Raw genomic sequence first — 72,089 nt, 5'->3', positions numbered from 1 at the left:
GATTGAAGCTAAAGAAATGCCACTGGCTAATGCCATTGATCAAACGACATGCATCGCTTGTGTAAGGGTCATATGAGAGAGTGTTTATACAAACTATACGGGCCATATGATGTTGTAAGAATTAACATAGAAATGGCTGGTGTGCGACAAGATCATACGACTAGTGGCGGACCTAGGAATTTTTCCATGGGGGTGCAGAACATTTTTAAAAATTTTAGGCCCCTAGATATATAAGTAAAAAAATCGGTTCGTATCGGGTCGGGTCGGGTCGGGTCATGTAAAACAAACGAACATCAAACTAAATTATATAATCATCAAAAACATGTCAAACCTTGTTACAAACATAATTAAAACGTCGACGCCCTACGGGTTTTCATTTTTTGAAATTTATCCAAAACATCATCTAAAACTAATTTCTTAAACAATTCTTTCTCTATATAACATAAGTTCATCGCTGCATAACATAATGTTTCAATTTTAATTTTAATTTTCAACTATTCAAGCCCTAGAAATCATAACGTAAGTTGTAATCACCCTAAAAATATATAAACATAATCACCCTAAAAATCATCTAAACAACCATAAACAACGTCAAAACACACAAAATTTCAAACCTATTTAACAACTTTATTACTCTTTTTTCTTCTATAATATCAACCAAAATCATCAAAATACCAAAGAAACTTACCCGTGTTCGGATTCCGGTTAGATTTGGTGTCAAACGACGGTGGTATGGTGGCTGATTATGGTGTTCGCCGGCTGCTGGACTGTTGTCGCTGGGTGATGTTGTTCGTTGGCAGTGCAGTGACGCAAGAGAGAGAGAGAGAGCGGAAGAGAATTTCTAAAGGTTTTGGGCTTTAATTATTTTATTATAGCTTGAAATATTGTTGGGTTTGGTTAATGGGCTAAGACTTAGTGGGCTAGCTAGTTAGGAATTATAAGTGGGTAAAGGTATGGGTATTTGAGTTTACTTAGTTAGGTATTAAAAGTTATATAATTTAGATAGTATTTTTTTTTAAATAAGAGTTTACTAAAAAAAATTTAAAATATAAATTGATAACACATTTTACCTAAGGGTGCGGACGAAAAATTTCAAGGGTGCGGTCGAAAAATTACAAGGGGTGCGGACGAAAAATTCCAAGAGGTGCGAACGGGATTTTCGACAGAACTTAGTACTAAATTTTTTTTTCTCCGGGGGTGCGTCCGCCCACCTTAGGCTGGGCTTGGATCCGCCCCTGCATACGACCCATATGACCTTTTATCGCCTCCCTATACAGTTTCTATGACATTATATGGGTATAATGTGACAAGGAAGTTGGTGTACACTTTTAAACCCTAATACAATCTAAAGTGAAGATCTCAATCGGTCAATCCAATGACTATATGTCGTGTGCCTCTTTCATTGTAGAATATGAAATGTCTCATCAAAAGCAAAACGAAATTGCCAATGATCTCTAGGCCAAGTGGTGGAAAGCTTGCATTTCTCTTGAGAGATGTAGGTTCAATTCCCATTTGGTGCAAAGTGAGGCACTAGTGAGCAATGATAGGAGATCCAGGGAAACCTGGGTTTGATCCTTGAGCCAAACGGGTTTTACCGGTAATTTTACCGTCATGCCTACAGGCGGGTGGGTTATCGGGTTTTCCCCGGAATCGGTGGTGGACTCGGGTTACTTTCAGAGTACTCTGTTTGGTCCGATGAATGATCCGAGAGTGCTCGTGATTGATTCTGTTGGCGGTTTAAAAAAAAAAAAGCAAAAGGAAACACAAACGCAAAAGGACGTCTACGTCATGGTACCATTGGTCTGTATTAGATTTATTTTATTTAAAAAAGTCACATTTTCTTTTGTAAAATACAAAACTCAGTGGTTGTTAAAGGCTGATTTCTTACTGCTTAAAACAAGATGGTTGTTAAAGCTTTGCATTTACTTAATATCAAAATAAAAGGTTATGATATAAATCTATGCAACTACATTTTGCCCCGCCCGCGTTGCGGGACACTAAGTCGAATATTTTTCTCTCACATATTATGTACGTCAGTGTTTCGATTTCTTGTACATACTACTCATAACACGATCTCAAAAAAAATTACATCGAGTCAACCAATTAAAATAAAACACTATCATATTTTTGCTTAAAAAAGAACAAAAACGATGTAAAACTATAATTTTAAACTTGGGGCAAAATTGTAATTTTCAAGACAAATAAGCGTGTGCCAGTCAGCCGCCTGACACGAATAAAAATTACACCGAGTCAACCAATTAAAACAAAACGGTACTACAGTTTTGTAAAAGAAACCACTAAAACGATGGCATGACTGTAGTTTTACACTGGGGGCAAAATCGTAATTTGACTGAAAAACAAACAAAAACAATGGCAAAGATGTAAATTTAAACTGAGGGTAAAATCGTAATTTGACTAGGAGAAAAGAAAAACAAAATAAATGACAAAACTATAAATTTAAATAGGGCAAAATTATAGTTTAGCTGAACCAATAGGGAGGTGTCAGACAGCGCTGCCTGACACTATTACCCTTTATGTAATTTTGCTGTGTGACACTATGAGAATTTGTATATGTAGTTGTGACAGAAACGAGAGAGATGCTATTTGCTTAAAAAAAATCATAAGTTCAGTTGGTAGTCAGCATGAACAATTTGCACAACCATACACTGTATAATTAAGTATATCCTAAAGGCAAACAAAGGAAAGTTAGCCAAAATAATTTTCTAAATCACCCCCTACAGAATACCTCACTTGTTAAAACCAGCCCCCAAAATTTCATTGCTGTGTCTCCTCTACAATAAACATGGCCGGCTCACAGTTTGCAGCATAGTTAAACTCTGAAGTGTTATACTTTGTATAAACCGCTGTAAATCTCCCGGTCGCTGCCCTTTGGTGGTATCGCACGATCATCTTCGAGCATTCCCTATAACAAAGTCACCAAAACCGAAAAAAACATTCATAAACGCGTCCATAAATGTGTTAATAATGTATGTAAATATGGAGATTTAAAAGGCTTGCAGAAGCTCATCTTTGGAGTATTTTGTATGCCATTCACAAGTTTTAGACCAATGTTTGAATCCAGAAAGACTGCACTGAGCAGTGTAGACACAAGCTGCAGCCAAGAGTGATGGAGTGAATTTGACCGTCTCGTATTCCACGAGGCAAAGATCCATCAAGAAAGATGACAATTGGTCGAGTTTTGAGTCTGATTGACCCGCTTTGAGATATCTTTTCAAGAAAACATATGGGGTTGGAAATGATATTTTGAACTCTAATGTGTGCAGCATTAGGTTTTCCTGAAAAAAAACACAAAAATTCATATGTTTAGATACTAACAAGATCAAAATTAACAAAAACAAATCATACAAAAAAAAAAAAAACCAAACTTAACAAATAAATTATATAAAAAAGGCCAAAATTAACAAAAAAAAAAAAAAAACCATGAAAAAAGGACAAAAGTATACAGAGAATCATGTAAAAAATTAAGACCAAAATCAACAAAAAATAGTATATAAAAAACACAAATCAACAAAATAATTAGGGGTGTCAATGGTGTTGGGTTGGCGGGGTGAACTGTCCAATCCGAACACGACCTATGTTATATTCATGTCAAAAAATCAACCCTAAACGGTGCACATTTAAAATCGTGTAACCCGACCATGACCCATTTTTTATTCATGTCAAAAAAGTCAACTCTAAACCGCACACACTTAATTTAGTGTAACCCGAACACAAACCATTTAACTCATTTAACTAAAAGTGTCAAACGGGTTGGCGGGTAATAATCAGGTTGTAAACATGTAATTTGGGTTGTAAGAAATTGGTTTAAATGGGTCATGAATGAGTTAGTGGGTCGACTTGTTTAACTAAACAGGTAAACAAGTAAACCGAACACGACCCATATTTAAAACAGGTTAGATATGCCAACCCAAAACTTGTTTCTTTTTGTACCGTGTCAGAAATTCCCACCCGTAACTAGAATCATGTACTAGAATCATGTACAAACAAAAAAAAAGACCAAAATCAAGAAAATATAGTAATATTTACCATTTCGAGTATTTCACTTCTGGAGTAAGCTTTAGCTGAAATATAAATCAAATCACCAACAACAGGGACTGAAATCCCCACATATTTACAAGCCAACAACATTGCCACCATACCAACCAGTTGCAGCTTCTTTCTAGACACACTTTGCTTAGCCAAGAACCTGTCTATGATGTTAACCGTCAAGAACAACGTCTCATCTTGAAAGTGACACAGGTAGTGCACCTGATTTAATTTCAAATCTTGTGTTAGCAGTTAATAAAAGAAAAAAAAGAAAAAAAAATCTTTGAAGGTACCTCAATGAGCCAGTCAATTAGCATGGCTCTCATCTTCTCATTGATATCAGATTGTTGTGTTAACATATAGTTCGGTGAAACCATGCCATAACTCTGCAATACATTGAACAAAACTTAATCAAGATCATGTGGGTGGGTGCCTCTAATTATACTGTAAAAATACATCAAGATTCGAAAATTTTACCTCCATTTTTCGATAGTTAGCGTAGATGTCATCAACATATTCGACAACAGCAAGCGGATTCTTGGTGTCAGAAACGTCGATATCAACAACAGGTTCTTCAAAGAAGTCATCCGTCTCAATCTCCTGTCACAGTTTATGTATCAAATCCAAAATAATATAATATTAATTAACTATGAATTCTGGACATAATCTTGAAAGAAAGATCAGTACCATGGGAATGGTTTGATCCTCCTCCTCATCTTCAAAGATCTCAATACTCTTCGTTGATTGATTCGGTTTAAAAATCACCTGATTTCAACAAATAAAGAACCAATTTTTACAAAATATACAGTATATATTTTTAAACAAAAATCTTCATGGGTATGTAGTGAAAATAGTACCTCAGGCAAACTCTTTTTCTTGTTGACAACCTTAGCAGCCATACCCCTTTATTATAAACAAATATTTCAGTAATCTTAATCATAAACAAAACTTAATTTTTTTTCAAAAAAAAAATGTAAAACTTACCCTGTGAGTGGTCTGTGAACTTGACTCATAACACTGTTTTCCTTGTAATCATTCCTTCTAAAGATTAAAAACAGTAAATATAACAAAATTTTGTAAGTTATATTAAACTAGTTTACGTCCATTTCTTTGCCAATTAAAACAAACATTATCATAGTTTTGCTAGAAAAAAACTAAAATGATGAGAACACTGTAATTTTAAACTGAGATAAAATTGTAATTTGTCATGACCAATGAGCGAGCGCTAGCGAATAAAAATTACATTAAGTCAACCAGTTAAAACAAAACACTACCTTAGGTTTGCAAAAAAAAAAAAAAAAAAAAAAAAGAAAAAAAAGAAAAGAAAAACGAAAACGATTGCAAGACAGTAATTTTGAACTGGGGGTGGGGGGAATTGTAAGCAGGGGCGAAGTATAGTGGGTGGCTGGGGGTGCACCCGCCCACCCCAATGTTTCGGTTAGAAGTGTATAAGTTCCGATTTTCGTCCGAAAATTTTAAAATTATATAGGATCACCCCCGATTATTTTTCCTAAATTGTATATCCTAAATATTTATAAACTTTGTATATAAATGATGGGTAGTTTGGTAAATATACACTTTGTTTTATTTGGAACTATTATTATTTGACCCGACTTGTATCGAATAACCAACCCGACCCGACCCAAAACATAACGATAGGAAAAAAAATTTAGGTCCCATCACTTTACGCCCCCTCGAAATTTTTGGTCAAGCTCCGCCACTGATTGTAAGTTTGACTCGGGTAAAAAGGTAATTTATCAAAAGTTACAACGATGGCAAGATTGTAATTTTAAAGTGGGGACAAAATCCTAAGTTGTCAAAATCTACAAAGACGGGAAGACTGTAATTTTAAACCGGGGAAAATCGTAACTCTAAGCCGGGGTAAAATCGTAATTTGTTTGGGTCAATGGGGGATATTCCGCTTTTGTATGTATATAAAATGGGTTATTAGATTTTATCACCCCCAACTATCTACCATTGGCCACTACCACCCCCAACTAACATTTTGACGTCCGGCACCTCCGATTTGACTTTCAGTTTGTGCTGGCACCACTTTGTTAATAGAACACTAACACTGTTAGACCATCCGTAATCGTTCAAAATTGGGCCTTTTTTGGGATGATAACGCCGGAGCACGCCGGAATCTCCGCCCCCATGCGCGTTTTTCGACCAAAAAAATGCCGAAGCGTTTTAAAAAGATGCCTGAGAGAAGGATTGCTGGCCAATGAACGTTTTTTCTTTTAAAAATTAAAAAAAAAAAATAATTGGTTAATTAAGGCGGTGCTACGTGTCGAACAACGCCCAAGTGTGGGAGCATTATCCCACTACGCCCATTTTTCAAAACGGCTCTTTGCTGACTAGGATGACACGTGGCCAAGCCCAAAGGTGGGGCATTAATCGTGTTTCTGTTTGAAACCCAAAATTTAATCAATTTCGTTTTAGAACACCCAATTCAATCATGTCGCGTTTCGAATCAAGTTGGGTATAAACATCGAACCAGAAACATCGCTTAGACTTTTACCCATTCTGTTACGATAAAATTTCTTCTCTGTCGCTCTTCTGTGTTCAACCGGAGACTCGTCAGAATTTAGGAATTTCGGCAAATCTTCAAACCCATCCATCCTAGATGAGACCAGGCAAAGACGATGATTTTCTTGAGAGTCGGCGGTGAGAGAGAGAGAGAGAGCGCGCGCGAAGGTAGCCGTCGCAGGATGTCTTGAAGCAACCCGTTGTGATTAGATGGTGGTGTTGTGGCAGCAGCGGTGGTGGCCGGCCGGAAAGAGGCGGTGGCTGTAGTGTTGGATGTCTTGAAGCAACCAGTCTGTGACTCATCTACAGAATCAATCAGCGGTGGAGACAATGTTTCGATTTGGGTAATCGGATGTTGTTGTTGAAACCAAGTCGGTTGTGGTTCACAGTATCTATTTTCAGAATGATTCGATGGTGGTTGTGGTTGTGGGTTAGAGGTGACATGACATAAAAAATTGGCCACAGAGGATAAAAAAAACAAACAAACAAACTCAGTTATATTAAGTGTTAAGTTAAAGATGCCGGGCACCGGGCATCAGGGGGGGGGGGGGGGGGGGGGGGGGTTGGGTGATAAAATTCACTAACGCATATAAAATTAATACATACCGTGATAAAGCTTTCTTGTTGAGAACACGAGGGTGAGTCTGAGCTCCTATTCCCACATTAACATCACCCAAAATTCTTCGGTTATCGCCACGAATCTTAACCGTAGTAGCCATCTTCTTCTCGCCTTTAAACAAGAACACAAATTGTACTCAAAACAAAGAATAAAAAAGAACCCAGATCATATACAATACAGTAGTTATTTACATATTCAACATTCAGGGTTTTCAAATTCAAAGATTAGATTTTACCTTGGCGGTTTGCAGGTCTGTTGCTATTAACTGAAATCTCCATTGATTGAAAGAATGGAAACCCAGATTACAATCTATCAAAATTAAAGAAATCTTGAAATATTTACACCTTTGGTGTGTATTAAATATTAATAGGGGTAATCAATAGAAGTTAGCTTAAGAACTCTGCTTTGCGTTGCCGCATAATTCCGTTAGGATTTAAAGATGTTTTATTTAAGGAATGTAGAGATGTTTTATTTAAGGAATGTATTGTGTACATGATTTTTTTTAATGGCTAATTTCTTTAATCACCTGTCCCGTTAAATAACCGTTAAGCTTTTATGTTTTCTGTTTTAAAAAAATGTTATCTTTTGAGACAAAACTCATAATCGAAATTAATTCTGTTTTAAAAAAATGTTATGATATCTTTTGAGAAAAAACTCATAATCGAAATTAATAAAAGAATAATCAACACGTATTTGATTTAATTGTGTTTTTAAAAAAAGTTATGAATTCTTTGAGACAAAACCCATAATCGAAACTAATAAAAGAATTATCAAGACGTCTTTGATTTAATGATTTAACTAGGTTAGTTCCCCGTGTGTTACACGGGTTGAACAATCTAAACTATATAATAAATATTTTTTGTAAATGCAAACCAAAGATGGAGACGTTTATATACCAAATTGACATAAATGAGTTAATATAAAGATGATGTATGTTACTATTATCAAATTCATCAAAGAAACATGTAATCTTTGAAAATGATACAAAAATAAATATATTATATTATATAATACTTATTATTGTATTTAGGTATTACATTATATTTAATGAGAAATAAAAAGTTACAATTATAATTCGCACATTACCGAAAATAATTTGAATCCAAAAAATAATTACATAAATATTAGATTTGAGAAAATTACGATTTTGGCCCCTGTAGAATTTTCGCACATTACCGAAAATAATTTAAATCCAAAATAGAATTTTTTAACATCTGTACCCCCATGGTCTCTATAACTAACTATTTTGACCCCTGAGTCTAACTAAACCCATTATGATTTTGGCCCTTGTGGTTATACTCAGGGTAATGGGTTAAGTTAGACTCAGGGGCCAAAATAGTTAGTTACAGAGACTATGGGGGGCATAGATGTTAAAAAAATCTATTTTTGGCTAATAGGGTAAAAGTGATATAACCACAGGATATTTGAGTGTGTTCCCTTTTCATCAAACGAATTTTAAAATTTATGGTTAGATAATTTATTAAAAAAAGTTTCGTTAATAAATAATTATGAATTTTTTTCTTGAGGAGATTAAATTAAAATAAACTAAATAATAATTATCTATAAGAGATTAAACTAAATAATATTTAATAGGAGAATTATCTATAATTAATTAGAAGAGATTAATTAAACTAAATAATAATTATCTATAAGATACATGGCTTAATATGATGACAAGTGTCCTAAAATTGGTTTCTTTTATTATATAGTATAGATTGCTTTTGTTGCTGGCCAAAAAAATAGTTATTTATGTATATATTTTTCATTATTTGAGGATTTGCCATACACCCCGTTTGCGGTATGCGCATATAACGTTATTTTACTAATTTCGTGAAAATAATGTTAAAAGAGGGGGATAGTTAATCATGCATCATAAGAGGGCGTTGATAGCCGAAAGACAAGGGAGTACATGCACTAATTAACCTTTCTTAATTGCCGAGAGTTATGTGTCTTATGTTCAAGGTTTGATGCAAAACTACCATCGAGCCGGGGGTCTCACTGTAAGAAACCTCTCTATTTCTACGGGGTAGAGATAAGGCTGGCTACATCTTATCCTCCTCAGACCCTACCTTAGCTTTGCTATTGGTGGGATTTACTGAGTATGATGATGATGATTTGAGGATTTGCCAATCAGGTAGTGGTGGAGTGGTTGTGGAAAGACTTAGTGTTCCTTGTGACTCAGGTTCGACTCCCACTCTCCCCATTATTTTCTGCGGCATCCAGGTGAAGGGCGAATACCGCCGGTTCGTCTTGGATGGGAGGCGAGGTTTTACTGATTATTCCACTGTCATGCATTCGGGCGGGTGGAGGTCGGGTTTCCGCGCATCTGGGAGAGCCAAGAGGCTGGCGGCGGTCGAGTAGTTGACCTTGGCCACAACGCCCGGCGTCATGGTGGCACGTCGTTTCTTGCCGTTCAAAAAAATATATATATTTGAGGATTTATCGCTTTGGCTTCTCCTATATTATATATACATACAACTAGGTTATAACCCCGTGTATTACACGGGTTAAGTAAATAAAATATCAAATAGTTAATAATGAAGATTTAACAATTATAAGACGATATTTTAAGACGCTTTTCTGATATCCGAACAAAATTTTGTATCATGCGTGATCAAAACTTGTGATGTTTGTCAAGTTTATAAATATGAAAGCATTTGAACCATCGATCAGAAGACAAACTGTATCATCGACTTTTCCACGACATGAACGTACATTTAATAACCCAAGTTTTTTTTTAAATAACAGTGGTCTTAATTTATTAGTTCTAAAAATATTGTTGAAATGTTTAGATTAGGCATATAGCAATTAACCAATTAGATAAACTTATAGCTACAAAATAATATTTAAATTAATTAGATAAATATAAATTATCGGTAATTATTAAATTATATAACTTTAAAATTTAAATATCTGGACTTGAGTTGCATCTTAAAAGGATGGTTGTTTTTGGATAAATTTATTATTATGCTAAATGTAGTTATTCTTCTTCTTGTATTTTAAATATATTAAATAAATAAATTATTTGTTAAGCAAGAAAATCGTTCCGTCTACCCTCGTTATGAAAGTGCTCGATATTTGTTCAAATTAGTAAGATATAATTTCTGACCTAGTAATTAATATAAATAAGAAAACGTTTCGTCCACCCTCGTTATGAAAATGCTCGATATTTGTTTCAATTATTAAGATATAATTTTCTAACCTAGTAAATAATATAAATAAATCGTCCCTTCCACCCTCGTTATGAAAATGCTCGATATTTGTTTAAATTATTAAGATATAATTTTTGACCTAGTAATCAATATAAATAAGAAAACCGTTTCCTCCACCCTCGTTATGAAAATGCTCGATATTTGTTTCAATTATTAAGATATAATTTATAACCTAGTAATTAATATAAATAAATAATAAGATAATTTATGGAACTTTATCCGTAATTTTTAAAATGTTTGAAACATATATTAAATTTAATAATTTAAATTAAATAATAATTATAGAGTAGATGGTTTAGAATATGACAAATATCCTTTTATTGGTTTCTTTTATTATATAGTATAGATAGATTATAATTATTAACTTGGGGTACGTCCCTTTTCCAACAATCGCATCCATTATAGAATTTGTAAATAAAGGCAGCCTCTCTAAAATGAAAAGAGGCTACAAAAGACGGTTATTCACATTTTGTATATGATAATAAAATTGACAAAATATCACAAAAGTGAAACGGCATGTAGAGTGTAGACACGAATTTTTCATCTCCCACGAAAGTTGGTTATGACTATTAACCCTTTATATTTTTAACTTTCTTTTTTTATTTAATTATTTAACCAAACAAGTATTGAAAGGTCAAAATTTACTATTTTTTATCAAGTCATCGCTATACCCTTTACAAAAAGTCATGTCCTTCAATTTATATTCATCCTGTAACCGCCATGCGAACCATCGCATCAGTTCATACGTCATATTGGTTTAGTCGCCAACATAAAAAATAAGGGATATGTCTGTTTGCATGAAAAACCACGTCGATTCATAAATGAAAAGACATGCGCTCTTGATTATTATTTGAAATAGAAAAATAACCTTAGATGTTTATTGAAAGTGACGGACAAACTCATTAGCGTTCATTTTATTTAAAATTTCAAAATTAACTCTAAGGTCTACGAACAAACAAAATCATTAGTGTGCATTTTATTTAAATTTTCAAAATTAACTCTAAGGTCTAAAAAATTACAACTTACACCCTATTGTTCGTTCATAATTATACTAAACCCTAAAGTTAAAAAAAACAATACGACCGATTAAAGTAATACAAATAGGGTAAATTGCACTTTTCGTCCTTTATATTTGTACCGGATTGCAACGGATAGCCTTTAACTTTAACAATTACAGTCACAATCCTTTATTTGGAAAACTCGTTACATCTTTCGTCCTTTAGCACTAACAAAGTTAAAAATTTCAGTTAAGCTGTATCACGTGATTCCCATGTGAGGGCATTTATGTCCTTTTACCCCTTATTCATCCCATCTTATAAACCCCTCTTTCACCCTCTTTCCCAAATTAGGGTTCTAAACTTCAGCCTGCTATCCAAGTCCCACCACCACCACCAAATCCGTCCACCAAGCCAACCACCTGTCACCATAACCACCTGCCCCTACCGCCACCAATGCAGTCCCTACACCTATTGACCAGAAAACACTTTATCGGTGTTGACTTTTTACTTAAAGATATGATGGGCAAAAACATGTTTTTAACCCCCCGAGATTGTTTCATCAGTTATTGAAGCATACACAGCTCATGCAAGACCTCACGATGCTGTTTTGGCCTATGAGTATGGCAAGAGAACGAGAATAAAATTTGAGAAAGTTCTGTATCTTTCTTTGCTGGGTTTGTTTATCAGGACAAATTCTTACCCAAAGATTTTGGATATTGTCGAAGAAATGAAAAAATGGAATCTTTCTTGGAGTTCATTAAAGTGCATTGTTGATATACAATCTCGGGTGTGCCAATAAGCCTATGTCAGCTGCCAAAGTATTTGACTTTTTGCCTGATAATGAGAAGAACACGGTAACTTACATTGCTTTAGTTGCAGCCTACTTTGCTTCAAGAAATACTTGTAAAGGACTACAGATTTTTAAGGGTGTTGGGATTCCTGTTGTTATTGGAACCTATAATGTGTTGTTGGCTGGTCTTAAAAAAATGGTAGAGTTGTTGAGTTTGAGTATTATAGGAAATAGAAAAAAACTGGTGCAGAACGTTAATCGGTTAGAGAGATGTAGAGATAGTTGATAGGTGGTGGTGTAAAGGCAGTGATTTGTAGAGAGAGAGAGAGAGAGAGAGAGAGAGAGAGAGAGATAGAGCGCTACAGATGAGGGAAGGGGACTGAGTTTCTAGAAAGAGAGAGATGAGATTATGATTATTGTATATATTCATTATGTTACTGAATGTTCATTATGTTACTAGAATGTTCATCATGTTACAGGAATGTTCATTATGTTAATAGAGTGTTCATTATGTTACTAAATGTTCATTATGTTACTAAAATGTTCATTATTTTACTGAAATGTTCATCATGATCTAAAAGATACAACATGATCGTCGGTGACGATAATGCACGGAGTATGAATTGTAAATGGAATGTAGTATGATAATACAAGTTTATATGTGATAAAGTGGTGTATGAAAGGAAACTCTAATGAATAGAATGAATGTTTTCTGTAGATGACGGACACAGGGAATGTAGATGATGTTGAAGTAGCACGACAAGAAGCATTCGATAATAAGATTATGGAAGCGACAGAAAAGGTTATACATACTAACCTTCCCCAGTTAGCTCAAGAAGTCGAAAGCCGTGTTTTAGGGGTAGTAGATGCTATTATGACTAGTAAGATTGAGGAGTTAAAGGAAATGTTTGAAGGGTCTAGAAGTAAAAGTAAGGAACGAAGGTGTACATACAAGGATTTTATGGCGTGCAATCCCTCCTCGTTCAATGGGGAGGTTGATCCGATAAAATGTCAAAGGTGGATAGCAAATATTGAAGTTGTGTTCATACATAGCCGATGCGAGAAGGAAGATCAAGTAATGTTTGCTACGGGTCAGCTTCAACAACAAGCTAAGGATTGGTGGGATACGCAATGTAAGGAGTTAGGGGAAGAGAAACTTCAAATGTTAACTTGGCAAGAATTCAAGGAGTCGTTCTTGAAGTATCATTGCCCGCAGTCGGCAATTGATAGAATACAAGAGGAATTCTTGCGTCTTCGCCAACAAGATGAATCTATTGATGAAATTACCAACACCTTCTTTGATAAGCTAAAGTTTTGTGACGACTTTGTCAAGTCTAAAAGAATGAAGATAAATCGGTATCATGACATGTTGAAGGCTGAATATAGGGAATTCATCACTCCCTCGAAGTGTGAAACTTTGAATGAACTTATAAACTGGGCCCGGGATAGAGAGATAGAGCTGAGGCGACAAGTAGAAAGGGGGGGGGGGGAAGCGGCTGAAAAGCCCACGACTATGAGTCCGTCCAAGAAACATAAGCAGCATGACAATAGAAACAAAGAAGGATCTAAAAGTAGTATTCCTCCATGCAAAACTTGTGGGAAGCTTCATACTGGAGAATGTCTATTGGGGAAGAAGGGATGCTACAACTGTGGTCAGGAAGGGCATCCTTACTATTAGTGCCCTAGTCCCGTGAGGATATGTTTCAATTGCTTTACTCCTGGTCACGTCAAAGCCGAATGTCCGAAGCTTAAACAAAAGGGGCAAAAAGATGGAAAGAAGGATGAAAATTAGAAGGCTCGGGGAAGGATGTTTCAGATTACCACGGAGGAAGCTAAGGTTCTACCAAATGTTGTATCAGGTATTTTCTTAGTCAACCTAATACCCGTGAATGTGTTATTTGATTCTGGTGCTAGTAGGTCTTTTGTGTCGAGTGAACTTATGTGCCATCCCTCTTTTAGAAAGGAACGAATGTCTATACCCTTAGAAGTAGAAGTAGCGGATAGCAAAAGCTGTTTTCTAAGTGAAGTTTGCAGAAATTGTAAGATTACCATAGAAAATGAAAACTTCGAAATAGATCTTATTCCTATGGTTTTGGGGGAATTTAAAGTAGTAGTAGGAATGGATTGGTTATCCCGTTATCATGCGGAAATATGATGCGAGGCGAAAGTCATTCATGTATTGTCTCCTAATGGGGCTCGAGTAAGTATTCGTGGGGAAAGAAAATTAGAGACAAAATTGTGCACGATTGTTGAGGCTGTTAAGTACGCAAGAAATGAGGGTAAGGCGTTTTTGGCTTATGTAGTAGACACAAGAAAAAAGACGCCTGAAATTGGAGAAGTAGAAGTTGTGAACGAGTATCCGGACGTGTTTCTCGACCATGTCATCAATAAGGACGGTGTCTTGGTGGACCCAACTAAAGTGGAGGCCGTTATTAACTGGGTTCCTCCAAAGAACCCGAGTGAAGTAAGAAGTTTTCTGAGTTTGGCTGGGTATTATCGAAGGTTTACACAGGATTTTTCCAGAATAGCATTACCCTTGACCAAACTGACAAAGAAGAATGAGAAATTCTTATGGGGGCCTGAGCAAGAGAAAGCATTCCAAACGTTAAAAAGTAAGTTGTCTAACGCACTAGTTTTAACCTTACCCGAGGGATCAGAAGACTTGGTGGTATACACCGATGCTTCACATCAGGGGTTGGGAGCTGTTCTAATGCAACGGGGTAAGGTGATAGCCTATGCTTCAAGGCAGCTTAAACCACACGAAAGCAACTACCCAACACACGATCTAGAATTGGCTGCAGTAGTATTCGCGCTGAAACTGTGGCGACATTATCTGTACAGAACGAAATGCACAATATATTCAGACCACAAAAGTCTCAAGTATTTCTTCGAACAAAAAGACTTAAATATGAGACAACGAAGGTGGTTGGAACTAATTAAGGATTATGATTGCGAAATCCTTTATCACCCAGGGAAGGCCAATATTGTCGCAGATGCGTTAAGCCGGAAGGAATATCCACCACCCATACAAGTTAAATCAATGAGAATGATAGTCACCCCTAAACTCTTGGAGTCGATCAAAGAGGCCCAAACAAAGTCCTTAAATGCTAATGATCCAATGAAGGAAAGAACGAAAGGCTTAGTTGATGAACTAAAAATGAATGCTGACGGCATCATGACCAGGTATGGCCGAATCTGGGTACCTTGGTTATGTGAAGTGAAATCGTTGTTGTTAGAGGAGGCCCACAAATCTCGTTATGCGGTACACCCCGGGGCAACAAAAATGTATCAAGATTTGAAGAAGGGATATTGGTGGCCTGGAATGAAACGCGACATTGTTAAGTACGTGGCTAAGTGCTTGACATGTTCCCAAGTGAAGGCAGAGCACCAAAAACCGTATGGTAAATTACAACCTTTAGAAGTACCAGTTTGGAAATGGGAAGACATAACCATGGATCTCGTTACAAAGCTTCCCAAAACAAAACGAGGTCACGATGCTATTTGGGTTATAGTCGACCGACTTACTAAAAGTGCTCACTTTTTGCCCATACGAGAGACTGTTTAATCTGAAAAGTTGGCGGAGATTTATACGAATGAAATAATATATTGTCACGGAGTACCTGTGTCTATTGTGTCAGATCGTGACACAAGATTCACATCTCGGTTTTGGCGTAGATTTCATGAAGATGTGGGCACAAACTTGCGATTGAGTACCGCATACCATCCACAGACGGATGGAGAGTCAGAAAGAACTATACAAACGTTAGTAGATATGTTGAGGGCTTGCGTCATAGATTTTGGGGGTAACTGGGATGACCATTTGTCGTTGGTAGAGTTCGCGTATAATAACAGTTACCAGAGTAGTATTCAAATGACGCCATATGAAATGTTGTACGGTAGAAAGTGTAGAACTCCTGTGTGCTGGGGAGAAATTGGATAGCGAGAGCTCGCTCCTAAAGATGTTGTGGAAATAACAAATGAAAAGATTGATCTAGTACGGGCATGTTTGAAGGCAGCGCAAGACCGACAAAAGTCCTACGCGGACAAAAGAAGGCGCCCGATTGAATCTGAAGAAGGAGATCGAGTGTTTCTAAAAGTCTCCCCATGGAAGGGAATAATACGATTTCCTAAACGGGGGAAGTTGGACCCTAGGTACATTGGACCGTTTAAAATTTTAGCTCGCATTGGAAAAGTGGCATACCGGCTGGAGTTGCCTCCGGCTTTAGATGGAATCCATAACACTTTTCACGTGTCACAACTAAGGAAATGTCTCGTCGATGAAACGGCGTATGTGCCACTTGATGATATCGAACTGGATGAGATAATAAACTATGTTGAAAGGCCGGTGGCTATTAAAGATTCCAAAATAACGCATCTATGAAACAAGGCCATTCGACAAGTCTTAGTTCAATGGCAACATCGGAAAGGATCAGATCTAACATGGGAGTCGGAGGAAGAAATGTGAAGGCACTACCCGTCTTAGTACTAATGTTGGAAAAAGTGTGCTTTTGTCTTCCTTTTGTATTTTCAGGATCAAATGAGCTAAAATGAACAAAAGAAGCAAAAAGACAGCTAAATCTAACATAAATACAAGAAAAGGAATAAACGTGGCATGCCCGACCCCTCGAAAACATCTTCCCAAGCGAAAACAGAAGGCTGAACACGCCCTGTGCTCAATGAGCACGGGGGCGTGCCCAAGTGTCAGCAGAAAAGACAAAGTTGTAGAAGCTTCTATCACCCACCACGGGGGCGTGCCCAACGGACATGGGGCCGTGGTCAACTCTAAGATTCGCAGAATCTGAGGAAATCTTGATAGTACAGATACGCTTCTGCACACGGGGTCGTCCCAGCGGACACGGGGGCGTGGTCAACTAATGCAGACAAACTGCAATTAATGAAGAAAGAGAAGAGAGATGGGCACGGGGCCGTGCCCAATGGACACGGGGCCGTGCCGGAGCTTCTGTTCAGGCTATAAATAGGGGTGCTTGGCTCACTTCTAAATCATCCCTTGGCACACCACCTCTCTCACACTTCACCCACACTCCACCACCACCACAACACCATCATCCACCACCATCATCCATCAGCCATCATAGAGTGTGTGAGTAGTCTCGGGATCCAAGATTGATCGTAAGAATTCTGGACTATCAAAGGCCATGTTTGCCTAAGTCTCTTACATCACTTGGTGAAGACAAGCATTTAGTGTAATACTTTTTATTTTTAATCTTTTCGCACTTTTTATTTGGTTATGTATTAATGACTTTAATAACTAGTTTCATATGTTGAAGGTGATTCTTCCTTATCATTTGTCAGTGGTGTCTTGGCATTATTTTACTGTCTATATAAAATAAAAGATTTACAACATTCATATCTCCACGGTCTATACGGAGATATGTTGGCTATCTAGTCGGGGGTTAAGGGAATGGTTTGGTAAGAGTCTTGCCATTGTTCAGTGTATAGATCCTGCAAGGACCTGTGTCAAATTTAGTAGGACCTCCTTCAATACCCAATGGTATTTAGATGGCGGGGGTCCAAACTCTTTGATCCCCTTATATGTAAGCTACTATTAAAACTTTAACCTGGCTACTTAGGACTGTATCCCTGCTGACTCAGACTACTTAGCCGAGGGTAACGTCACCTTCAAAAGAGGGGCCTACCACAATATGCATTAATAACTTAATTAATTATCTTTCAATAATCCGACCCTTTAGGATTGTATCCTTGCTGACTCAAACTACTGGGTTGAGGGTAACGTCACCTTCAAAGAGGGGCCTACTACAATAACTAAGATAATCTCTTAAAAAGTGCAAAAGTGCGGAAATAATCAAAGGTTACACTAAAGGCGAGTCGGATCCAAGTGATTCATCTTGTCTATCTGTTTTTATTTTATTTTTATTTTCAGCATTTTAGTTTTTATTTTCTAGTTTAAAACCTTTTCCTAAATTTTTTATTTGATTAGACGTTGAGGATAAACCGGTATTAAAAGCTATTTTGTCCTTGGACGACCTCGGTATCTTACCAACACTATACTACGCTCACGATGGGTGCGCTTGCCCATATGTGTGTTTGGTGTTAGTAAATATCGTGTTTTATAAATTTAAAACTTGACTAAAGTGGTTAAAAAGGGCAAAAAATATATATAAAAACCTATAACACCAATTACGCATCAAATTTTTGGCGCCGTTGGCGGGGACACAAGAATTTTAAAAAAGCTTAAAATCAACGGCCTAATCATTTTCTTTCTTATTTTTCTATTTTTTAGGATTTTTCTTAATTTTTCAGTTCTGTAGAGCTCAGCACGGGCCGTGCCTGGTCGGACATGGGCCGTGCCTAGCATTGTTACTGGCAGTTTTTATTTTCCGAGTTGCAGAGAGCTGAGCACGGGGCCGTGTCGGTGCAACACGGGGCCGTGTCAAACTCCCCAGTAACAGGGATCCAGAAAACAATTACTGTATCTCCGACCACGGGCTGTGTTCATTGAGCACGGGGCCGTGGTGAACCTTCTGACCAACTTTCTTTTTTGTTTTCGTTGCAGGACTTGGAACCCAGGCAGCACACCTAAACCTTCTACGTAGTGTATGAGCTCCAGTTCCAGCAGAGACATAAAAGAGCCTTTAGACGAACCCGAACGCTTTCTAAGAAAAAGACGTAAAGCTAAAAACCAAGAGAAAGTCTCGGGGGACCTACTTCCGATGGCGGACCAACGTACCCTCATGGATTACCTACGACCCGCCGTAGGTAATCTTGGCGCTGCTATCAATGCACCGAATGTCGATGCCAACAACTTCGAACTTCGGCCGCATTTGATCCAAATGCTCCAAAAATCCGAAACCTTTCATGGGCTTGCGGATGAAGATCCCCATTTGCATATTATCAACTTTTTGGAAATATGTGATACCTTCCGGATCAGTGGAGCATCAAATGACGCCATCCGCCTTCGAATGTTTCCATTTTCATTAAAAGATCGAGCTAAGGCTTGGCTTAATGCCCTCCCAGTTGGCTCGGTAAACACCTGGGATGAACTAGCCCAAAAGTTTCTATATAAGTATTTCCCTCCTGCTAAAACGGCTAAATTAATGACTGGAATTAATACATACTCACAAGAGGATGGGGAATCCTTATATGAAACTTGGGAAAGGTTCAAGGAGCTACTGAGAAAGTGCCCTCATCATGGTCTTGCGGTTTGGCAACAAGTATCCACTTTCTACAATGGATTGTTGCCAATCACAAGACAAACACTCGACTCTAGCTCCGGGAGACTTTTAGGTAATCGTCGCCCAAATGAAATTTATAATCAAATTGAGGAAATTGCTCAAACCAATTTTCAGTGGCACACTCCCCGAGGCAATAAATCTATTGCCCCGGGCGCTCATAAGGTTGACGAAAGCACTTCATTACAAGCCCAAATCGAGGCCCTTTCTTCAAAAATCAAAAAGTTAGAAATGGCAAAAGCGGCCTCGGTTATGGCTTGTGAAGTGTGTGGTGGGCCACATGAAAATTGGAGTTGTATGAAAGAATTAGATGATCAAACAGAAACGGTAAACTACATTGATAATAGACCTAGGCCGTCGGGTCCTCCAACGGGTACCTACAACCAAGGATGGCGTAACCACCCTAACCTTGGTTGGAGAGAACCCAGCAATAGTAGTAACCAACAAAATCTAAACCAACGAACAAACTTTCAGCAACCAAGAAACGAGTCACAAAATTTCTCGCAACAACAAGGGGGACGAGAGAGGCTTGAAGATACTGTATCTCGCCTCATCTCCGACACCGAAAAGAAAAACTCGGATCGATTTCAACAATTGGAATCGAATTTTAGAAATCAACAAGCTAGTTTTCAAAACATTGAAAAACAATTAAATCAAATAGCTCTAAATTTCTCTGAGAGACCACAAGGCGCGTTACCAAGTAATACCGAAACCAACCCAAAGGCATAAGTACATCTCATCACATTGAGAAACTGTACCGTGGGCCCCGAAGAGGCACCATTGCCTTCAACTGAAACGAGCCGGTCTAGCCAGTCCACAACTTCGCCAACATTCCAACAAGAGACGGCTCCTACACCAAATCAAGAGCCGACCAAGAATCCTCCGATTCCATACCCCGGTCGGCTAGTCCGTCAAAAGACCGATGAGCAATTCACAAAGTTCGAAAAATTACTAAAACGTTTGCATGTTAATATACCATTTATTGAAGTCCTAACCCAAATGCCTAAATATTCAAAATTTATGAGGGACTTCCTCACTAATAAAAGGAAAATTGAATCATTGCAATTAGTTAATTTAAGCGAAGAATGCTCCGCCTTGCTACTCAACAAACTCCCGCAAAAGAAGATCGAATCTGGAAGCTTCACAATCCCTTGTTCGATTGGGGAATCCCCTATTCGTAATGCACTAGCCGATCTCGGGGCTAGTATAAACCTTATGCCTGCATCAATGTTCAACCGACTCGGCCTAGGAAAAACAAGCCCTACAAAAATGAGCATACAACTCGCCGATTGGTCCGTAAAATATCCACAAGTTATCGCTGAAAATCTATTAGTCAAGGTAGGCGAATTCGTTTTCCCAGCCGACTTTGTTATACTAGATATGGAGGAAGATACCGAAGTACCACTCATCTTAGGAATACCCTTCCTAGCTACGGCCCACGCAGTAGTAGACATGAATGGTGGTACACTAACATTGAGGATTGGAAACAAGGAAATGAAGTTTGGAGTTGGAAAGAGAATAGAAGACGACAATCCGATCAATTACATGAAGGTCATAGACTCAAGTTTGGATGATGCTCTCCGACGGTGCAACATGGGATGCAACACATCCCGCTTGAGTAGCATATGACTGGCTTTGGGTCTAGCCAAGGACCCTTGTAAACGTGGCGCACCACGGAGGCATTCCGCGGAACTATCCTTAGTTTAGCTTAGATTAATTTTTATGTTTTCTAGTTTAGTTTTAATTTTCAGGAATAAAACACACTCAAGATGGTGAAGGATACTAAGGGAAACTTGCGCCAGCACCCCATGCACAAAAACAGAACTTCCCGAAAATTTTTCTTCGTTACAACAAGTTCAGCTCGGGCCGTGTCCACCCAACACGACCCCGTGCTGCACAATTTACAGGAAATGCCCAGTTCAGGTAACTGGACACGGGGCGTGCTCACTGAACACGCCCCCGTGCCCAGGCTTCTGTTTCTTTTTACCAATTTCTGTTACTGGCAATCTGAACACGGGGCCGTGTCCAGACGCCCAGTAACATAAATTTTTGCCTTTTCACACCTCTTTACACATTCAATCAACCTAAAAACGTATTTTTGGGACACATTGAGGACAATGTGTAATTTAAGTGTGGGGGGATGCTAAAACCTTGAATTTTTTGCAAGTCCTAATCACAAGCCTTACACAAAACTCTATTGGAACCGCTAATCACCCCAAATTTTTTCAAAAAAAAAAATTCATTTTTTTACTTGTCTTGGTTTAAGTTGGGAATTACAAGTTTTAAAAAGGTTTTGTTTTTACAAATTTACAACTGATAGCGTCGTGATAAAAAGAACCAACATAAGAAAATTATGAAACGGCATGACAAATCTAGTTAAAATTTGATTATATTTACTTGATCACATAAAAACTCATTCCCACAAAAAGTGAGTTTTGAGCCTTTATTGAGCATATAAATACATATCTTTAAACTAAATGCTCATTTTTCGTTTCTTGTGTGAATAGCCACCTGGTTTCTTACGACTCTAGAACTTGCCACGACGACACATTCCCAGTCCTTACCAACTTAAAGCCGAGTAAGTAAATGATAGAGGCATTAGGACTAACCCTTTTTATTTTTACACCATTATTTTTCTTTTTTTACCACCTACCCAAAATCCCCCTAGTTAACCCCTTTGAGCCTAAACCTTTTCATTTCTTAACTCAAAACAAACACCCTTTTTACCCACCAAAAACCTTTTTTATTTTAAACCCTTTATTTTAGTAACAAAGCTCGGTTTTTCTTATGACTTCACTAAAAAAATGGTAATGATGAAGCCAAAAGAAATAAAAAATAAGTTTATCAAAAACAAATTTGTTTAAAGAAATACTTCATCAAAATAAAAAAGTTACAAAAAAATAAAAAGTCTTACGAAAACCGATGCTTTTTATGCCTTTCGCCCTTTTCTGCTAACCACTAACCCAACCACCTACCTTTAACCCAAGTCTAACCCTTCACCCCCAAAAGTCCTCTTGATATTTACAAAGGTATATAGTTAAAAAGGAGGAGGATTGATTGATTGGCAAGATTATGGTAGGAGTAAGTTCCATGCCGCTTTTGAGTGTTTCACAAAAATACATTTTTGGCCGAGTGTTGAGTGATCTTCCGTGAGGTATGTGAACTTATATATAAATGGAATTTTAAAAAGGCATGTTATGCCCTAATAAGTAATTTATCTTATGTAATGTTCTAAATAAATCATGACGAATAGGATTGTAAATAAAATAAAAATAAGACCTAATAAAAATCTTGGAATCCCCACACTCTATGACAAGCCCAAAAACCTTCTCTTCTACCAATTCCATTTGGGAGTGAAAAGCCACAATATAAAGAGTTTTGCTTGAGGACAAGCAAAGATTCAAGTGTGGGGGTATTTGATGTGTGCAAAATGCAACATATAAATTACATCAATCGTGGCATGAAACTAACCCTTTTTTAGTATTAATGTTGGAAAAAGTGTGCTTTTGTCTTTCTTTTGTATTTTCAGGATCAAATGAGCTCAAATGAACGAAAGAAGCAAAAGACAGCTAAATTTAACATAAATACAAGAAAAGGAATAAACATGGCATGCCCGACCCCCTAACAGCATCTTCCCAAGCAAAAACAAGAAAACAGAAGGCCGAACACACCCCGTGCTCAATGAGCACGGGGGCGTGCCCAAGTGTCAACAGAAAGACAAAGTTGTAGATGCTTCTATCACCCACCAAGGGGGCGTGCCTAGTGGACACGGGGCCGTGGTCAACTCTAAGATTCGCAGAATCTGAGGAAATCTTGATAGTACAGATACGCTTCTGCACACGGGGTCGTGCCCAGCGGACACGGGGGTGTGGTCAACTAATGCAGATAAACTGCAATTAATGAAGAAAGAGAGGAGGGATGGGCACGGGGCCGTGCCCGAGCTTCTGTTCAGGCTATAAATATGGGTGCTTGGCTCAGTTGCAAATCATCCCTTGGCACACCACCTCTCTCTCACTTCACCCACACTCCACCACCACCACAACATCATCATCCACCACCATCATTCATCATCCATCATAGAGTGTGTGAGTAGTCTCGGGATCCAAGATTGATCGTAAGAGTTCTTGACAATCAAAGGCCATGTTTGCCTAAGTATCTTAAATCACTTGGTGAAGACAAGCATTTAGTGTAATACTTTTTATTTTTAATCTTTTCGCACTTTTTATTTGGTTATGTATTAATAACTTTAATAACTAGTTTCATATGTTGAAGGTGATTCTTCTTTATCATTTGTCTGTGGTGTTTTAGCATTATTTTACTGTCTATATAAAATAAAAGATTTACACCATTCATATCTCCACGGTCTATATGGATATATGTTGGCTACCTAGTCGGGGGTTAAGGGAATGGTTTGGTAAGGGTCTTGCCATTGTTCAGTGTATAGATCCTGCAAGGACCTGGGTCAAATTTAGTAGGACCTCCTTCAATACCCAATGGTATTGGATGGCGGGGGTCCAAACTCTTTGATCCCCTCATATGTAAGCTACTATTAAAACTTTAACCCGGCTACTTAGTACTGTATCCCTGCTGAATCAGACTACTTAGCCGAGGGTAACGTCACCTTCAAAAGAGGGGCCTACCACAATATGCATTAATAACTTAATTAATTATCTTTCAATAATCCGACCCTTTAGGATTGTATCCTTGCTGACTTAAACTACTGGGTTGAGGGTAACGTCACCTTCAAAAGAGGGGCCTACTACAATAACTAAGATAATCTCTTAACAAGTGCAAAAGTGCGGAAATAATCAAAGGTTACACTAAAGGCAAGGCGGATCCAAGTGATTCATCTTGTCTATCTGTTTTTATCTTTTTTATTTTTATTTTCAGCATTTTAGTTTTTATTTTCTAGTTTAAAACCTTTTCCTAAATTTTTGATTTGATTAGACGTTGAGGATAAACCGGTATTAAAAGCTCTTGTGTCCTTGGACGACCTCGGTATCTTACCAACACTATATTACGCTCACCATGGGTGCACTTGCCCATATGTGTGTTTGGTGTTAGTAAATATCGTGTTTTATAAATTTAAAACTTGACTAAAGTGGTTAAAAAGGGCTAAAAATATATATAAAAACCTATAACACCAATGTCACACCCCAACCGATGACGAAATCATCGGGGCATGGCACTGAGTGAAACAGATTGTCCAGAAGTTTCCATAACAATTATCATCAGTATTCAGTTTAAATAACACGTCCCATACCGTGTCCCAAATAACAAACAAATTATTACAGGTAACAACGAGTCAAATATTCTGTTCCGACAACTCAGATTTAAATAAGACAAATAAATATAGTTTGAATGCTCCTAAAGACCCAGCCTGACAAGATCTACAGACAACTATGCTCTAGTTGCTTTTTCCTGACAGACAACTATTTGTTGGGGGCCTCTAGAGCTTTATTCTAGCCTCGCTTTCCTAGCAAGCAAACATCTTAAACACCTGTCACATACGTTAAAATAAAGTCAATACATATAATGTAAAGGTGAGCATACAAGTTTGTTAATAGCATATAGAGTTCGAAATAGTTTACGCATAACCAGCACGTACACAGAGGAAAACGAAGCATGTTAATTATCGACATGGATCTATCGATACCAATGACTGCGGGTTGAATGTCTGAGACAGTTCGCAATACATGATTACCACCGTAATCCATGCAAGTAATTGTCCTTAACAACCCCCGTGTGAACGGGTGCTGAGTCCAAACTATAGTACTACGTCGTTAAGGCAGGTAGACAACATTCCATGTGTAAACACAATCAACAAGCATTCATTTAGTCACGTAATACATGCAATACGGTTAGCGTTCAAATAATTGAGTAGTGTGTTCGATTGTGATTTTGATAAGTAACGTATGTAACACCCAAAAGTGCTAAAAGCAAAAAGGGATCGAGTATACTCACAGCGATTGATTGATGGATTGAAGGGAGCGCTTGAGAATAGGGTTAGCTTGAATAGTTCAAAAGTATGATGATAAGCAATACGTAAAATGGAACACGTGATGATGGGTCGAACAGTCTGGTCGATCGAACAGCAGGTTCGATTGGACGGGTTGTTCGATCGGTTAGACAATCCGGTAGGCTCGATCGGCTGGACAATTCGAGTGGATTGTTTCTTCCATTGCGTAGGATATGTTTGTGTATGATGGTTTGACCTTTTGAAGTTTTCGTTGTAGTATTTGAGAACACTGAAGTGTTCTTACCTTTCAGGTCGATCGATCGAACGGTCTGTTCGATCGGCCGGCTTAACCGACCGGTTAGGAACTTCAGTAGTAGTCCTCAGCAGGATGTCACTCGATCGAACAACATACTCGATCGAACATCATGCTTGATCGGGTGGCATTCCAATACGTCGAACGAATTGAAAATCGATTAAGTGTTGAAGCATAGTATCTCATGATCCGAGGAGTAATGTTGACAAACAGCTGTTCGATCGAATAGTACGTCGTTCAATACCATACTTCATGAAATTGTAAGGTGTGGGGCCATAAGCTAGCCGATCGGCTGGCCTGGTCGATCGGCTGGCATGTCCGATCGGTTGGGCTGTTCGTTCGAACAGCCTAACCGTTCGGCCAGCATCCTGAACCTGGTCGGCGTGTTCATCTAACACTTGGTTGTTCTGATTATTTGACATTATATCGAGGTAGTTTGACAACGAGCTTAACCCGGGACCTTCGTTCTTACTTGTTTCTCCTGCTCGGACAGGAATCACCCAAGTCCGGCCAGTGAATGGTTTGGAACGGTGGTTTAACGTTTAACCCGAAGTCGGTGAACCTCGTAGATAGAACCCGAATCTTGAACCACACAACCGTTAGAATGATTTGTGAGTTGGCTCAAGCTCCGTTTCTACCGGTTTTGAAGGTATTGAGTGTAAAGGAGTTGAAAGAAAGTTGGAAATCCTTCTTTCAATCCTTCACATCATGTAAATGTTTAGATCTTTGATAGATCTTAGCTTGTTTATGTGGAAATCGGTTAGATCCGAGCTATTCATGGTGGATTGAAGCCAAAACATTATGTTCTTGAAGAACACCATGATGACATCATCCAAGAATGCTTAGATCTTGGTTATTTCATGGTTAGAAATCAAGATTTGAAAGATAGAAAGGTGTAGGAGCATGTTTTGATCAAGAAAGTACAAGATTTAGGATGAAAACTTACCGAAATCGGAAGAATCTGAGAAAAGGTGAGGAGCATGAGCTGGTCGGTCAGAGAGTTTCCAAAAGTGGAAAGAATGACAATGACAGCCCTATTTTTAGGCTCCAAAAGAGGAAAGGGCTGGCCGATCGGCCAGACATCCCGATCGGACAGCCTGCTCGATCGGAGATTCTGTCCGATCGGCTGGGCTATTCGATCGGCTGACAGCCTGATCGATCAACAGCCTTGTTCGAGTGTTCGGTGCGACGATTTTTTGATATTTCAATTTCGATTGAAGACGATACGAGTACGATAGAGTTTCCTATTCAAATTACTTTTAATCCCAACTACTATATCTAACATACAATCCTCTATATTTCACACTATCCTTACGTTACCATTCGTCATAATTCGATTTCGTTTGCATTCGACTTTGAGTTTTGAGTTTCGATTCGAGTTTCGATTGATTCGATTGAATACCACACAAAACATAAAGTAAGCACACACAGGTAACACATAAGGCACACACACAAGTAATACAACACCAAATTTGCATAGTTCGAGTCTCGAGTTTGATTGTTGATTCGATTAGCTTGATTATTGATTGATTAACTTTATCGCATTGTTACTTCCTACTATTCACAGTCGTAGTCGGTTCACGTTGATTAAACATTCGATTACTTCGATTCTTTCTGATTAACACTTACTCCACATAATACAAATACAACATAAAATCGACTAATTAAAGTCAAAGAAGTCAAAGTTGACTTGGACTTTGACTTTGACATTCGAAAACACGGGGTGTTACAGCCTCCCCTTGTTTAGGGAATTTCGTCCCAAATTAGGCTTGAAGCTGCACATCACCATGTATGATTTTACCAATTTCTCGCTTCAGATCTTCATTCAAACAACTGTGGGTACTTGGCCTTCGTGTTGCTTTCGAGTTCCCAAGTGAACTCCGCGCCTCGTTTGCCTTCCCATCGGACTTTCACGATAGGGATGCGCGAGCATCTGAGTTGCTTGGTTTGGTGATCCATGATTTTGACAGGCTTTTCCACGAAATGTAGCGTTTTGTTGACCTGAAGATCATCGAGCGGTACAATCAAATCATGATCAGCTAGGCATTTTCAGAGGTTTGACACATGGAAAGTCTGGTGGACGTTACTAAGTTCCTCCGGTAGTTCGAGTTTGTAGGCGACTTTGCCGATCCTTTCCAGAATCTTAAAAGGTCCAACATATCGAGGCGCTAGTTTCCCTTTCTTGCCGAATCTGACCACACCCTTCCAAGGTGATACCTTTAGGAGTACGTGGTCGCCAACGTCAAATTCAAGGGGCTTGCATCTTCTATCGGCGTAACCTTTCTGTCTATCCCTGGCTTTCGACAAGTTGTCTCGAATCTGGAGGATTTTGTCAGTCGTTTCTTCTAGTAACTCGGGACCGGTTAGTTGCGAGTGACCGATCTCATGCTATACAATAGGCGAACGACATCTTCTTCCATATAAAGCCTCGAATGGTGCCATTTGTATGCTGGCATGATAGTTGTTGTTGTACGAGAATTCGACTAACGGTAGGTATTTGTTCCAACTACCACCGAAGTCTATGACACACGCGCGGAGCATGTCTTCAAGAGTACGGATCGTTCTTTCAGTCTGTCCGTCAGTTTGACGATGGAATGCAGTACTCAGGTTAAGCGACGTGCCAAGGGCCGCTTGAAACGTTTCCCACAATCGCGAAGTAAACCGAGCATCACGGTCTGAAATGATGTCACGAGGCGTACCATGATTACAAATGATCTCGTCGGTGTAGATTCGGGCTAGTCGTTCTACCTTGTAGTCTTCCCGTATTGGTAAAAAGTGGGCTGATTTGGTCAAACGATCATCTATAACCCTGGAAGTTTGGTTATGAAATCCATAGCTATACTCTCCCACTTCCATATGGGAATTGGAGGTTGTTCAAGTAAGCCGGAATGTCGTTGATGTTCAGCCTTAACTCTCGCACAAGTTAGGCAACTTCCAACATAGAGGGCGATATCCCGTTTCATACCCGGCCATCAGTACTTGTAACGAAGATCCTGGTACATTTTATCAGCACCGGGATGAATGGAGTATCGGGATTTGTGGGCTTCATTCATTATAATCTTTCGCAAATCGGTCCGCTTAGGGATCCAAATTCGGTCCAGATAATAGAAAATCCCATCGGCTTTGCTTACAAGCTGAGCTCCATCGTGATAGATCCTCTCTCTCTTCAAAGTGCGTTCATTAAAACAGGCATGCTGGGCTTCGCGGATGAGAGCTTCGAGGTTGTGCTGGGCTTGGGTATTGCGAATGCTGAGCAAATAACTCCGTCTGCTGAGTGCGTTGGCTACAACATTTGCCTTGCCTGGGTGATAAGGAATCTCACATTCGTAATCGTTAAGAAGTTCTACCCATCGGCGTTGACGCAAGTTCTTTCTGATTGAAGATGTGTTGTAAACTCCTGTGATCGGTGAACATCGTACACTTGGTACCATACAGGTAGTGTCGCCAAATCTTTAATGCAAAAACAACTGCCCCTAGCTTGAGATCATGGGTTGTATAGTTCTTCTCGTGGATTTTGAGCTGACAAGATGCGTAAGCTATAACCTTGTCTCGTTGCATGAGAACGCATCCAAGACCAAGGTTGGAAGCATCACAGTAGACAATGAAATCGTTGTTTCCGTCCGGCAATGTGAGTACAGGAGCATTGCAGAGCTTGCGCTTAAGGGTTTGAAAAGCAGACTCTTGTTCAGTACCCCAAACAAAAGACCTGTCTTTATGGGTAAGAGCGGTAAGCGGCACAACGATCTTAGAGAATCCTTTGATAAATCGTCGATAATAGCCTGCTAATCCAAGAAATGATCGGACTTCAGACGGGTTCTTTGGCGTAATCCAGCTCTTAACTGCTTCAATCTTCGCGGGATCGACATGAATTCCCTGACTATTCACGATGTGACCCAGAAACTGAACCTCCTCCAACCAGAATTCGCACTTGGAGAACTTGGCGTAGAGTTGGTTCCCCTGGAGTAACTCGAGAACCAAACGTAGATGTTGCGCGTGTTCGGCTTTCGACTTGGAATAAATCAAGACATCGTCGATGAACACGATGACGAAACGGTCAAGATAAGGCTTACACACGCGATTCATCTGATCCATAAAAACCGCGGGTGCGTTGGTTAGACCAAAAGGCATAACAACGAACTCGTAGTGGCCGTATCGAGTGCGAAAGGCGGTTTTGGGTATATCCTCCTCTTGTATGCGTAACTGATGATAACCTGAACATAGATCGATCTTCGAGAAACACGATGCACCTTGTAGCTGATCAAACAAGTCGTCGATTCGAGGTAGGGGATAACGGTTCTTGATGGTCAGCTTATTCAATTCTCGATAGTCGATGCACATCCTGAACGACCCATCCTTTTTTTTTGACAAAAAGGACTAGTGCACCCCAAGGAGAGGTGCTCGGGCTAATGAAGCCTTTTTCGAGTAACTCCTGGAGTTGGTTTGAGAGTTCCCTCATTTCGAACGGCGCAAGTCGATAAGGGACTTTAGCAACAGGGATAGCTCCAGGAATAAGGTCGATACGAAAGTCGATATCACGACTTGGCGGTAGTCCGGGAAGATCATCAGGGAACACCTGAGGAAATTCACGAACCACTGGGACGTCTTTGACTTCAACCTTCTTTTTCTTTTCCTTCTCCGCTACTACAATGTTGGCCAAGAAAGCACTGTATTCCTTGCGGAGATACTTACTAGCTTGGACGCATGACATGAGCTTGAGACCTTTCGAAGCTGTCTCACCGTACACACATAATAGATCACCATTCGCGAGCGAGAATCGAATCATCTTTTCGAAACACACAACTTCAGCATGGTTTTCGTGAAGAAAGTCCATGCCTACTATGACGTCAAAACTTCCGAGTTGCATCGGAATAAGGTTGATAGGGAAGATGTGATTGTTGAGCTCGAGGGTACAATCACGAAGAACAGAGTTAATGGCGACGGTTCTTCCTGTAGCGACTTCGACTTCGAATGACGAGGGGAGATAAGAGCGCTTACGACTAAGGAGCTTCTCGAATTTAAACGACACAAAGCAGTTATCGGCTCCAATATCAAACAAACATGATGCATAAATACCATTCACAAGGAATGTACCATTAACCACGTTGTTGTCAGCCTGGGCTTGACGGACGTTGATGTTGAAGGTTCTGGCACGGGCTGCTTGCTGTTGCTGCTGAGGCTGCTGCTGCTGCTGCTGGGGTTCTTGTTTCACATCCCTGTTCGGGCACATGTTTGCAAAGTGGTTAGGGTCACCACATACAAAGCAGACTCGAGCATTGACCGCAGGGTGCTTGAGCTGCAGGTTGGCCTTGAGGGCCTGGGAGTAGAGCTTGATGAGCGACGGCTTGAACTAGGGCTTGACGGGGACCATAGTGACAATTCGCAGTGAAATGCTCGTATAGGTTGCAGTGGGCGCAAAAACGATAGGCGATTCCCACCGGATGATGGTATGAGCATGTCGGGCAGAGCGGGTGGGGACCTGTATAAGCGCACTTGGCTGGCGGCGCATTGATCACTGGATCTTGTCGGTGGTGAGACTGCTGTTGAGCCTGTACGGCTTGCAGAGGGGCAGCAGTTGTTGTCACAGCACAGTTCTTGTTGCTGGAGCTACTGTTGTTGTTGTTGTTGTTGTGCTTCTTCTTTCTTCTTGATGACTTGGAGGGTTGGGTAGTGGTGGTGTCGACGGTCGATGCGGTGGTGGCTTGATGCAGAGACTTGGTATGCTTATCCCAGAAACCTGACTTTACCCGCTTATCATTGATCTCAGCGGCAAGCAGGTAGGTTTCTTCAATCGATGATGGCTTAGCAGCATGAACGAAATCGGCAACACAATCGGGCAGAGCTCGAATATACTTCTTGATGGCCATGTCTGACGTCTTGACTTGATCGGGACAAACGATGATGAGCTGTTTAAAGCGTGCAGTCAAGGCAGCGTTATCTCCATCCTTCTGCTTAATGTTCCAAAACTCGTCCTCCAGCTTTTGGCGTTCATGGGGAGGGCAGAATTCGTCCATCATGATGGCTTTCAGCTCCTTCCATGTCAGCTCATAAGCTGCATCATTCCCGCGTTTGTTTGGTTCGGCCGTCCACCAGTCTAGAGCTTGGGACTGGAAGGCGCCTGTAGCATTGAGGGTGCAAAGATTCTCAGGACAGCCGCTTTGGCGCAGAGTGACTTCGATAGAATCAAACCATTGAAACATAGCTGTTGGGCCATCTTCTCCGGTGAATTCCTTTGGTCCGTATGCCTTGAACTGTTTAAAGCTGAAACCAGTCTGTTTGGTATCTTTAGGAGCATCGATTCGCGACTCCTCAGACGATTTGCTGGCGTTTTCAAAGACATCGCTCACAGCTTTTGCCACACTCTTGGCAATGATAGCAGCGAGACGCTTGTCTCTCTTTTCATGGCGAGTAAGTGGGGTTCGGTGTCCAGATGTCGACATGGTTTGCAACAGACATTGTCGTAGTGTCTCAGACACAACAATCGGATCTCACCTCACATGTCTACTACTTACTAAAGCTTAGAAATACGTCGAAACACGCATCACGTAATCACATAAGCACATAGTCACAGATTCACGTAATCACAGAAACACATAAGCACGTAGGCATGTAGAGCACAAAGACACATAAACATAGAAGCACATAGGCACTTAATCAAAGATGCAGTCAGAATACAGAAACCTATCATTCAAAGCTCGCGTATCGTTCGTATATAGTGATCGCGTATAGTATATCGAATAGTATCGCATAATCGTATAGTATGTCGAGTATAGTATAGCGTATATCGTATCATAGTATTGTCTAGAATTGTAGTGACTTGTTAGCGTATTGAGATAGAATAGCAATGCGAGTCGTGTGTGTCGATCGAAGTGATAACAAAAATCGAATAATGCTTCAAAAATTTAAACACATAAGCACTTAAACACATATAACACATAAAAACAACGAGTCATCAGAGTCGGCGGCCGCGACTCAGAATCGAAAACACATAGAAATCGAGAGATAGATTGTCTGCGGCTACTAGACATTGACTATCCAAAGCGATTCAACTATTCGCAATAGACTTGTCGTCACTTTTTAACTTTCGGGATCGTGTTTCTGCCTCGATTCTTGGGCGTCAATCACGCACTCCCTAGGTCATATTCGTGAGTTCAGGTCGTTGGAGTCCGTCGAGGCTTTGGTAAGATAAATAAAATCCGGAACAAGTTGTCAAGGTTAAGGTTTCACCCCAAGCTTAGCAACTTCTTCCTTGTTTTAGTAAAATTTGAGGAGATTATTCATCAAAATATGGATTTCATTCCTGATTTGGTATAATTCTCCTCCTTTGTTATCGAAAATAATGAGAAAATCGTTGATAAATCGACAAATCAAGTAATTTAGTCGGGAGTTTGTGGTTTTCACACCTAATCCTGAATAAATCGCTTGACTTTATTTGAAAATTCGAGTGCAGTGATAGCGAAGAATATTAGAATCTAGCACATAAGCTTGGTCTGTTGGTTCCTAACTATAGTCTAGGTCTCTAAGACAGCGACCCGGACTAGGTCGTGTCTAGCCTAATTCCCTATAGTTATGGCTCTGATATCAATCTGTCACACCCCAACCGATGGCGGAATCATCGGGGCATGGCACTGAGCGAAACAGATTGTCCAGAAGTTTCCATAATAATTATCATCACTATTCAGTTTAAATAACACGTCCCATACCGTGTCCCAAATAACAAACAAATTATTACAGATAACAACCAGTCAAATATTCTGTTCTAACAACTCAGATTTAAATAAGACAAATAAATATAGTTTGAATGCTCCTAAAGACCCAGCCTGACAAGATCTACAGACAACTATGCTCTAGTTGCTTTTTCCTGACAGACAACTATTTGTTGGGGGCCTCTAGAGCTTTATTCTAGCCTCGCTTTCCTAGCAAGCAAACATCTTAAACACCTGTCACATACGTTAAAATAAAGTCAATACATATAATGTAAAGGTGAGCATACAAGTTTGTTAATAGCATATAGAGTTTGAAATAGTTTACACATAACCAGCACGTACATAGAGGAAAACGAAGCATGTTAATTATCGACATGGATCTATCGATACCAATGACTGCGGGTTGACTGTCCGAGACAGTTCGCAATACATGATTACCACCGTAAACCATGCAAGTAATTGTCCTTAACAACCCCCGTGTGAACGGGTGCTGAATCCAAACTATAGTACTACGTCGTCAAGGCAGGTAGACAGCATTCCACGTGTAAACACAATCAACAAGCATTCATTTAGTCACGTAATACATGCAATACGGTTAGCGTTCAAATAATTGAGTAGTGTGTTCGATTGTGATTTTGATAAGTAACGTATGTAACACCCAAAAGTGCTAAAAGCAAAAAGGGATCGAGTATACTCACAGCGATTGATTGATGGATTGAAGGGAGCGCTTGAGAGTAGGGTTAGCCTGAATAGTTCGATAGTATGATGATAAGCAATACGTAAAATGGAACACGTGATGATGGGTCGAACAGTCTGGTCGATCGAACAGCAGGTTCGATTGGACGGGTTGTTCGATCGGTTAGACAATCCGTTCGGACTGTCTGTTCGATCAGCCGGTAGGCTCGATCGGCTAGACTGTTCGAGTGGATTGTTTCTTCCGTTGGGTAGGATGTGTTTGTGTATGATGGTTTGACCTTTTGAAGTTTTCGTTGTAGTATTTGAGAACACTGAAGTGTTCTTACCTTTCAGGTCGATCGATCGAACGGTCTGTTCGATCGTCTGGCTTAACCGATCGGTTAGGAACTTCAGTAGTAGTCCTTAGTAGGATGTCACTCGATCAAACAGCATACTCGATCGAACAACATGCTCAATCGGGTGGCATTCCAATACGTCAAACGAATTGAAAATCGATAAACGTTGAAGCATAGTATCTCATGATCCGAGGAGTAATGTTGACAAATAGCTGTTCGATCGAACAGTACCTCGTTCAATACCAAACTTCATGAAATATTAAGGTGTGGGGCCATATGCTAGCCGATCGGCTGGCCTGGTCGATCGGCTGGCATGTCCGTTCGGTTGGGCTGTTCATTTGAACAGCCTAACCGTTCGGCCAGCATCCTGACCTGGTTGGCCTGTTCGTCTAACGCTTGGGTGTTCTGATTATTTGACGTTATATCGAGGTAGTTTGACAACGAGCTTAACTCAGGACCTTCGTTCTTACTTGTTTCTCCTGCTCGGACAGGAATCATCCAAGTCCGGCCAGTGAACGGTTCGGAACGGTGGTTTAACGTTTAACCCGAAGTCGGTGAACCTCGTAGATAGAACCCGAATCTTGAACCACACAACCGTTAGAATGATTTGTGAGTTGGCTCAAGCTCCATTTCTACCGGTTTTGAAGGTATTGAGTGTAAAGGAGTTGAAAGAAAGTTGAAAATCCTTCTCTCAATCCTTCACATCATGTAAATGTTTAGATCTTTGATAGATCTTAGCTTGTTTATGTGGAAATCGGTTAGATCCGAGCTATTCATGGTGGATTGAAGCCAAAACATGATGTTCTTGAAGAACACCATGGTGACATCATCCAAGAATGCTTAGATCTTGGTGATTTCATGGTTAGAAATCAAGATTTGAAAGATAGAAAGGTGTAGGAGCATGTTTTGATCAAGAAAGTACAAGATTTAGGATGAAAACTTACCGAAATCGGAAGAATCTGAGAAAAGGTGAGGAGCACGAGCTGGTCGGTCAGAGAGTTTCCAAAAGTGGAAAGAATGACAATGACAGCCCTATTTATAGGCTCTAAAAGAGGAAAGGGCTGGCCGATCAGCCAGGCATCCCGATCGGACAGCCTGCTCGATCGGACAGTCCGTCCGATCGGCTGGGCTGTTCGATCGGCTGACAGCCTGATCGATCAACAGCCTGGTTCGAGTGTTCGGTGCGATGATTTTTTGATATTTCGATTTCGATTGAAGACGATACGAGTACGATAGAGTTTCCTATTCAAATTACTTTTAATCCCAACTACTATATCTAACATACAATTCTCTATATTTCACACTATCCTTACGTTACCATTCGTCATAATTTGATTTCGTTTGCATTCGACTTTGAGTTTCGAGTTTCGATTCGAGTTTCGATTGATTCGATTGAATACCACACAAAACATAAAGTAAGCACGCACAGGTAACACATAAGGCACACACACAAGTAATACAACACCAAATTTGCATAGTTCGAGTCTCGAGTTCGATTGTTGATTCGATTAGCTTGATTATTGATTGATTAACTTTATCGCATTGTTACTTCCTACTATTCACAGTCGTAGTCGGTTCGCGTTGATTAAACATTCGATTACTTCGATTCTTTCTGATTAACACTTACTCCACATAATACAAATAAAACATAAATCGACTAATTACAGTCAAAGAAGTCAAAGTTGACTTGGACTTTGACTTTGACATTCGAAAACACGGGGTGTTACAACCAATTACGCATCACACACCATGTGTTTGATGAAATGCCTCAATGAAAAACTATGTGATTTTGAATGGATTGAAAAGTGTTGAATTGTGTAAGGAAAATATAGTATTTGATACATTGCAAAATATGATATGGAAGATGATTGATGCGTGAATATGATTATTATGTAATGAATGAAGTAACCTAAATAAGAATGAAATATGTGTAGGACTGAAAGACGAAGGAGCTAATTCCGGTTCGCAACAAAAGGCTCAAGAACGAGGTAAGTTTGCTACTTACAAGTTTATTCAACAACATTAGTAGTTTGTGACTTTAAATATTAGTTTCTTAATGGTAGTCATTGTATTAAAATGAGAACGCAAAAGTATAGCTCCGTAACGGTCCGTGATGAGCGGGTCGGTTCGGGTTAGAATGAGAATGAATAAGTGAAGTTTTCTTATTGTTCCGTGTAAACGGGTTATGATAGAATGAGTTGGAGAGAAAGATGTAACGGAGTTGGTTACATAAACAAGAGAGTCGAGTATAAGAATGACTTAGTCATGTATGGTTCAAAATTTAAATGGTGATTATTAGTTCACCAAGTTCATTAATGCGTTAGTTGAAATATGAGTATTACACTAATGTTGTTTGTTGTAATGGTTGTAGGCAAATCTCAAGTTTAAATGATATTGCATCGCTCGGAACCGAACACACCTTGAACGCCTTTAAGCGCTTCCGCAATCGTTGATGTATTATCAATGGGTCAATATTTTGGTTTAATTAGGCTATGTTGGTAGTTATAAACTCTAAACTTGAAGTTGTAAATCTTTTTGTCAAACACTAGTTGTAATGCGTTGTAGGCCAATTGTTGAATGTTATTAAACAGGGAATTGCTTATTTTACGAATGGTTCATGCCCGAATTTTATTAGACAATAGTATGAATTATTGAAATTTCGGATTTAAAACTTTGGGCGTTTCACACGGTAGCACCCCGACTGGCCTTATGACATGCATTTAATTTTACTAGTCGATGAAGGTTAGGTTAAGTACTTAACTATGCGTACATAACTTAACTTTTATGTGGTGGTTTTGGATTTAGTTGTAGTACTATGATTGTAATTTATTATGTAATCCATCAAGTAAATCTATATATATTCTAAAGTTTAGTTATATGTTCTATTTTAAAACCAAAATTTATGGTTGTTTTAAATGCATCATCCTATAAAAATCCTATTAATTGCATTTAATTTATATTAAATAAATAAGAGATAAGATAAAAAATAAAATAAAATAATTATATATCAATAATCATTAAAATTAATATCAGCAATAACACATTATACTAAATAATATATTATAGATAAAGGTAGATTACTTTAAAGTTAACTTTGATCTTAATTTGTTTTAATAATTGGTTTAAAGATAATTATTCCAAACTTATGATTATTCTATAAAATGATCTTTGACAAGGTAACCATAAATTTAAATTTCGAAGTAACTAATATATTAAAAGTAGCTCAAATATAATTCGTAATAAAAACACAACAATATATTTTCAAAGAAAACATATAATAAAAAAATAGGTAAAGGGATCCAAATGATATCAAATATTAAGAACTTATCCATGATATTAGTATCAGAATTTAATAGATTAAGATAAAATTTAAACTGAAAGATCATAAGTATCATAAAAATATCATTAAATTAAAGTTAAAAAGTAAAGAAAAGAATTATTATTATAATATTAAAATAATAAAAATATATAAAAAACTATATATATTATTAAAATATTAAAATTACTATTTGTACCGATACCAAACAAGACCGTACCGGTATTTTCGATACCAGTACCGGTTGACACCAAGCTTATCCCACCCCGTGATACTAAAAAATCATTAAATTAAAGTTAAACAGTAAAAAAAAGGAATTATTATTATAATATTAAAATAATAAAAGTATTAAAATAACTATATATATATATATATATATATTCTAATATATTATTAACAAGATTTTGGCTAAATTAATTAGATTATTATAAATAATAATAATAATTTACAAATAAAACAACACAATTTGCAACAAAGCAATGCATGAAACACCATATTAACATATAGTACAGTACATTAATGCTAGAACCTAATCTATACTATATTATAAAGCATTTCATAAGGATACCAACCAAATTTAAGTAATTACAATCTTTTATACTTATGGTACAACAACTTAATGATGTTAGTAAGGGGTGAAATGGTCTTTCTACATTAATATTAAAAAATAAAAAAAATAATTATCTATATCTATATCTATCTATCTATACTATATTATAAAGCATTTCATAAGGATACCAACCAAATTAAAGTAATTACAATCTTTTATACTTATGGTACAACAACTTAATGATGTTAGTAAGGGGTGAAATGGTCTTTCTACATTAATATTAAAAAATAAAAAAATAATTAAATGAGAATATAATCACAATTAATTATAATAATACAATAATAAGTTCGGTTCTTAAATGCAATTAATAAACGAAACCTATTGGGATAAACCGCAAAAGCACTCCAAAGGTCCAATTTCAATCAATATGTAATAAATTTGACCGATTAAGGAATCTCCTATCATTGCTATAAATTCACCATTTCACTCAACATCAACTCCTTTGTCTACTATTGTGCGAGTTAGAGTCGAAAAGAAAGAGATAGAAAGAGATAAGTTGATATGAAATTTATTTATCTTGGTGGAAAGGTGTGTTCTTTTATACCCATTTCAACATTTATTCGAAAAAACTTTGGTTTGTTTCTTAAAATATTCAAATGGGATAACAGTTTTCTTTTACATAATCTATGAGTTTATATTGATGTTTTATTATGTTTTTGGTGATTTAGTGGTTTTTTTTCAAATTATGATTTTATATTACATATAAAGTATACACACAGGTTATTGGATACAAAAAGACAGACACTTCATACTTCATCAAGGTAACCTTGCATGACTATAGTATCTGGAACCATTTACCAATGTATTGTTTAATTGTTCATAAATTTATAGTCTTTTTCCTTTTTGCAGCTTCATGTATATGGAGGTGTAAAAGGGTGGGTACGAGAAAAGTTATTCATTTGGAGATAGACATTTATTTGGCCTATTGGTATTTCCTTTTTTAATTTCTACTTTACTATTTTTTTTAAACATATGATGCTTTTGTGTGATTTAATTGATACTATATATAGGCAATACATATATTCTAAAGTTTAGTTATTTGTTCTATTTTAAAACCAAAATTTATGGTTGTTTTAAATGCATCATCCTATAAAAATCCTAATAATTGCATTTAATTTATATTAAATAAATAAGAGATAAGATAAAAAATAAAATAAAATAATTATATATCAATAATCATTAAAATTAATATCATCAATAACACATTATACTAAATAATATATTATAGATAAAGGTAGATTAGTTTAAAGTTAACTTTGATCTTAATTTGTTTTAATAATTGGTTTAAAGATAATTATTCCAAACTTATGATTATTCTATAAAATGATCTTTGACAAGGTAACCATAAATTTAAATTTCGAAGTAACTAATATATTAAAAGTAGCTCAAATATAATTCGTAATAAAAACACAACAATATATTTTCAAAGAAAACATATAATAAAAAAATAGGTAAAGGGATCCAAATGATATCAAATATTAAGAACTTATCCATGATATTAGTATCAGAATTTAATAGATTAAGATAAAATTTAAACCGAAAGATCATAAGTATCATAAAAATATCATTAAATTAAAGTTAAAAAGTAAAGAAAAGAATTATTATTATAATATTAAAATAATAAAAATATATAAAAACTATATATATTATTAAAATATTAAAATTACTATTTGTACTGATACCAAACAAGACCGTACCGGTATTTTCGATACCAGTACCGGTTGACACCAAGCTTATCCCACCCCGTGATACTAAAAAATCATTAAATTAAAGTTAAACAGTAAAAAAAAGGAATTATTATTATAATATTAAAATAAAAGTATTAAAATAACTATATATATATATATATATTCTAATATATTATTAACAAGATTTTGGCTAAATTAATTAGATTATTATAAATAATAATAATAATTTACAAATAAAACAACACAATTTGCAACAAAGCAATGCATGAAACACCATATTAACATATAGTACAGTACATTACTGCTAGAACCTAATCTATACTATATTATAAAGCATTTCATAAGGATACCAACCAAATTTAAGTAATTACAATCTTTTATACTTATGGTACAATAACTTAATGATGTTAGTAAGGGGTGAAATGGTCTTTCTACATTAATATTAAAAAATAAAAAAAATAATTATCTATATCTATATCTATCTATCTATACTATATTATAAAGCATTTCATAAGGATACCAACCAAATTTAAGTAATTACAATCTTTTATACTTATGGTACAACAACTTAATGATGTTAGTAAGGGGTGAAATGGTCTTTCTACATTAATATTAAAAAATAAAAAAATAATTAAATGAGAATATAATCACAATTAATTATAATAATACAATAATAAGTTCGGTTCTTAAATGCAATTAATAAACGAAACCTATCGGGATAAACCGCAAAAGCACTCCAAAGGTCCAATTTCAATCAATATGTAATAAATTTGACCGATTAAGGAATCTCCTATCATTGCTATAAATTCACCATTTCACTCAACATCAACTCCTTTGTCTACTATTGTGCGAGTTAGAGTCGAAAAGAAAGAGATAAGAAAGAGATAAGTTGATATGAAATTTATTTATCTTGGTGGAAAGGTGTGTTCTATTATACCCATTTCAACATTTATTCGAAAAAACTTTGGTTTGTTTCTTAAGCTATTCAAATGGGATAACAGTTTTCTTTTACATAATCTATGAGTTTATATTGATGTTTTATTATGTTTTTGGTGATTTAGTGGTTTTTTTTTTCAAATTATGATTTTATATTACATATAAAGTATACACACAGGTTATTGGATACAAAAAGACAGACACTTCATACTTCATCAAGGTACCCTTGCATGACTATAGTATCTGGAACCATTTACCAATGTATTGTTTAGTTGTTCATAAATTTATAGTCTTTTTCCTTTTTGCAGCTTCATGTATATGGAGGTGTAAAAGGGTGGGTACGAGAAAAGTTATTCATTTGGAGATAGACATTTATTTGGCCTATTGGTATTTCCTTTTTTAATTTTTACTTTACTATTTTTTTTAAACATATGATGCTTTTGTGTGATTTAATTGATACTATATATAGGCAATATAGATGCAGAGGAAATATTTGAGGAGGTATTATTTGACAGGATTGGGCAGCAAACTTTAAGGGCTCAGATGTTTTCAACCCGCGCAAAAGATTTAAATTGATTGCGTTTATCTATACTATCGTATAAAGCATTTCACAAGGGTTCCAACCAAATTTAAATAATTGCAACATATTATGCTTATAGTACAACAACTCAATGAAGTTAGTAAAGGGAATTATTCTTTCTACATGAGTATAAATTGATAAATACAATTAAATTGATAACTTTATAAATTAAGTATTGTTAAATACTTGATAAAGAATTAAATCATTTAACTTAGTTGAACATCATCACCTTCCTCATATTTACATTGCTTTTCCATTTCAAGTTCTCCGTAACCAATTACTTGATTGAATTTTATAATTAAGTCATTATTATTTGGTTTAGTAATTGCTAAACATCATACAAATAAGGTTACAACCTTTTTTGCAATTTTATCAGATAGTTGATGAACATCATATGAAATAAAAATAATAATAATAATAATAATAATAATAATAATAATAATTAAATATAAAAAAACTTAATCAACGTTATTATGAATTTAATTATAACTATAAATGGTTTTAAAACTTAAAAGATGCTAACCAATTAGAAACGAAAATTACTAAAAGGTAATTTCATGGGGTATTATTATCTATAATACCTAATAATTGCAACAATAATGATTAACTAATGAACTTAATTACAGATGGTTTAAAACTCAAAAGAATGCTCTTTGCATCTTACCTCAAGTCTCATGGAATAAGGTTCAAATGATAACCATTGCATAATTAGGAACCACTTTTTAGCCCTTGGATCGTATTTTGATGGTTGAGACCTTTAAATGCAATATCTATATCTCTAAGATGAAGATAATGTATGGTAATGAAGATTTGGAGCAGCAAGAGGTAAAAACAGCCCGAATTTTTCCTTTTATAAATTCGATTCGATTCGTGAGTGTTAGTGTGTGTGTTTATATTGATTAGGGTTTCATCAAATGCAATGTGAGGGTTTCCAATCGGTGTTTATACAAATAATATAGAACCCAATTTTTATGTATGTGTATGTAGTGTGTAGTATGGGGTCTTGCTTACCTCATTCAAGGAATAACAATGAAAGACAGGGGTCATTGATTTCGAAAAACTCCGCCCCTTTGTTCGCCTTCTTCCTGATTTTAAGTTACGGTGAGTCAATTTCCTTTTTTCTGATTCTAATCGATTAAGAACTATACGTGATTAACCAACGAATTGTGGTAGATTTTATGTTTCTATTGTAGTATTTGGATTGAATTGACTGTTGCAATTTAATAATCGTCAGTTATAGTTCGTTTTTTGAATATAGAGAAACACTGACTTATTTAAGGTGCTTGATTTGGGTGAATAGTAGCAATATAAACTGCTATTGTAATTTGGTGTGATATTCAATTCAATATCAGCAACCTAATCAAATTGTTCCCTAAACATAGAGTAAATGTGTTCACCAGCAAGGTAATAATATGTACTAATTTTCAATTATAAGAGACTTCTAATAAGGAAATATAGCTATTAGGTTATGTCAAGGTAAGCATAGTTTATAAAGAATATGTTGCAGAATAAAGTTAATACAACATTTTAGTAATAAATAATAAACTGCTTTCTTATCTATAAAAGGGAACAAAACCTGCAATTTGACTTTTAGATGTCAAAACTGAATTTATATGTATATGTGTATGTAGTATAATATATATATTTAACATCTATTTTACACCATCTAAAACAATGAAAAAAAAAATAAATAAAAAAATTTGAAAACTGTGACGTCTTTTGAAGAGGGTTGAGAAACCACACGTCCATAGAATTGAAGTTTGTGAGACCACATGTGGTGGGGCGCAAACCTCTCTCAAAGCGTCTTAAAAACGCGGGGGAACACTGTACCCTCGGGCGTTTTGGGCCTTTTTTTACTGGTAGTGCTACCACAAAGCGCCGAACGAGGAGTGGACTTTGGTCAAAATAACCATGGTCAAACGACTAACTTTAAAAAAAACCGGTTTTTGTTTTAAAAATCTATACTATATTCGCACTTTCGTACCGTGTCACGCACTATCTATATCAGTCGTCATTCCAGGAAAAAACAATAACTATTATGCATGTCGTGCATCGCACGGGTGTTCCCCCTAGTACATATCTAAACTAAAGTTTGTATCAACTTATTAAAAAATAACTCGTGGTATTTAACACACGCATTTAATTTTACTTTTTTTTTTAAGGAAAACTTCATTAAAACAAACACCAACGGCCTATCTCCAAGACGAAGATAGCCGCGGACAAACACAATTACATCGGCTCAAGGAAAAAAGATTTTCAACCAATCCAATCTACAACCACATGAAATATTTATGCATTGAATATTTATATTATGAATTTAACTAGGTGTACATAACTTTCCTTTTATCTGGTGGTTTTGACTACTTTCTTAATATTATAATCGTAATTTCTTCACGTAATGCATCATGTTGATCCACGTATCTATGGTCATCTCAAGCTTTATGGGGGCCGGCGCGTACAATGGTGAATCTAGGAATGTTTTTCAGTGGATTTCTTTTGGTATATTCTTGCAATATCTCACTAAGTTTTTTTCAAATTATACAAGATTCTTACTAATTTTTTCCATTTTTTCCAAACCTGGTGGGTTCTTGGAAACCCACAAAAGCTAGCTGGATCCGGCTTTGGACAAGTATAATAAAATTGACACCCTTTTTGGTAAAAAAAAGGTTGTGATCTTATGATTTATATATCATCTATGTATGTTATGCGTCATTATAGACTGGAAACAACACCACTAATGCTAGCAATCCAAAAGCCTAAATTACCTATATATGGTTTATTTTTTAGATTTTGTGGGCCCTAAAAAAATGAAAACACAAAGCCCTTACTATATTTTTACTCTCGGTTAAACCACCCGGTACGTAATTAATGTAAAGTTGGCTTCAACTTATAAAAAAACTCAATTCTTATTACAAGTCCGCAAAGATTTATGTGGCGTAATTAATCAGGTGTACAAAACCTTTTCGTTTTACATAGTCGAGTCCTAATATTTATGAACGTAATTGGTAATCCAAACATGTAATGATGACTCCAACAGCTTTCTTCATAATGTTTACAACTACATTTTGTTTTACCAAGGTTTCGGTTGTTTATTTGTACTTTAGGTGTAAAAATCACAGTAGATTATTTGGGATCAATGGTGTAGATTTGATGTTTCACTTTTAACTCTTTGTGATTGTTTGGTGACGTATTATTTCTTTTATACTTGGTGCGGGCTAACTCGTTGTTGGTCTGATTTTTTAATAATATGCCGTTCAAAAAACAACCAATGTTTCGGTTAAATGCTTAAATAATTGTACACAACTTAATGGTAGCAAAAGTAAAGCCTTTTAAAATGAAATTAAATATCATAACCCAATATATATAGGGTATGTTTGGCAAAAGTAGCTGGTGGCTGGTTACTGGAAGCTGGTAGCTGGTAGTTGTAGCTTTTTAGATATATTTAGATGTTTGACAGAGTAGTTGGAGCTTTTAATAAAATGAATAAAATGACCAAAATGAATATGACTAAAAAGTTCATTATCTTTAAAGGTTAAATAATATTTTTTCATAAAAGCTTGTACCTTCTAAACGCTACTAGTAGAAGCGTTCAACCAAAAGCTTCAAGCTCTTTCAACCAAACATAGTTTTTTATTGAGTAGAAGTTTTTTCTTAAAAGTTTAAAGCTCATAAAAGCTTCATACCAAACATACCCAAAATGGTAAATAAGAAGATCGTTTTGCAACGGTTCAATCTTATTTACACTTTGGCTCCTTTGATGGGTGGACAATTAATTTTATTCTATTAACATTCCACATAATTTAATCTAGTTTGTATCGTTGTTTGTTTTGAGAAACCGATTTGGTCAAATCTAGGAAAGATTATAGCAAGAATGGTGTGTTATAGAACATTAAGTTACTTTAATTCGTTCCATAGAATAAGGTACATTATGTGAATTATTGTGAATATATAATAAAATCAGCATGATACGAATGTGTGGAATGAGAGAAATGTAAGTTTAACATGTAAAGAAGAAAATTAATGGAGTTATTTAACGATAGTTTATAGATATATATAATGCAAATGGGAGATGCTAAATGGACAATATACCGATTTATCATCTGTCACATTCAAAACATATAAATATAGATCAATTTTGATTAAAACTTTCTATAAAATACGTTAATGTTCTTTAAAGGAGAATGTCGTATGTCTTGTTAAACAAAGGGCAAACGTGTCGCATCAAGTGGAGACGACGATCTAAACCAAAGTGTCTCGTAATTTTTTGAGACACTGATACTGTATCAAGTTGAAATCAACTTAGGGTATACGGTGTGGTGCGAGAAACGAGTTTGGCAAGGAGGTTTGCCGCACGGCAACACCGTCGCCGACACCCTTTGCCGCTCGGTTTCGTTGTCGCTCGGTGAGCAAACGCCGATTGGTGAGGAGGGAGGGGAAGAAGAGAGAGGGTAGTGTGGGGTGGGGTCCATTCCAATCTCAACCAATCATACATTTTTCCCTTTTTTTTAAAGTTTAGCCACTTCACCAATTGTCTAACCATTGCCAACACTTTTCAACATGGTTTAAACACTTTTCACTGATTGACGTGACGCACTCTGATTGGTTGATTTTTTAGTTTGTCACTCTCAAGTGTCTAACCATTCCTTATACCCTTACTACAAAAAAAAAAAAAACAAAAAAAAAAAAAAAACCCAATGAGTGTTTATGACATGCATTTAGTTTAGTAGTCCACACTAATTTAGGTTAAAAAAAGTCATAAAAAAGTTTAAGCGATCAAGTCCGTTTATAAGAATAAAAAAATTCGCCATTAAAAAAAGTGGGTGTACATAACTTTCTTTTTTTACATGAGTACCTAAGAAACATAACCCGAGTCTTATTATGATGTCAATTCATTCATATAACCATCATGTGAAGACATGTATCTAAACCTAAGTGTGGTAACTTGACATTAGCTTATTAATATGTAAAGCATAATTGTTTATGCAACATTAAGTTTTACAACTAAACGAAGATTTTGGTTAAGCACTTAAGTAGAAGTAATAACTTTCTGATTAACTATGGGTACACAAAGCCTTATGTGTTTATGACTTTAAGTCATGCATTTAGTTTTACAACTCGACACAGATTTATGCTAAGTACTACTTAATTACGTAGGCGGTAGGTGTACATAACTTTTTTTTCTTTTTACATGGGTACGAAGAAAATCTAACTCAACTCTAATTATGATGATAATGCGTTCATGTATAATCTAACTCAACTCTAATTAGGATGATAATGCGTTCATGTATAATCCATCATGTGAAGGTGCGGGTATATAAACCTCAAGTGTATTAGGTTGACAGTCGCTTATTAAAAAGTAAACCATGTGTGTTTATACGATATGCATTTAGTTTTACAAGTCAACGGAAATTTAAGTGAAGTACTTATAACTTCTTGTTGACATGGGTAATCCATCTTTTTAAGACGGGCATCTGAACCTAAGTGTATCAAGTAACCCATGTGTGTTTACGACACGAATTTAGTTTATTAAGTCAATGATGATTTATGTTAAGTACTAGACTAGGTTTTCAAATCTTTTCGATTCACATGGGTGCATCAAAAACTACCTCAAGTTTTAGTATGATGGTAATTCATTTATGTAATCATCGCGTAGAGACGCGTATCTAAACCTAAATGTATCAAGTTGACGTTAGCCTTTTAAAGGTAACCCATGTGTGTTTATGACGTTAGCATTTAGTTTTACTAGTCAATGAAGATTCAGCTTAACTACTTAAGATGTACATATATAAAAGCTAACTTGAGTCTTATTATGATGACACTTCATTCATCATCATCATACTCAGCAAATCCCATCAATAGCAAAGCTAAGGTAGGGTCTGAAGAGGGTAAGATGTAGACAACCTTACCTCTATCCCATAGGAACAGAGAGGCTGCTTCCAGTGAGACTCCCGTCTCTTATGTATGTAAAACCTATGTGTAGCAAAAGTTGGCATATCATGTTATAAAAATAATACATGAATCTTTATGACATGCTTTAGTGGTTAACATAATATACAAAAACCTGACTCAGTTAACATATATGAGTTAGAGAAGTAAAACAAGATAACAACAAAAAGTCATAACATTGATGTATGGAATAGTAAGTTTTTTTATTATTGTAAAATGAGAATTAAATCATAAGTTCAATTGGTTGTTCAGACAATTTGAACCACCATGTAAGGAAATTGTAAACAAAGCCCCCACCCAATATAGCTTAAGGGCAACAAGAAAAAAGTTGCTAAATTGTTTTCTAAATATCTCAGTTGTTAAAACCAACCCCCAAAGTTTCACAAGTCAGGAAGTTAAACTACAACCCTCTTCATTATTGTGCCTCCTCTACAATAAACTTAGCCGGCTCACACTTTGCAGCATAGCAAAACTTCGAAGTGTTGTACTTTCTGTAAACCCCGGTTAATCTCCCGGTTGCTGCTCGTTGGTGGTATCCCACTATCATCCTCGAGCATTCCCTATAACAAAAAAAAGTAACCATAACCGCAAAAGTTATTAATGAACGTTCTAAAAGTGTTATAACGTATGACCCATGTTATAACATTTTTTAAAATGACGAACGGGAAAGGCTATCAAAGTCAAACCTTACTCGTACCCCAAAACTGTAAACTTATTCCACGTGTCGAGTTATTCATTAATGCTTTGTAACATATGTAAAAATATATATGACTTGTGACCCCGGTGTTATAACATAGTTTAATAAATAAATGTTTTAAACGTATTCATAATAAATGAGCTATAACTTATGACCTGCATTATAACATATTTAAGAATGTCGGGCCGAGAAAGGCTATCAAAGTCAACCTAGTCATACCCTAAAACGGTAAACTGTATTTCACGTGTCGAGTTATTTCATTAATGCTTTGTGACGTATGTAAACATGGAAAATATAAATGACTTATGACCCGTTTTATAACATATTTCCATAAACGTTTTAAACGTCTCCATAAGTGAGTTCGCGTTATAACATATATAAAATTGGTGAGCCGAGAAGGGCTTATAACACGGGTGTTCTATGACGTATTAAGATACGTAAATATGGAAATTTATAGGGTAATAAAGATGAATGGCTTACACAAGCTGTTCTTCAGAGTAGCTTGTATACCATTCACAAGTCCTGGACCATTGCTTCAACCCATAAAGACTACACTGAGCAGTGTACACTGAAGCTGCAGCCAAGAATGATGGCGAGAATTTGACCGTCTCATATTCCACGAGGCAAAGCTCCATCAAGAAAAACGACATCTGGTCTAGTTTTGCGTCTGATTGAGCCGCCTTTAGGTATCTTTTCAAAAACACATATGGTGTTGGAACTGATATGTTGAACTCCAATGTGTTCAGCATTAGTTTCTCCTTAAAAACACAAACAAGTATATGTTTAGAGACTTACAAGATCAAAACTAGTAAAAGAACTTTGATTTATAATACTTTAATAATATTTGAGTTCCATTTTAAGAGAACCATAAATACATGATTAAAATTTCACATAAGAAGCATAAATTTCGATTTCTTGAATAAGTTTTGCCAACGAAAACACATAATTATAACCGGCCGAAAATCTCTAACTTTTTTTTTATCACTCTCAAGAAGTTTACCCTAAATGCATATAAAAAAAACCAAAATGAAGAAAAAATAGTAAAAATAATTACCATTTCAAGAATATCACTTCTTGAGTAAGCTTTGTCAGAGATGAAAACCAAATCATCAACAACCGGGACCGAAACCTCCTCATATTTACAAGCCAGCAGCATGGCAACCAAACCGACCAGCTGCAGCTTCTTTCTAACCACACTTTGCGTAGCCAAAAATCGGTCTATCAGGTTAACCGTCAAGAACAGTGTCTCATGTTGAAGATCAAACTTGTGGTGCACCTGATTTGATTTTCAAACCATCTTTTGTTACTGTTTATTCAAATATATATATAAAAAAATCTTTGAAGGGTATGATTAAAATTACAAATTTTGAAGGTTAAAAAAACAAAAGTTACCTCAATGAGCCAGTCAATTAAGATGGCTCTCATCTTCTCATTGATATCAGATTGTTGTGTTAACATATAGTTTGGTGACACCATGCTATAACTCTACAATTCAATCAACATAAATTAATCTTGATCATGTGGGTCCCTCTAATTATACCAAAAGTTCATAAAAATGTTCCATTTTAATCAAAAATTGTTACCTCTATCCTTCTGTAATGAGCATACAGATCTTCAACGTATTCAACAACAGCAAGCGGATTTTTGGCCTCCGAAATGTCGATATCAATAACCGGTTCTTCAAAGATGTCCTCCATTTCAACCTCCTACAATGATTTTTTTAATAATATCCAAATTAATATAATCTTAATTATTGTTATTGAATTAATTATTATAAAATATGCAAAAAAAAAAATAAATAAAAAACACGAAAGAAAGATCAATACCATAAGATCCTTTTCGGGTTCGGTTGCTTCCAATGCCATGGGCACAGGTTGATCTTCCTCATCTTCAAATATCTTAAAACTCTCAGTTGACTGTTTCGGCTTCAAAACGTCCTGAAATTCTTCATTGGTATGCAGTGACAATGGTACCTCAGGTAAACACTGTTTCTTGTTGGCAATTTGAGCTGCAAGTTTCCTTGTGATTGGTCTATTAACATTGTTCTCATTGTTACCATTGGCCCTAAAGATCAAACAATAGTAAATACAAGCTACATTATATCTATACAATAAGTATTATGAACAAAATAAATAAATTTTTTAATAAATTATAGAATACATACTGTGATAAACCTCTCTTGTGGACAACACAAGGGTGAATCTGAGCTCCCCCTTTCAGATTAATCGCGCCTAGTGTTCTTCGGTTATTACCGATCTCAACCCCAAATTTCCTAGTGACCATCTTCTCTCCTTTGACTTCACAAATAAAGTCAAAATTAAAATTTTGAAACAGCCCAATTCATATATAGCAATTATTTACAGATTTAACATTTAGGGTATTAGAAAAATTCAAACTATTAAGCTGCAAGAAAATCTTGATCTGACTTTAAACTTCACAATCTAAACCATCCAAACAAATTCAAGATTTTGGCTTTTTTTTTTCAAATTCAAATCCATACACAAGATCAAGCTCAAACCAAATTTTGATCAATAAACAAGATTTAAACTAAGGTTTTGTTTTTCAAGATTCAAAATCTTGAAAACCCCAAATTACAAGTGTTTAGATTTACCTTGCAGATTTGTGGGTTTGTTTTTATCGGCCGAAATCTCCATCGGTTAATCGAAAGTAATCCAAACGAGTCAGCCGAAACACCCGAAATACAAGATCTTGAACAACAAAGATCAAGCAAACAATCTATCAAGATTCAAGAACCCCACAAGAATGCAGATTAAGAGCATTAAATTAAGAACACCCTTCAATCTTGACACTGTTGGGGTGCATTAACTGGAAGAAGAATGAGGAGAGAGAGTAAGAAGATTGAAGAGAGAGAGAGAGTAATGGTGGAAGTGTGTCTGAAAGGGGGGTAATTATATTTGAAATCAACGGCTAGTGAATGAAATATTTCCGTTGGTTTTAGTTTCAATGAACATGTGATTGACACCTTTGATTTCAAATCTTTTTCTCTTTTTGGAATATTAAAAAAAGTTATTTTTTATCAGGCTATTTGAGTTAATGGTATTAACCCTTTGGTTATTATATTTAATAATTATCTATCAATATATTTTAATTTAATATTTGATGATTTATGCTTTTATTAAGCAAGATTACAACGTTAAAGTTTGAAAAGTTATTTTTTGTTAATTGATGAAATTAACAAACATTTTTTTTCTTTTATTAAAATGTAGTAATCTATTTACAAATATTAAAGTTTTATATTTTTGGGTTTATATTATTAATAATATAGAAAATGTAATATAGGGAAAAAGAATAATATGGGTTCTGTTTAAATGTTAACGCGATCGAGAATTCGAACAGAATTTGAATTAGATTCGTTCGAATTTTTGATTTTCAAGCATCACGTTAACGTGATTGAAAATTCAAACAGAATTTGAATTAGATTCGGTTCAAATTTTTTATTTTCAAGCATCACTTGAATAATGAATATCTCTATAGTTTTCTTACTTTGCAAATTAAACTAAAGAGGTTAATTAAAATGCTAAAATTGTATATTTTTCTTTGTTGTTAACTTTATCAAAATTTATTGCAAATTATTTCAAGTATCGATTTTGTAATTTACTCATTTTCTAAATTCAAGTTTTATTATTAAACTCATAAGCATTTTCAAAGAAATAGAATTTTGAAATATCACTAATTTAAATATTCAAAAAAAAAAAAAAAGTTAACAGCCAAAGAAACATTTTATTCAATAAAAAACCACGACCTCCAGCAATTAAATATTTAAATATTTGTTTATTTATTTAATATATTTAATTAATTTGAATTTGAATGTGAGTATGAATAACGATTTGATTTTTATAATAATATACGGTGTTTTTTTCATGAATAACAATTTTTTTTTTGATAATATCTATATTTTTTTCACATTTTTTATTTTAATATTATAAAAGATTATTATTATATTTACTTTTAACCTAAAATATATTTCTTTAATTTTAACTTTTAATTATTTTCTTTATTATTACTAACTAGGTTTAAAGAAGTTCGCTGCGTTGCGGCGAATTTCTTTTGTTATTTAGTCTGTGTTTACATGTGTTTTGAAATCACCACGAGCGTGTTGCGAACAGAACTGCTGACAATAATAAAAAGAAAATGTAGAAAAAAACACTAAAAGATAATGAAAGAAAATCAACCAAAAAAGTTGTATGGTAACGATGTTGTTCGTATAAAACCTGTGGTCAGAGATGAGCAAATTATTCTGGGTACCGGTACCAAATTTGCCGAACCGAAAGATCTTAATTACCAATTCGGTACCAAGTTTTGGCGTTCCTGGTACCAGTTCACTACCGTTTTTTACCTTTATATACTGGTACCGTAATCGATATTTTCGGTATCAGTACCGATTCTGTATCGGTTGGCATCGAGCTCATCCCTACCCCTGAAACTAAAAAAGAAAAAATTAAAAGTTGAAGAAAATCAACAAAAAAAGTTGTACGATACCGTTGTTCGTACGGTACTATGATCAGGGATGTGCAAATGGTACCAGGTAGCCGCACTGAATTTCCCGAACCAAAAGATTTCCAATATCAATTCGGCACCAACTTTTGGCGTATTCTGTATTAGTGCCGATTTTTACCTTCATGTACTGATACCGAACAGGACCGTACCAGTATTTTCTATACCAGTACTGGTTCGATACCGGTTGACACCAAGCTTATCCCAACCCCTGATATTAAAAAAAAAGATTAACGTTAAAAAGTAAAGAAAATAACTATTATTATAATATTAAAATAATAAAAGTATTAAAAAACTATATACTATTATAATATTAAAACCACTATTCATTTCAATTCGTTTATTATAATATTAAAACCACTATTCATTTCAATTCATTTATTAATATATAGTAATAATAATACTGTCTGAACAACATCGATACCAGTATCGTATAATATCGGTGTAGTTTTCATTATTAACGTCATCATCTGCCTATTATTATGTACGATTCGATAAAAGTTCTACTCGAACGGGTCATATATAGTTGATTTTTTTTTATCATCACAACTAAATATATATCGACCAAACAACATTGGTATTTAAACAGGTCATATACATTATACAGTTAATTTTATTTATCATCACAAACTGAACATATACCAACCAAACAACATCGGTATTCGAATGAGTCATATATAGTTGATTTATATCGACAGAACAACATCGGTAACGATACCGTATTTGTTTTTATAGAATTTTCCACGTGGCGATATAAAATTCATTGAACACAGAGTAATGGTACGAGTATTCGTTTTTATGGATTTTCAATCGATTTAAAAATCATGTTGAATGGAAACGATTTGCTATGCCAAGTGCCGGTATAATACTGGTATTGTAATGAATCAGACTCATAATGCCCAAAAACCCGCAGCGAAGCGCACTATAACTGGAAAGTGAGTATGGATTGTAACTTTATTTTTATAATAATATATAGTTTTTTCTTCTTATTTTTTTTTACTACTACAATAGATTCTATTATACATATTATTATTTACATTTAATTATACCACTATCATACCAAAAAGAACCGAAACCGGCCGAAATATATATGTATTGGTACCGATAAAGAACTGAAACCGACTTAATAATATATATATCGGTACCAATATTTATTTATATTGTTTTTGCTTTCGACAAACCAATATTTAATTATATTGATTTTGCTTTCGATAAACTGACATTGTATCGCTACCATACCGTGCTGAACAACATTGGTACCTATACATGTACTCATTTGTATGGTTTGTGTTTAGTAAGGAATTTTGTGCCACAATCGTAGTCAACCTAAACCGAATGAACAACATCGGTGTTGGTACCGATACTTATTTTTATTGTTTTTACTTTTAATAAACTGACTTATCCTGCCGAACAACATTGTTACATGTACCTGTATTCATTTTTATGATTTCCAGTTTCGATAATTTCATTTATACAACTATGTCTGCGATGATAAACGAATATCATTACCAGTACCATGACGATCTGAATTGATCGATACCATTTGGACAACATTTTTATCGTTACCAGTGTTCGTTTTTTTCCGTTTTCAATTGATGTAAAACATGTGTTGATTTCTATACCGAGCGCATGTATCACCAGTACTATAACGAACCTAACCGATACCAATCGAATGTCCGCGATAACGTACCGCCACAACGCAAAGTCATATTGGTATCATCAGTGGTAATATTTAAAAAAAAAAAAACACCGAACGAAGTCGATGGAGAATCCTTCACGGCACATTTAAAAAAAAAACCTCGGATAGACTAAGGATCTTAGGTGAGACCTAGAGTGCAGCCGGAAGAAAACTTCGTATCAAAGGTGTGGGTACAAGTGTTTAATGCATGCTACCCCGTGTTTTCGAATGTCAAAGTCAAAGTCCAAGTCAACTTTGACTTCTTTGACTGTAAATAGTCTATTTTATATTTTGTATTATGTGGAGTAAGTGTTGTCTATCAGAGGAATCGAAGTAATCTAATGTTTAATCGACTCGAAACGATTTACGACTGTGAATAGTAGGAAGTAACAATGCGATATAGTTAATCAATCAATAATCAAGCTAATCAAATCATCAATCGAACTCGAGACTCGAACTATGCGAATTTGGTGTTATATTACTTGTGTGTGTGCCTTATGTGTTACCTGTGCGTGCTTACTTTATGTTTTGTGTGGTATTCAATCGAATCAATCGAAACTCGAATCGAAACTCGAGTCTCAAATCGAATGCAATCGAAATCGAATTATGACGGATGGTAACGTAAGGATAGTGTGAAATATAGATGATTGTATGTTAGATATAGTGGTTGGGATTAAAAGTAATTTGAATAGGAACTCCACCGTATTCGTATCATCTTCAATCGAAATAGAAATATCGAAAATTGTCACACCGAACACTCGAACCAGGCTGTTGATCGATCAGGCTGTCAGCCGATCGAACAGCCCAGCCGATCGGACGGACTGTCCGATCGAGCAGGCTGTCCGATCGGGATACCTGGCCGATCGGCCAGCCCTTTCCTATTTTGGAGCTTATAAATAGGGCTGTCATTGTCATTCTTTCCACTTTTGGAAACTCTCTGACCGACCAGCTCGTGCTCCTCTTCTTTTCTCAGATTTCTTCCGATTCCGGTAAGTTTTCATCTTAAATCTTGTACTTTCTTGATCAAAACATGCTCCTACACCTTTCTATCTTTCAAATCTTGATTTCTAACCGTGAAATCATCAAGATCTAAGCATTCTAAGAAGATGTCATCATGGTGTTCTTCAACAACATCATGTTTTGGCCTCATTCCACCAAGAATCACTTGGATCTAACCGATTTCCACATAAATAAGCTAAGATCTATCACAGATCTAAACATTTACATGATGTAAAGGATTGAAAGAAGGACTTCCAACTTTCTTTCAACTCTTTTACACTCAATGCCTTCAAACCGGTAGGAACAGAGCTTGAGTCAACTCACCAATCATTCTAATGGATGAGTGGTTCAAGATTCGGATCCTATCTACGAGGTTCACCGATTCCGGGTTAAACGTTAAACTACCGTTCCGAACCGTTCACCGGCTGGACTTGGGTGATTCCTGTCCGAGCAGGAGAAACAAGTAAGAACGAAAGTGTTATGGTTCAACTCGTTGTCAAACTACCTCGATATAACGTCAAATAATCAGAGCAGCCAAGTGTTAGACGAACAGGCCGACCAAGTCAGGATGCTGGCCGAACGGTTAGGCTGTCTGAACGGACAACCCAACCGATCGAACATGTCAGCCGATCGACCAGGCCACCCGATCGGCTACACTTTGACAATTTCATGAAGTATAGTATTAAACGAGGTGATGTTCGATCGAACGAGCTGTTTGATAACATTACTCATAGGATCATGAGATACTATGCTCCAACACTTTATCGGTTTTCAACTCGTTCGACGTATTGGTGTGCCACCCGATCGAGCATGCTGTTCGATCGAGTGACATCCTGCTGAGGACTACTACTGAAGTTCCTAACCGATCGGTTAAGCCGACCGATCGAATAGACCGTTCGATCGATCGACCTGAAAGGTAAGAACACTTTAGTGTTCTCAAATACTACAACGAAAACTTCAAAAGGTCAAACCATCATACACAAACACATCTTACTCAAAGGAAGAAACAATCCACTCGAACAGTCCAGCCGATCGAGCCTACCGGCCGATCGAACAGACTGTCCGAACGGACTGTCTAGCCGAACGAACAACCCGTCCGATCGAACTTACTGTTCGATCGACCAGGCTGTTCGACCCATCATCACTTGTTTCCATTTTACGTGTTGCTCATCATTATGCTATCGAAGTATTCAGGCTAACCCTACTCTCAAGCGCTCCATTCAATCCATCAATCAATTGCTGTGAGTATACTCGATCCCTTTTTGCTTTTAGCACTTTTGGGTGTTACATACGTTACTTATACCTTAACACAATCGATCACACTACTCAAACTATTTGAACGCTAACCGATTTGCATGTATTACGTGACTAAATGAATGCTTGTTATTATGTTTACACGTGGAATGCTGTCTACCTGCCTTAACGACGTAGTACTATAGTTTGGACTCAGCACCCGTTCACACGGGGGTTGTTAAGGACAATTACTTGCATGGATTACGGTGGTAATCATGTATTGTGAACTGTCTCGGACAGTCAACCCACAGTCATTGGTATCGATAGATCCATGTCGATAATTAACATGCTTCGTTTTCCTCTGTGTACGTGCTGGTTATGCGTAAACTATTTCGAACTCTATTATGCTATTATCAAACTTGTATGCTCACCTTTACATTATATGTATTGACTTTATTTTAACGTATGTGACAGGTGTTTAAGATGTTTGCTTGCTAGGAAAGCGTGGCTAGAATAAAGCTCTAGAGGCCCCCAACAAATAGTTGTCTGTCAGGAACAAGCGTCTAGAGCATAGTTGCCTGTAGATCTTGTCCGACCGAGTCTTTAGGAGCATTTGAACAATATTTATTTGTTTTATTTAAATCTGAGTTGTCGGAACAGAATATTTGACTGGTTGTTATCTGTAATAATTTGTTTTATTATTTGGGACACAGTATGGGACGTGTTATTTAAACTAAATAGTGATGATAGTTGTTATGGAAACTTCTGGACAATTTGTTTCGCTCAGTGCCATGCCCCGATGATTCCGCCATCGGTTGGGGTGTGACAGTTTAATGCATGCTATCTTTTTTAAATCAAGTTACAATTTAACCTCTCAAAAGTTATAGTATGGCTCCTTCAAATTTAGGGTATCCATTTATTTTTTTTTTCACACATTTTTTTCTCTTTTAACTTTTAAAACATAAATTTTATAAAGTCTAAACGTAGTATTGTGACGTGCTTCTTTTTAACGTTATCATGGTCAAAACAGAGTTGCACACTATAATATACAAATATACAAGTCATCAAATTAGATTCAAGATTTCAAATTTTTTACCCTTTCTTTTTTGTTTTAATCTTAGAACTTTTAAATTTGTAATTCTTTATCTTTTTAGAAATCCAAATTTGTCATTGTGATGTGCTTATTTTTAGCAACATTAATGTAAGTCTCAAAAAAGATATCAAGTAAAACCAACAATTTGGTGCGATCAAACTTTTGATCAGATTAAGAACAAGAAGAAATACTTCAACAACCTTGCATACGATCTTGATTATAAACTGCAACATCTTCTGTTATAAGGCAAAACACTATAAACCGCTAACCTAACTAATCAAGAACCTTGGTTATATAGCTAAGCTTGGGTCTCCCCATATGGTGTAACACTCGTTCCCATTTATATCAAATATTTTAAATATCTAGATGATTAGGCCAGGGTAAGTAATCCACACATGGTACGCATGACCTTATCATAACTAACACATTACCTACATTACCTCCCATGTGAGTAAATTCTTAGTTCATGATCCTGGCCTCAAATTTTTATTTGGTAAAACCTCTTTTATTGTTATATTACAATTATCAGGTTTACCTTTATTCATCTCAAAAACATGTGAAATGTTTTCATTTCATAAAGCTCTTATGCAATCACATTCGTCCATGTGATTGTTACTTTTCCTGAATAGGATTTTATTGAGGACATCTACTTGGGTGGTCACCCTCATCCAAATTTCTGAATCTGAAACTCTTTTATAAATATGTTATTCACTATTGTGAATAATGTGTATTACCAACCCAATTTCTCTTGGGAATATCATCCTTGATAGGTATCCCATCTAAGTATCCCAAGCCTTAAATCCCCGTAGCAACCCTTAGTCATCATATGAATGTTGCATACAATTGTTCATATCATAATTAAAGCGTGAACATGGGTGATACTGGCGATGATGAGCTTTCATTGCCATTCGACCATTATTCTGAATCATCATTTAATTTATGTCCTTGATGAGCATGCCCTAACGTCATACTTCCGACCAATCTACCATCACGTCAGTAGATCGCCAAATTCCCACCGTCTTCAGATGCGGGTATCGTACTACTGAAACCGACAAGAAGCCTCAACCCAAAACCTCCCCATGATTAACGTACTCTCATGGATTACCTACGGAAATGATCGGTAATCTTGGAGCCACTAATAACCCTCCTAATGTCGATGCCAAGAACTTTGAGCTTCGACCACACCTAATCCAAATGCTCCAAAATTCCGCCACCTTTCACAGCCTACCCGATGAAGATCCCCATTTACATCTTACCAATGTTTTGGAAATATGTGACACCTTTCGGATCAACGGAGCCTCCAACGATGCTATCCGGCTCTGTATATTCCCTTTTTCCCTCAAAGACCGAGCGAAAGCTTGGCTAAACACCTTCCCAAGTGGGCCTGTGCACACTTGGGATGAACTTGCCCAAAAATTTCTCTATAAATATTTCCCTCCCGCTAAAACGGCCAAACTCATGACCAAGATTAACTCCTACTCTCAAGAAGACGGGGAATCCTTGCACGAAACATGGAAAAAGTTCAAGGAGTTATTAAGGAAATGCCCACATCATGGTCTTGAATGTTGGCAACAAGTGTCCATTTTCTACAATGGGCTTTTACCACACCCAAGGCAAATCCTTGATTCCAACTTCGGGGGACTCCTTGGGAATCGGCGTCCCGAGGAAATTTATAATCAAATTGAAGAAATTGCTTAAAACAGTTTTCAATGGCACACTCCTAGAGGTTCAAAATTCATAACCCCGGGCGCCTATAAAGTGGACGAAACCACTTCTTTGCAAGGCCAAATCGAAGCCTTAGCTTCAAAAACAAAGAAACTTGAATTAAATAAAATGGCTTCAGTTATGGCTTGTGAAGGATGTGGCGGTCCCCATGAAAACTGGAGTTATATGAAAGATTTAGAAAATCAAACGGAAGTGGTAAATTATCTCAATAACCGCCCACGACCACCGGGAGCCACAAGTAACTCTTTCACTCCCGAGTGGTGAAATCACCCCAACTTTAGTTGGAGGGAATCGAGGGGTAATAAACAACAAAATCAGAATAAACGATCTAACTTTCAACAACTCTGGAATGAGCAACAAGGCTTCCAACCATAAAAAAGTAGAAGCGAAAGACTTGAGGATCTAATCACCCGTCTTTTCTCCGAATCCGACAAAAGGTATGCGGAGAGGTTCCTACAAACCGAGGCCGAACTTAAGAACCAATGGGCTAGCATGCAAAATATGGAAAAACAAGTAAGCCAACTTGCCCAAAATTTCTCCGAAAGATCACTAGGAGCATTGCCTAGTAATACCGAACCAAACCTAAAAGCCCAAGTAAACGTTATCAACTTAAGAAACCGGAAGGTAGGACCCGATGATGAACCAACACCACTCCAAAACACTACACAAACCACAAACACACCCATCGCTAAAAGCCAAGAAAATACTCAACCCCAAAACAACGAACCAACCAAACCACCACCGGTCCCTTACCCCAGTCGTTTACTACGGAAAAAGACCGACGAGCAATTCACCAAGTTCGTAAGCCTACTTAAACAACTTCCCATCAATCTTCATTTGGTAGAAGTTCTCACACAAATGCCAAAATACTCCAAGTTCACGAGAGACTTTCTCACCCACAAAAGGAAGATTGAATCCATTCAACAAGTCAACTTGAGTGAAGAATGCTCGGTGGCACTCCTCGACAAACTCGATCTCCCACAAAAGAAGATTGATCCCGGAAGTGTGAATGCAATATGTCTGTAGCTTACGTCTAGTATCGAGTCTATGGTTAATGTATGTGTATGTGATTGTATTGAACTGATTTGGTTTTGTCCTGTAAGTGTGCCTTCATACGAAGGGACACAATAATAGTCAGTTTGGTAGTTTTAGCTTAAGACCTCGGTTCGTACGAAGCCAAGGGTAGCTTCGTACGAAGCCTCTGATGTCTATAAATAGAGGTCTTGGGTTCATTTGTAATGTAACTTTTGGTGAGACATAGCGAAGCTCTGCCAAAATTCTCTCAGGATCTGTAACTCTTCAATCATTAATGAGAAGTGATCTTAACGGTATCTGTATGGTCTTTATGTCGATCTCTTGCATGGATTCCGCACATTGCTCATAGATAACTAATCCGGTCGGAGCGTTTATTGAAGGCGATCACGGTCCTCACAAGTGGTATCAGAGCTTGGAGGCCAGATTCATGACTGAGGATTATCAATTACTGGAGATATCTACCTGATTTGAGCCGATTCAAACCAGATTTCATCTTACTTCTACTCCTTCTTCTTATTGTTGAACTTTTGGAACTTTTTGAGACTTTGGACCTCAAATTCACGTCGAATCCACGGATAGATTCAGCTGAATTTGTGATATACTGTGCGAAAAACATCATTAAACAATCCTCTAAAGTTTTAGACCAAAATTCAATATAAATCTCTCAAAATCAGCAAAAAAAACCTTGAAAAACACAACTTTTTCTCAGCTTAGCTTCGTATGAAGGCAGCTTCGTATGAACCCACTGTTCTTGGTTGTGATCTTTACAGAAATTTGAGTTTTACGAAGCTTCTGTTGCAGCTTCGTACGAAGACACGAGTAGCTTCGTATGAATGCACAGTGTTTGCCTTAATCAGCTTATTTCATAGCTTCGTACGAAGGCAGGATTCCAGCTTCGTACGAATACACTGTTCTTGGGTATTTCCATATCTGAATTTGTCTAAGTGTTTGAATTTTACAGGTATCAATCATCTCTGATGAATTCTTAAATCCATTCTATGATACGTATGCTTTCAACAGTTCGGAACCAACTTCCTCTGACGCAAATCCAAAGAATGCAACTAAGGCCATTTTCGAATCGCTAAGTGTCGACAACGCGTACGGAACGTATAACAAGCAGCCGAAGTTGATGAACATAGAGGACTACAACAGATAGGAGAAACGTTTCGACAACTGGTTGAGGGCGTTTTCTTATGAAAGTTGGAAGTTAGTTCAATTCGAGTACACAAGTATAACTACAGAATATACACGGTTGGGATCAGATGAACAAGATCTATTTATAGCCGAACAGAAAGCTATTGCACTTCTCCATCAGTCGGTTCAAGATGATATAATCTCACTGTGAAAACTATACCTACAGTTATCACTAACAAATCCCGAACAATTTCGTAAGCAATAAAACCTTGTGTTTTATTTCTGGATTGTGTAATTATCTATAATACTTGCCCAATAACAATCTTTGTTCAAATTCAACCCCATAAACACTTCCTGGAAAGTTATACGCAAACTGATACGTAAACATAATCAGTTTAATGCGACAAACACTCTAGAATAGTGACATAGCTTAACATACCTTAAATAACCTACACATAACTTAGAAATAAGTTTTGAAGGGTTTGGTATGGCAAAACAAGTTTATTCGATCACAGGGACTATTTACGACAAACTTCAAAAGGCTGCCGATTCGTATAGCAACGTACACTCCGGAACAAGATCATAAGCTAAACATACCCTAAATATCCTTTGCATAGCTTAGAAATGAGCTTTGAGGGGTTCGGTGTGAGAAAATATGCTTATTTGAGCTACAAGGATTAAAAGCGTCAAAAAGTGCATAAGTTTGCATTTACGCGCATATCTTACGTTCTGAACATATCCGGACATCCAAAAATTTTTGTAATCATTAAAATATTTTATTTTAATGATTGGAATGCAAAAATACCACTCGTCGCGTAATTTGGATCGTTTTTCGCGTCCGTTTGAGTTTCGTCGTAATTAGCTGAATAACGCGACCGTACGACTAAACGAACCGACATCCGTGATATTTTCAAGCATATTTCATGTCCCCTATACTTTAACATCCTTGTAGAGCCTTGAAATTGGGTTAACGAGGGGTTAAACGCATCGAAAAACAAGTTTGGAACATGCAGGGACCTGTTCTGCCAGACTTGAAATTCTGCCTGACCTGGCTCGCGCCACGCTCCAGCCCAGTGTGTCCCTGGCGCGCCAGGCTATAGAACCCAGTTTCCAGCAATTTCTAAAACGGCTTCCAGCTCATTCTTGCAGTTTTCTAATCTGGTTTTTGAGATCTTGTGGGTATTTTGTGTATCCTCCAAGGCTGTAACTCTTGTCCAAACACTTGTAGGGTCAAGATTAAGCTTTGAACAACTCAATTATATGTGGAATGATCTTAATGGATCAAGGATTTCTATAAATACTCAGCTCATTTCACAACTCCAACTTGCTCATCTTCTTCTTCTTCTTCTACACCTGTTCATTTGGAGGCTCTCACACTTGTTGAAGGCTTCCTACTTGGTTTTCTAGTTATTTTTCTTCAAGCATTGGACCATTGTAAGTGTTCTTTCATAATTGTTTTCTATTTTAAGCAAGAAAGTCAAACAGTGTTTGACTTTCAGCTTTGACCATGGTATGGTCAAGTCAAAGTTCATTTGAACTTTGTAACGTGAGCGTAATCACGATGGTTATAGCCCTTTGTGACTATACCTACTTACGTTGACTAGTCAAATTGATGAGTCATAGTTTCGGTCAAAATGCCAATTATGTGCATTTTGCGACAAAACTATTTTCGGGTATCAAAACACTTTGTTTTGATATCAAATCTATTTTCTAACTTAGTTAAACATGTTTTAATATGTTTAACTCGTCACTTTTACTCTAGTGCTTGTTTAGGGTCATAAGTCAAGCGGTCTTGACAACCGCGTAGACTTTCGAACCCGACCCGTTTGGTCGATCATTAGGATCCGACCAAACATATTTTGTGACCATGGTTGTATAGGGAATAACCTTCTGAGGTTGTACCTTATGGTCACTTAGTTTGATTAGTTATATGATAGGTAGTTTATATGCCTTAGGAAAATGACCAAAATGCACTTTTATGCATAATTTGAATTTAAGCATATGTAACTTAATTTTTGACACTTAAACTAATTATGCAACATATTTAAGCATGTTAGGGCGTATAATAATTGTCATAGGACTAGTTAGGCTATTCATTTGCGCTTTTGCGCAAATGACGCGTTAAAGTAACGTAGACTACCTTAACGGGTCATAACGGGTCGTAAGCACTTAGGATAGGTTCTGAATCAGAATGTAGGCTTTGTTAAACCATATCACATGAGTTTGTTGGTGCAGTTGTCTGTCGACTTCATCTTCGTTCGAGTCTTAGATTAGAACTGATTGTATAGTGCACGCAAAACGAGGAAATGGAATATATAGGTAATTCCGCTTGAAATGATATGGAGTCATTTCAAGCGAAATCAGCAGAATCGTTTCAAGCGAAATCCTGTGTTAGTATGTTTGAAGTGATTCCGCTTGAACATGTTATTCCGCTTGAAGCTGTTTCAAGCGGAATCATATGCCTATATATATATCCTTCCGAGCGAAATCAGTTAAAAACGTTCATGTTTCCAACGACGAAGCTCCGTCGAAGTGTCTACGTGCTGTAAATTGCTTCCAGATCAATAAACAAGACAGTTAATAGTGAATTCAAGCTAAACAAAGACAGAATCAATGAATTCCGCCTCTGATTCTGTCTGAGCACTCTTCTGATCGACTCGTTAGGTCGTTTCACGATCCTACAAGTGGTATCAGAGCTCAGGAAGAAGAGTTCTTACTGTTTAGCTCGTTTTCGCTGGAAAATTCTGATTTCTACACCTTCTTTTCACAATTAATCAAGTTTTCATGGTTAAAATGGTCTGAGTTTTTGATATATGGTGTAAAACAGTATTTTAACAAACCCTAGAGAGTTTGAGATCAAAATTCAGCCTAAAACAGTCAAAAATCAACCGGAAACCTTATTCCACTTGAACGAGTCTTTTTGATTCCGCTTGAAAAGTCTTGATAATTACAAGCGAAATAAGATATTCCGCTTGAAACCAACTGTTTCCGCTTCAAGTGGTGATTCCGCTTGAGAAGTTTCAAGCGAAATCAGCTATTCTGCTCAAAATCAATGGTTCCGCTTCAAATTACTATTCCGCTTGAAACTTTTTGTGTGATTCCGCTTCAACACGTTATCTCGCTTGAAAACTAATCTTGCTTGAAACATTTCAAGCGAAATCAGTTTATTTTGTTTCAAGTTGTTATTTCGCTTGAAAGTTGGTGTTGAGTGAAATTTGTCGGGATTGTGTTGAAAATTGGCAAAGATGTTTGATGAAAAAGAAAATGATTATCTTGAAAGTTTAAATTGTTGGTATATGAGAACTGTGGACAGTAGTTATAGAAATGTAGATGTGGACATTTGAGTTAAAAGTTTTGGACATTTTATGTGTCAAAAGGATGAAACATTGGATGAGTTGGAAAGACGTTTTGAAATTTTAAGAGACAATTTGAGAAAAAATGATATTAGAATTTCAAATGAACAATTGATATCGAAATTGGAAAATGCACTACCTGCTAAATGGGATGAATTCTTGATTGAACTTAAAAGAAAAGATTATTTTCAAGAACTTTATCCAAAACAGTTCTTCAATGAGGTTAATGCAGAGTGTCGAAAGGAATATAAGAAAAGGAAGGAATTGATGAATGAAGTGGAAAAGAATTTACAAAAAATAGAGTTGGATGTAATTGTTGAAATAGATAGAAGAATTCGTGTGTGTCTTGCAACAAAGAGTATTTTGAAATATGATATTAAGAGGAAATATTATATCGATGAAAGTATGGATCCTTTTGATTTCGTTAAACTCTTTTGTGCAGGAACATACAAGATGGAGACAGAGCAAGTTCAAAAGAATGAAGAAGCTGTGAAGATTGGATCCTCAAGTTCTGAATCAGTATGCTCTAAATATGATAAACTTGAAGCTGACCATGTCAAACTCTTGAAGGATGTAGAAAGTTTGACATTGGAAATCAAAAAGCTGAAGGATGAGAAGCAAACTGATGATAAACAGATTCTTGAAATGAGAGGAAATTGTGAGAAGCTGAAATCTGAAAATGCTAAACTGTTAAGTGATTTAAATGGTTTAACATTAGAAAACAAGGTTTTGAAAGAAAAAGAGAAAGACTTTGAAAGCAAAAAAGAAATCTTCAGAAAATGAAGATTTCTGGATAAAGTTTGAAAATAAGAATTTGAAAGCAAATGAAACAAAATTTCAAGAACAGATAAAAGTTTTGGACAATGAAAAGTCTGTTCTTGAAAACATTAAGATTGAAAATGAAAAGACAATCAAGTCTCATCTTGAGAGAATATCTCAACTTGAAAATGAAGCTGAGAATTCAAGGAACAAAATTGATGAGCTTGAAAAGAAATTGAAAGGTTTTGTGACCTCTTCAGAATTTCTGAATCATCCTTGTCCAAAAACGATCAATTCTGTTCCAATAAGTGACAATGTCACAAATTTTGACAAAGTCAAAATTGAAGATTGCGATAAGAAATCTGATGATGAAAATGAAAAAATTGAGAAAAAGAAATTATTTTTGGAATTAAAAGAAAAGTTTCAGAAAACCAAGTTGCATTCTACAGAAAAAAGTGAATGTTCAAAGCAGAAACCTTTGGAAAAGAATGCAAAACAAAAACAAAAAGAGAAAAATTTGAAAAATGTTCAAAAAGAAAATAAAAGCTCATCAGATCAATCATCCAATCGTAATCAAAAATCACAAAAATTGAAAAATCAAAACTCAAAAACAATTGGTAATGAGTGGTGCAGGTTTGACCACAGTGCTTCAAAGCCAAATCCAGTTTTTAGGAGTGATGACTACCACAAAGCCAAACAATGCTATGATCTGAGTGTTTGGTGTGAAAGTGGTAAATGGTATGATAACAGAATGTGCTACACTTGTGGTGTTCAAGGACACATTGCTGTTAACTGCCAGAGTTGGAGTTATGAGACGAGAAGATGCTTTAACTGCAATATCAAAGGTCACATTGCCAGAGATTGCCCAATGAGATCAAAGGGAAGATCGAGGACTGAATCTCAGAAAATGGCAAAGACATCAGTCAGTGTCAAGCCCAAAGAACAGAAAGTTCAAGAACCAAAAGTTCAAGAATAGAAAGTTCAAGAAAAGAAAGTTAAGCTTTCTCAAGGGCAGAGACAGGCTGAGGAAGAAGAGGAAGAAGGCGAGAGAGTATCTGGAAAGGATTTTGTCCTTGGGTACATCAGGAAAACCAAACAGCAGTTCTGATAAATCGTATTGCTTAACAAAGAATGACAAGTCTTGCAAAACGAATTCATCAGATACAAATATGAGGACAGAAGAGAAAGGGATTTTGAAAAAAGATAAAGTTGTTAATCAAAAGATTAACAAAACAAAGAAAGTGAAATTTTCACTTCCTGGTGATGAATTTGTTTCCCCGGAAACAAAGGAACCAGTTGTTGGCAATGATCTTGACTCAACAAAGTCAAAGGAGCCATGTTCAGGTGATGAATCTGGTGTGGTAAAGCCAGAAGAGCCATGTGTTGAGGTAAAAAATGAGAATTTTGGTTTAACAATGGATGATGCAAATTTTCCACCATTGTTAAACAAGAATTCAAAAAAACACCCAAGGACCGTCAGGCTTGGGTAAATTTGTTTAAATGAAAAACCTGACTTACCGGAGTTCCTAGGTTGGTAAGCGTGGAACATGAATTGGCACATTTCTTGAGAAATTCACTTCGGTGATATTTCGATCGACAAGTGGTTAATCAAGGACAGTAAATTTTATTTGATTTTCTACAAGTGGTGTTGAGGGTTAAAACCGGAAATGATAAAATCTTTCATGTGTTTGACGAAAACAAAGTGATGAAGTAACCCCGAACCTATTAGTGGTTGGTAAACAAACTAATTTTCCGAAAAAAAACCATTTTGATTAAAACAAACTTAAGTGTTTTGAAATCACAATGGGAGAATAGTTTGTTGTGAGGGGGAGTTCTGATTGTTTACGCCGTGTGGATGGAGAATTGAAGCAATTCTCATCATGTTGTCAAGTTTGTACAGGTTGTTTCAAATTTTCCCAGAAAATAAAAATTGGAACATATTTTGATTTTAGGGGGAGTAAAAATTTAAAAAAAAATTAGAAAATTTGAAAAAGTCAAAAACATTGAAAAATTCAAAAATGAGTTTTGTTGTATACAAGAGGAAATGATAGTAAATCAGTGGACTATCACAGCATGCTAAAGAAATGTAATGCCAAAAGTGATAAACAATCTCACTAAGGATGTGACGATAGGCTCAACTAGACTAGTAGATTTGCGATAACGATACAAACATAAATGAAAATGCCTAGTTCTAGTGGGAAACATGATTGAAAGCATAGTACTTAGTTTTGTCCTTCTTGATTGTGTGCCTGCTCAGTAATCGCTGAATGCCAAAAAGCATAAAAACTGGTTAAGTTTGTGAGCTTTCACAACTTTGCTGAAAATGACACTGTGATTGTGTATTTCTTTTGCAAAGATTTAAACTTGTTTTATTTCTTTATTTTGTTTAAGCATTGGACATCCTCTGCGTATACGTGAGTATCGACCTGGATGTTATTGCCTAAACGTTCTGCTTTATTTTCTTTGGTGTTTCATTTAAGCTTTGGATCACCTCTGCGTATACGTGAGTATCGAACTGGTGGTTAAAGCCTAAACAATTTCAACTTATTTTTAGTTTCTTTATTTTGTTTAAACATTGGACTTTCTCTGCGTATACGGAAGTATCGACCTGATTGTTAATGTTTAAACATTCTGCGTTGTTTTCACACAAATCACAGTTAATCAAAGTTTAAAGGCATTACTTGAGTCAGTGTATTGCATGATGAGGGGATATGCTGAGATCGTGGGGTCCATAAGAATTTAGTGCAAAATTAATATACCTTAAACGTATCGGTAAGCATTTCAAAAGTTTTTAGATTGCGTTTATGTGGACAACAATATCGTCAATCTATGTGAATCATTTAAAACTTAAAACGATTAAGAGCTTAACGGTGCATGTGATGTGTCTCAAATCTGATATGATCCTCTTTCACAAACTCACAAAATAGTGTGATGTACATATTTCATTTCTGCATTTAAATTCTGTTCTTGCATTTATTTTTCATATTTTGAAAAATCCAAAAAGATTTTCGACGACTGATGATGAAGAGTTGATTTTCAAAATTCAAAGGCTAATCATGATGAACAGTTGGTTTGGATAATTGATTTGAAATGTTTAAAATGATTCTTTAATTTGAATCAGATTTTAGAATATTTCAAATTTGATAGGATTTTCAAATGAGAAAATTGGTTTATGAATGATTGAGATGTGTGTAGGTAAAAGAAAGGTTTCTGATCCTGTTGCTACGAAAAGCCAGGATGCAATTCAGAACCTGTGGAGAGCTTAATTAGAGATAAAGTGTAACAACTGTCACGAAAATTAACAATTAGGATGATAATTAGGCAATAAGAAAACCCTAATTGAAACACCCAAGTGATTCCGCATAAACCCTAAAAATTTCACAACAATCGGAATCAGGATCAGGGGCCCTAAAACTCGGGGGGGGGGGGGTAAACCCTAGTTGGTAATATCTTAACAGTTTTACGTGGGAGCTAAGTTTTCAGTTGAAACCAACTCACCCAAGCTACCTGTACACGAACACACCCTATGCTAGACTAGGGTCTCTCGCGCCACGCGACTCGCGCAAGGAAATCCTTCGCGTGGCGCGAGGGAGTGCATTTTTCAGATATAAATAGGGGATGTTGGCACTTGAAGTTTTCTGTTCATTCGACGTCCAAATTCTCTGTAACCGTCGAGTTATAGCGAATATCGTTCACAACACACACCGATCACGAAGTGCTGCAGCAATCAGGGTAATAACTCGATCGCTATTACGATTCAATGTCCGATCGATTATAACTATCCAACAATAATCCGGGTGCTGCTCAATTGAGCTTATACTTTGATTATTCGTCGTGATTTCGACTTGAATATTAGAGTGCTGTTCGAATTCGGACTATGCTCTGTTATTCGTTGTGAATCCGATTGAATTATCGAGTATTGCACTGATTAATCGTTGTAAGGGTTTAATCTCGTGAATTGACGTAACTGCTGTATTAGTTACTAACCTGCCTGTGTGTGCATTGTGTTAAATTAGGTTTAATCAAGGCTAATCAGTAGGCTTATATCTTGCTCGTTAATCTGCAATGTGAGTCATTCCTCTTTTATAAGCTCTTTTCTCACAGTTTGTGAGTCATTCTTCTTATAAACTGTTTTCTCACAGTTTGTGAGTAAGTATTACAAAACTCCAAGTTATTTTCAAAGGTTATAATTACAGGGATTAAGTCTATGTAATCACCATATTACAGCCGGTATGTGGGGTTTTGTATACATTACTTATTTCCCGTCACACTTGGACAAACGGGTGGCCAAGGGGTGATCTGACCACAGTCACAGACACCATTGGACAAATGGGCTAGCCAATGGTTGGTCGAGTGACAAATACTGTGGGTAGTTGGTTTGATATCAGAAACATTATAATTCCCCTTAATACTGTAATTTATAACTAATGGGTCGTTTTAGAAAACAGAATGATTCACTCAGTATTTCCCCGCTGACAAAACTTTTTTTCAAACATGTTTCAGGTGATCTGTGTGATCCAGGAAAAGTGCAGTAAAGCACTACAAGCTCGGAGAAGTGGCTCATTGTAAATAAATAAATAAAACATGTTTTGAAAAATAATGATTTCTGTGTGAAATCAACTGATTGTAAATTATGGGAATTTATCCCTAAAAAACTTTGTATAATATATTAAACGAGTATTTTTACGGTGAAAAGATCATGTAATAAAAGGCTTCCGCTGCCGCATAAATCAGATACCACGGTTACCACTGGACTGCTCGCGGCTCCCGATTCCGTCCAGGGTGGGTCGGGGGTCGCGACAGAAGGTGGTATCAGAGCTAATAATTAATAATTAATAATTAAATTGAGCCACTGATCGAGCCACTGATTTAAGCCTATTACGGAGTTAAGTATTTGACAAAATACTTAATCCTACTAGTTATCATTCTGTGATTATTTGTTGTATTATCTGATTATTTGTTAGTTACAGTATGGGTAAACAAAAGCTGTCTGCTATCTACCACAAATTAGATATAGTATCTTCTTCTAAAAACCCAGTAAACCTAGAAGAAGGAATCTTTGTCCGCAAGGTAAATTATGAGAATCCTCTCTCCCCAGAGAAAAGGGATTCGATACTTAAAAAGAGTCAGGAGAAAAAGAAACCCGGAACCAAGAAAGTTAGGTTTAACCCAAAAGTCCAAGAGTTGGGTAAATCTTTATATGTTAGCTACCGTAGCAGAAAATGCAAACCTCTAAATACCCGATAAGTTGGGTCTAGTAAAAGAAATCACAATCCAGTAAATAAATAAAGTCCTAGTGTGTTTATTTCTGTTGTCCTTTGTATAAATTGGTATGCAATAAAACTTCAGTGTTTGTTTGTTAAACTTTGTTCCAAAGTTTTAACATTGCATTCTTGTATTTTGCATATATACTATGCAGCATGAATGAGATATCGGAAGCATTCCAGAATCTCAACTTATATCCAGTGCCTATCGAAGTCTCTCACGACTTTACTGGTTACATTGCTGACATAGAAGAACCCGTGGAATTCCAAGCTCCTCCGCTGGAAAAAGCCAAACCTAAAAAGAAGAGAAGATATGTAGGGTGAAGAAAAGTACGCCGTAGGAAGCCAGCCACTAGGAGACTTCCTAAAATAGAAAATCTTGTGAGCATGAACAAGGGAAAGGAAATAGAAACTGGAGAAAGTTCAAAGCCACCAGAAAAGGAATTAAGAATAGACCTAAAGCAAAAGGGAATAGAGATCGGAGAAAGCTCTAAACAGTCTGAGGAAATCACATTCCAGGACGAAATAGACCGCCTACTGGATAATTGTGATGTTCTAGAGCCTATCAACGGTAATCTCTTCTCTTATCCTGCTACAGCCCAATTTCCACTAAACCTAGGACCAGCTATTCCAGACCCACTAGTTCACACCAGACCATTAGGCCAAATGGAGGAATGGTGGACTAATGACTGGCAATTCCAAAATATAGTTAATAGTCCCTATAGTTTTCTCCCACAGTTTGATCCAGAACCTATCCCTAATCCGCCAATGAGCTATGAAAATTTAGCTGAGTTACGTCAGTTTGGTGAAGAACTGATAGGCACCGGGAATAGGATCCGGGAAATGGGGGAGCAGATCTCTTGGAAGTACGACGAGAGGGAGCGTCGTTACTAAAACTGCCAGTGGACCAAAAGATAGGAAGGGCTGGAAAAAGTTTGTCTATATTATAACTAATATAGTAAAAACTGATTCTGTAAAATGGGCAATAAAACCTTGTAAGATATGGTGTGTACGGAGGCATATACAACATACAATAACAAAATGAAAGTCGAGAAATCGACAATTTTGGTTATGTTTGTATGTTGTAGTAATTTATGTCTTCATCTGTGCTAAATT

At 36.5% G+C, this 72,089-nt stretch overlaps 3 protein-coding genes, 1 long non-coding RNA gene and 2 other non-coding genes across 9 annotated transcripts; 2 read left to right on the top strand and 4 right to left on the bottom strand.

Annotated features, from left to right (window-relative positions):
- Positions 1-2,580: 2,580 nt before the first annotated feature.
- On the bottom strand, positions 2,581-7,588 carry LOC110911922 (G2/mitotic-specific cyclin-1). 2 transcript variants are annotated; one of them, XM_022156576.2, is made up of 10 exons: positions 7,431-7,588; positions 7,183-7,306; positions 5,032-5,088; positions 4,905-4,950; positions 4,735-4,812; positions 4,525-4,647; positions 4,341-4,433; positions 4,048-4,269; positions 3,019-3,296; positions 2,581-2,923 (listed from the first exon to the last, which is right to left on the bottom strand). In XM_022156576.2, the coding sequence occupies exons 1-10, from the start codon at positions 7,471-7,473 to the stop codon at positions 2,776-2,778; spliced, it is 1,212 nt and encodes a 403-aa protein (XP_022012268.1). In that variant the 5' UTR covers positions 7,474-7,588; the 3' UTR covers positions 2,581-2,775. The 2 variants fall into 2 exon arrangements, with proteins under 2 accessions (XP_022012268.1, XP_022012269.1); XM_022156577.2 differs by lacking the exons at positions 7,183-7,306; positions 7,431-7,588 and adding an exon at positions 6,569-7,099.
- Positions 7,589-12,913: 5,325 nt separating this feature from the next.
- LOC110913883 lies at positions 12,914-13,873 on the top strand. Its single transcript, XM_022158700.1, has one exon. The coding sequence runs from the start codon at positions 12,914-12,916 to the stop codon at positions 13,871-13,873; it is 960 nt and encodes a 319-aa protein (XP_022014392.1).
- Positions 13,874-19,265: 5,392 nt separating this feature from the next.
- On the bottom strand, positions 19,266-19,372 carry LOC118487914. Its single transcript, XR_004882847.1, has one exon. It is a non-coding gene; the product is annotated as a small nucleolar RNA R71 (small nucleolar RNA).
- A 19,637-nt stretch (positions 19,373-39,009) lies between these two features.
- Positions 39,010-41,467, top strand: LOC110909788. Its single transcript, XR_002575624.2, has 3 exons — positions 39,010-39,099; positions 39,188-39,266; positions 41,432-41,467. It is a non-coding gene; the product is annotated as an uncharacterized LOC110909788 (long non-coding RNA).
- A 6,199-nt stretch (positions 41,468-47,666) lies between these two features.
- On the bottom strand, positions 47,667-51,086 carry LOC110911921 (G2/mitotic-specific cyclin-2). Of its 3 annotated transcripts, XM_022156575.2 has the most exons (9): positions 50,797-51,084; positions 50,350-50,482; positions 50,159-50,249; positions 50,012-50,122; positions 49,769-49,891; positions 49,578-49,670; positions 49,240-49,461; positions 48,666-48,943; positions 47,667-48,048 (listed from the first exon to the last, which is right to left on the bottom strand). In XM_022156575.2, exons 1-9 carry the CDS (start codon positions 50,837-50,839, stop codon positions 47,904-47,906), a joined length of 1,239 nt encoding a protein of 412 aa, XP_022012267.1. In that variant the 5' UTR covers positions 50,840-51,084; the 3' UTR covers positions 47,667-47,903. The 3 variants fall into 3 exon arrangements, with proteins under 3 accessions (XP_022012267.1, XP_022012266.1, XP_022012264.1); XM_022156574.2 differs by having other exon boundaries at positions 50,012-50,249; positions 50,350-50,476; positions 50,797-51,086; XM_022156572.2 differs by having other exon boundaries at positions 50,012-50,249.
- An 8,069-nt stretch (positions 51,087-59,155) lies between these two features.
- On the bottom strand, positions 59,156-59,262 carry LOC118487917. The gene has a single exon (XR_004882850.1). It is a non-coding gene; the product is annotated as a small nucleolar RNA R71 (small nucleolar RNA).
- Positions 59,263-72,089: the final 12,827 nt, after the last annotated feature.

This window comes from Helianthus annuus, chromosome 15 (genome assembly GCF_002127325.2).
Source record: "Helianthus annuus cultivar XRQ/B chromosome 15, HanXRQr2.0-SUNRISE, whole genome shotgun sequence".
Classification (NCBI taxonomy): Eukaryota; Viridiplantae; Streptophyta; class Magnoliopsida; order Asterales; family Asteraceae; genus Helianthus; species Helianthus annuus.
The sequence above is the reverse complement of the archived record's forward strand: the minus strand, read 5'-3'. Positions and strand labels throughout refer to the sequence as shown.

Coding starts and splice junctions, on each gene's coding strand:
- LOC110911922 (XM_022156576.2), bottom strand. CDS start 7,473: ATGGAGATTTCAGTTAATAGCAACAGACCTGCAAACCGCCAAG. Junction 7,307..7,430: donor CAGACCTGCAAACCGCCAAG/GTAAAATCTAAT, acceptor TCTTGTTTAAAG/GCGAGAAGAAGATGGCTACT. Junction 4,270..4,340: donor TAATTGACTGGCTCATTGAG/GTACCTTCAAAG, acceptor AAATTAAATCAG/GTGCACTACCTGTGTCACTT.
- LOC110911921 (XM_022156572.2), bottom strand. CDS start 50,839: ATGGAGATTTCGGCCGATAAAAACAAACCCACAAATCTGCAAG. Junction 49,671..49,768: donor CTCATTACAGAAGGATAGAG/GTAACAATTTTT, acceptor ATTGAATTGTAG/AGTTATAGCATGGTGTCACC. Junction 48,944..49,239: donor GAAGTGATATTCTTGAAATG/GTAATTATTTTT, acceptor TGTGTTTTTAAG/GAGAAACTAATGCTGAACAC.
- LOC110913883 (XM_022158700.1), top strand. CDS start 12,914: ATGACGGACACAGGGAATGTAGATGATGTTGAAGTAGCACGACAAGAA.